Source organism: Schistocerca piceifrons, chromosome 5 (genome assembly GCF_021461385.2).
Source record: "Schistocerca piceifrons isolate TAMUIC-IGC-003096 chromosome 5, iqSchPice1.1, whole genome shotgun sequence".
Lineage (NCBI taxonomy): Eukaryota > Metazoa > Arthropoda > Insecta > Orthoptera > Acrididae > Schistocerca > Schistocerca piceifrons.
Genome location: NC_060142.1, coordinates 597101561 through 597173649, shown reverse-complemented (window position 1 = coordinate 597173649; position 72089 = coordinate 597101561).

Below are 72089 nucleotides of genomic sequence, written 5' to 3'. Positions count from 1 at the left end.
ACACTGACGGCGGCGGTGCACAAATGCTGCGCAGCTAGCGCCATTCGACGGCCAACACCGCGGTTCCTGGTGTGTCCGCTGTGCCATGCGTGTGATCATTGCTTGTACAGCCCTCTCGCAGTGTCCGGAGCAAGTATGGTGGGTCTGACACACCGGTGTCAATGTGTTCTTTTTTCCATTTCCAGGAGTGTACTTTGGTGATGTATATGTTCGAGAATAAGTACTGAATGGATGTACTGCCCAGTCATCTACATTTGCAGTGGTACTCGTAAAGTAGAGGAGGGGCAGTTTAGCGACGATAATGAAACTGGGAAGCATGCTGTCGAATCACTGGTCGGTGTGGAAATTCCTGCAAAACTGCTAAAATTGTTTGCACTCTAAACTGTGATGCTTATTATTACAATACATCGACGGTTCCTTTCCATCCCACCCATCCACTAGTAAGCTGTTGAATACCACATAATGATTGACTGATACCGCATGTTTGAGATGGAGAAAGAGTCTTGGAGGAGAGGCAACACCTTTGGGGATGGCTGGCACCGAAACAGCGATCGGCTACATGACTGTAGTATGAGGAATAAGTCTAAATGGGACACAGAGCCATCAGCTATCCCGTCACTGTGACAGATGAGTTTAAATGTAGAGGCTGTCAATCACCTTCTAACAGCAGTTTGGAAACTCTCCACAATGTCATAAAACTCTTCCAGTCTCCTTACTTTGTGACTGTCTTATATTTAAAATCATCGAGTGTCTCTCTCTCTCTCTCTCTCTCTCTCTCTCTCTCTCTCTCTCTGTGTGTGTGTGTGTGTGTGTGTGTGTGTGTGTGTGTGTGTGTGTGTGTGTGTGTGTGTGTCTTGTGGTGGCAGCAACCACAACATGTTTTACACGATACCGGACCCAGACCTCGAAGTCGTGGTGGAAAAATCAAAATGGAATTCAGTTTACAAAGCATGTTACAGCAGAAAAAAACAATGTTTCAAACAACGACACAGGGAGCCTCTATTGCGACTGATAGTACAGTATGTCGGATACGGTCATCCTCCTCCTCTCCTCCTATAGTACAGGTGTTGACACTTTACACTGCTCTGTGCAAGCACCTTCAATCACTGGCCATCTGATCCAATGGATCAGTACCTATATATTTAATAGGATCATTGCATGTGTTCGATCCTGACACACAGACTGTATTTTTTTCGATATATCGGAAGAGAGAGAGAGAGACAGAGAGATGCAGTAAAAATCTTATCGAGTTCCCTATGGGATGAAGTTAGTGGAACTTTTATATTTCGTAATTTTTCTCTGTTGGATGGAACAGAATAACGATGATAGAATGTTGGGGTGATACACGTAAATAGACCATGAGGGACGCGGATCTGCTTCGGACTACAGTACCTGTATGATGTTAAATCTCCCTAATTTTCCCAGTAAGAAACACCACCGAAACTGTTCGTGCCATCCTTGTACTATGTCTTGTTGCGAGAATGGGCTTCATTTGGCGCTGGCCTTACACATCATACACGGTTGGCGGATCTACGAGAACACATTCCCATTTTCATCGACTGGTCAGGACACGGTTCTGTAGCACTAACTCAGCCCAGCCTGTTTCTACATAGGCTGCAGAATGTGGTAGATACAGCTCTCTCCGACTTCTGCTCAGTTTCGACTTAAATTGGAACGATTACAAGTGCAGAACTGGAGGGATGGTAGTGCAGAGTCTGAGGAGCAGTTACAAGATGCATAGAGACTATCTAAAACCACGTTGGAATTTTACTGTAGGAGATAGGTTCGAGAAAGGTGACTCGTTTCGAGATATGAGAGTGCCAGAAATATGATTCACTAGTGGCTGAAATCATTAAAAAAATTCTCCAAAGGATCCAACGGAGGTATGTAGCTGAATGGAAAGACTTGATTCCTAATCACAGACAGCATTTCTACCGGACAGCGTAGCACTACAGATATGTACATTTCTTACGACCTCAATCAGCACACCATCTACTGTTTGTGATCATTCTCAATCAAATATCGCCTAAACCCAGTAATGAATTTTCTTACTTCGTAGTGGGGGATGCGTGATATGTTCGCCTTGAGCATCATGCTTGTAAAGTACGTGTGTGTGTTCCGACTTGTGAAAAGAAAATGACTATGTCAAGTCGTAAGGAAGTTATGGGTTTCACGTGGAATACTGCGATAGCAATGGATATGAAAGATTTTTCTTTACTTGAAAAACTATGTCTAGCCATAAGAATGGCACAGATATTTCAATTTCCTGAGCCACAGCCGTCTGCAGGGGGAATTTCTGAAGTTTCGCTCATTGTCAAATGTCGTGCAATTGAGACCGCAATCGTAATATTTAATTGTAAGTATAGCGATCAAATATACAAGAGGCCAGTTTCCTATGACGATTCTGTCTGGTGTGCGAGGAGTACGTCGTGGCTGTGGCCTATAGACGGAATGAGTCACGTTTCCAGCTAACGGCAGGAGTGGTATGCGTTGGACAGCCTTCGTGATCATGTGCGTTCTCCGTGGAAATTTGAGAAGATTCAATATCTATATGTGTTTGCACACGACCATTATTCCTTCCCATGTAAATTGTCCGGTTGACTGCTTCTGCACATTTATCGTCTTTATTTGGTTGGGAGAACATCGATTGTAGTGTGTATTGTGTGCATCTACAGGGCTCCTGGGGAATATCTTCTGCTGCAAGGACTATATACGTTCCATGTGCTTCTGCTGCCAGTTTTCGTGGTGTATGTACGAGAGTCTCATGGTCGATACCCATATGCAGGATCCATAAGTGGTCATTTTGTATGGCACAGGGTACGAATTGTGTGTTTAATACATCAGTATGGTATGTGGTGCTATATAGCCGGGTTGGAGGTTGGTTTCAAGCTGAAAGCTTCCATCGTCAGTGATAGAGCAGTGTAAATGTGAAAGTGTTGTCAGTAGATGACTTTTGCAGGGTTTAACTGTCAGTGCAAATGGCAATCTGTACAAAATAATTTTGCTGCTGAAAGTCTCTTCTGCAGAAAAAAGTGGTTGACAGTGCTCCCACACCGACAACATCAGTAATTTGGTTATTAAATTCAGTAAGAGCCAACCGGAACACTCAATTCATTCACAAGACATCCTCTGTTCTGGGACATAGGAGTCTCTACAGACTGGTCCGAGCAAGATGGGGGCAAGGTATATGTAAAGTTCTGGGAACAACGTGATGTCTCCTTTGTTCAAGTGTTCAAAGACAAGTTGAAGCAGACCTCCCATTGTAAGAGGTCCATGATTAAGGAATTTCTTGCTAGAGCACTCGAGCAGATGTAATTTCGATGGATTGCTCACGCGCTGCCTGCGATATGTAAGCTATAAGAGAATCTCAGACCAGAGAACAGTGTTGTCAGCAGTAGGAGCTGTGTAGCAGTTGTAGTAGTAGTAGCAACGAGCAGTCGTGTGTATGGAGTTGGCTGGGCCGGTCGTGCGAGCGATGTGGTATAAGGTAAAAGCAGCGTCGCGCATATGTACAATTGTTATATTAAGTCCCACGTAAATGTTTTTAAAAAAAATCTCTTAATAACAATTTTTCTTATAAAAATTAACTTTGACAATCATTCACCTCAATTTAAAGAATTTACTAATTTCTCCAATCCATGGTCATCCCGATTATTATAATGAAAAATCAGTTGTTTCTTTTTACATATGACAAATCTATCGGCCAGCACTGCACTGGGCTGTGTCAGAAAAATTTCTTATAGGAGCAGATATATATGCGTTATCCGGCGACCTTATTGAGGTAAGAATTTTCAATTTATTCAGAATGATCTTTCAGGGCCATGACGCAGCACTGCTGACGTCCTAAATTGACCAGTTTAAATTCACAGTTAATTATTTAAAGGTTATCTATGAGTCACATTTTTTATTAGGAGATTAGTCACATTTTATTGTTCCAAGGTTACGGAAGCAAACTGTTGGTAGGTTACGCTAAATGTAAATGATATACATAATTAAATATTTTTTTTACTGTTGGAAAGTTACACCTGTCGACAACCGGCCAGGATCGTATTTTTGTGAATTTATGAGAAGTAGTCAGTTATATATCTGCTCTTATTTACTTAATGTTAAATGTAGTTTGTATCTGCCGCAACGCATTTACTAATTTGTCACTTCTTCTTTCACAGACCATCGGCAATTTATTGCTCTTTGTTGTTATTGTATTTGTTCCATTTTTGCTTTGTCTTTGTTTGATTTTGTGCTTACCTTTTGACTTGTGAAGATGCCGCGAAAAACTGCTAACAGTACATCGCGATGTGTAGTGAGTGAAAAAGTCGACTTGAATAATTTGACTGATAATACTAACGACACTCAGTGTCATAATGATAATCCTCCAATTACCGATAATCAGTGCGTACCGACCACTAGTAATGATTTTAATCCTAATGATGTGCAAACGAATTCAATTTTGTCCACAGTAAATTTAACAATCGATGACGCGGCACGTTCCGTTACAATGAACGCTGCTCAGTTTGACACACCTGATTTGCAAAAGTTACACAGTGATCAGATAAATGTTTACAACTAAGATGAACAATATACAGAAAACACGTCAGATTTATTTGATTCCGATGTAGTGACCAACAGTGCACATGCGATTAGCAAACCTTTTCGTGAATCAGACAATGACCAAATCGTTACACAAAACGTGACACATGCAGAGACACCATCACACAGTACAGAGAATAGAGTCGGCAATTTTGGCATGGATCAAGTTGTGGCGTTATTGATACGATTCAATGAAAAACAAGACAACAATTATAAACAACTTAACGAAAATCTCGAAACAATTGAATGAAAAACACGACAACCCTAATGAAAGTTTAAAAACAGTGGAATGAAAAACACGACAGGTCGATCAAACAAATTAATGAGAACTTTAAACAGATTAATGAACAGATTGCAGCCATTGCCGTGCAATGTCATGATACTAAGGAACAATTACGTGTGGAAATTAAGGCTTGTGCTAGGAATAGTACTAAAGAAATTAGATCCGTTGCACAGGAATTATGTAATACGCATGCAGACACAACAAATTTACTTCGAGTTAAAATTAGTGCAGTTGCTAAATAATGTTCAGAAAATGCAACATAGTTACGTGACGAGTTTAAATAAATGTCAGCAGAACTTTCACGCTCACTGGATGCGAAAATAGACAAGAAATTTGACGAACAGAACAGCCAAATTGACGAACGTTTTAATCACCACCTACAAAACAGTGAAACGCGTTACCGTAAATTTATGCAGGAACAGAATAAAGTAAAGAAACAAGTCATGGGAACAATTACTACAGAGAGACAGGAAGATAAGCGTAAGTTATTTACGAAAGCAAAAAACATACGTAGACAACAACATTACTACAGTATCAGACGAAATCAGTACTATCAAACAGTTGAACACAGAATTGCATGAAGAAATCTACGATCTTAAAACAAAAACAGACACACACGCAGTAGACTTTCAGACAATGACCAGCAGACTTGAACAATTGGAATTAATACAAGATCCTGATGCCATTAAAGCAGACGATAAGAAATTAAACAAAACCACACGTAAAATGCAAAAACAAATTAATGCTTGCGACACTAAAATTAACGATCAGGTAAAAGCACTGGCTGAAAAATATGATAAATTGGCCAGTCGTACTGACGTTATCGAAAATAACAATGACACCAAATCAGACGATACGTCACCAATTTCTTTCAAACACCCGAATTCCAAAATTTACAGCAGACGATCAGTGAGTTAGGCTCGTCCAGTAATACATCACGTAGAAAATTGTCATCTTTACAGCACGAAGTGACAGAGATGAAAAATGTTTCAGCCTCTAACACGACACAGCATACGCCACATTCTGAACATTTCTCACACTCACACAGCCTGTATAATTTAGGTAATTTACAGAGAGTACGTGACTTAGATTCTGAACAGTCACAGACAAACAGATTATCATACAATCCTGAATCTGTTCAGACATACAGAGACGATAATTTTGATTAAAAGCACTTTCTATCCGTGAGAACATTTAAGGTATTTAAGAATGACAGAACACAGATTCACCCCTATGATTGGATACAACAATTTAGCTTTGCTTTTCCGCCAGCTTGGCCCGTAACACACGAACTTGAATTTATTTGCAGTTTTTTGGAAGGCGAACCGGCAACTCGTATGCGACCGATCGCGAGACAATGCTACTCGGTAGAAGAATTTCAGAATGCTTTTCTGTCAGCGTACTGATCGAAGACGACACAGCGTGGAATCAAGGATCAATTAATTAGCTTACCGAATTATGAGAACTCAAATTTTCCCACTGTCACGCAATTTTTTGAACACATGGTCCAACAAAACCAATACTTAAGTGAGCCATACAGCGAATCAGCACTTATCCCATTATGTATTTCTAAATTATCACGATCGTTAAGAGTATCACTTTTAACGGGTCAGCAGAAAGAAAATATTTCGGCATTCAGAGATCTGTTACAGCTTTTGGAAGTTCAGCAGTCAGACTATTCCTTCATAAACAAAAATTTTTCACATCATAACCAAGGCCAACAAGCATACGGCAATTACGATCAGCCACGCTATTTTAATAGCAAAGGTGATAGACGGTCCAGGAATGACAACCACCAGAACTTTAATAACAGACAAAATTTTAATTATCAGTATCCTCATAATTATCAGCAATAGTAATGATGGTTTGGCAACATTAGAGGCTTTTCCCCACAATATCAACAGAACCAGTCGGTTAGCATACCTAATCAAGAATGTAGTCTGCAAGGTCAACCAAGCTTTAATGTTTCGCCGCCTACACGTATAGCGTCGGCTCCACCAAATAGTAACGCACAGCAACAAGGAAATCAGTATGTACAGAAAACACATCATTTCAATTCCTATCGCAACGCGCCGTTTGGTAATGACTGTCATAACAGACGTAAAAGTAAAGAGCATAGTTTTCAGAGTACATTTAATAACAGTAGGTCTTACCAGCAGCAGAATCTTCCACAACAACAGATTATCATGAATGAACCAGACAGTCTGTATCATCCCGAACCTAATACGTCAGGAAGAAATAACAGAACAGTACAAATAGTCGAAATGCCACAACATCCTCCTGCAAACAACAGCACGTCAGAAAGAATTTGACTAGATATAGTACAGGTTGCATCTTCCAGCAACGTAAGCAATACTTTTGACACACAGAATCTTGTTCACGAAAATGTTATTGCTTTTGACGACATCCGAGACACACTTTTACTTGAAAAACCAGTTATACAAAAAACCATTCCCCACCCTGTTTTTGAAGTAAAGATTGGGTCATCCACATTTTCAGCAGTAATCGATTCTGGATCACCTATGTCAGTTATAAATGTAGAAACTTTCAACGAATGTAACAAAGGAATACCTATCTACTTTACCATTAGGCAAAACTAAAGTAAAAGGAGCAGTATCTGGTAAAGGAGTAGACGTAAAATTACAGACACACTTATCATTTTGTATTGCAGGTCATACGTTCCACTCAAATTTTTGGATTGTTCCCTTATTGACAACAGACGTTATTTTAGGTAAGAATTTTTTGGTACAACACGACGCAATTACTGACTTTCAAAATTCCTATTTAATGCTAAAGGATGAAAATGTACAACTGGCATTAGAATTTCAGCACGCTTTATCTGCAAAAGAACAGGCAATTAATCGAACAGAGGTCATTTCTACGTCACGTAACACGGACTGTCATTCCACATTGTTCACAGATACGTACGTACACAACTACAATACACCAGACGAAGCCGACTATGACGTTATGCACATGATTTCAGAGAAAATAAAAGAGAGCAGTGTAAATACAGATGACGAACGCACTCAGCTACGCAAAATTCTTTTACAGCAAGCTCCTGTTTTTGACAACATCCCTGGTACTATGTGCTGTTTCATGTATGAATTTCAAGTTAAACAGTATGACACATTTAAAGCTAAACATTATTCTATTCACAGAGAACAAGTTAAGAAAGAATTACGAGCTATGCTAGACCAAGGTATTATTGAACCGGCAGTTAGTCCGTACATAAACCCACTCCACATTCTTAAGAAAAATGATGGTTCACTTCGACTCGTACTTGATTCGCGTCATGTCAACGACATTATTATTAATGGAACATATCGCCCACAGACACAAGAAGAACTTTTACAGAAATTTCATGGTACTGCTATTTATTCCACGTTAAATTTGAAATCGGTATTTTAGCAAATTCAGCTCCTTCCGAACTGCAGAAAGTACACAGCATTTCTCTGTTTTGGTGACTGTTATCAATTTTGCAAATTACCGTTCGGTTTAACAATTTCTTCAGCAGCGTTTATTCGCGGTTTAAATACTATACTTCTGACAGAACTTAAAGACAGAATCACAACATATGTAGACGAGACGCTATATGGTCCTGGGATAGCCAAGCACAGTGTGAGTTTGTTAATCTGAAACATGCCTTGTTCAATGCATCACTTTTATCGCACCCAGACCCTACCAGAAATTTTTCCATTACCACCGACAGTTCTAACACCGCTTTAGGCGTACATATCTTTCAGGAAATTGTAGAAGACGGCACTATAGTAATTAAAAACATCGCCTTTGCAAGTCGCATTCTGTCACTTGATGAACGCAATTATTCTGTTACAGAACTTGAAACTTTGTGTTGTATGGGCATTGCTAGATTTAGGAATTTTCTTTATGGAAGACATACTACCGTTTACACAGATCATAGAGCAACACAGTTTTTACTTTCCGCTAAATTTACACATGACAGTTTAAAGTAGATGGAAACTTTATTTTACAATTGTTCACATTCCCGGTACACAAAATATTGTCGCAGACGCACTATCCCGTTCTCTCAGTAACAATCAGCAAGACATCGCAACGAACTTCTGCCAAGCAAATTTTAGCGTCATGTATATTGAACAAGTTGCATTTTAAAATTTCATTTCGTCGTCATTACGAGACACAGCACAAGAGCAGAGCAAAGACAACGTGTGGAAATAAATTAAACACCTTTGACAAGATAGGAATAACGTTACCATTAGAAACCATTATACTGTACGCAAGAACATTCTGTTTCGCCACTCTCACCTGACAGCAACAACTGGTTGTTATGCATTCCTGACGAGCTTGTTAACAAAATAATTTGGTATACTCATTTAAGTTACGCACATTATGGAGCCAGAAAATGTTATCTTATACTGAGACAGAACTGTTATTTTGCCAACATGGAGAAGCGTATTCGACGAGTTTTAGCGTCATGTAAAATGTGCCAGAAAGCTAAATCAGACACGACTTCACATATTGCTCCGTTACATCCCATTGTACCGATTAAATTGAGACACATGGCCGCTGTAGACATTTTTGGACAGATTCCCAGAACTAATAGAGGTTTTTGTTACATCTTTGTTGCTGTTGAACTCACTTCGAAATTTGTTACCTTCACTCCGTTACGCAAAGCTACTGCAAAATCTATTTCGAATGCATTTGTAAAACATTTTCTATTTCGTGTAGGGCATGTATTGAAAGTAATTTCCGACAATGGACCACAATTTCGATCTGCGATATGGAAACGTATGTTACGAGCTAGAAACATTTCTCGGATCTATATATCTAGGTATCACGCTTCTTCGAACCCTTCTGAACGACTGATGAAAGAAATTGGTAAACTATGTAGAATATACTGCCATAAAAGACATATGATTGGGATACACACATACTCTCATTCCAGGATGTAATTAACTCCATACCAAATGAATCTACTATGCTATCTCCGACTTTTATATTGAAAAATGTTGAACCACCCAACAAAAATAAAGAATTAGTATCTTTTCCTACATCTCGTTGACTACGCCACCATGAAATAATTGACATTGCGCTCAACAACATGAAACGTGCCGCAGAACGCCGGAGAAGACAGCAAAAACAGGTTTTTACACGCCTTGACGTTTACATAGGACAGAAGATATTAGTACGCACACATTATCTATCCAACAGAAGAAAGAGTAGATGCAGTAAATTTGAGCTTCTATACGCAGTTCCATATAGAATTCGCAGCATTCCTCACCCCAGTGTAGTACATGTCGAAACTTTGAAAACCAGAAAAAGCAAGGGCAATCACCATATTTCCAATATTAAACCCTTCATTGAATGAACATACTTTATGATTTATCACACTGTAATGCCATTTCTTGTTATTTATATGACCACTTATGCAATCATATCTATGTGACTACTTACAGATGATGATTACATTTTTCCTTGGCAGGTGGCCGGCAAGGTAAGGTTAGCAGGTCGCTTTTCTTGTCGTTACATATCAGACCGTGTATATTTTCCATTTTTTGGTGTATGTATGATTGTTTTCCTATCGAAAGTAGAATTTTTGTCTGTATGCACTATGAAATCTTTAAGACATAACAAACAACAGTTGACTATAACATTTTTGCCTTATGATATCTCAATGTGTTGACTATTCTACATTTTTTGCTACTACAGTATGCTACTGACTGTACATTTTCGCACTTGAAAACTGTCTATGTTTTTGACCTAATACGTTTTCTGTCATGCTGTATGCTTAGTCCTATCACCAGAAACAAGTTTTCATTTAATGGGTACATGATTTAAATGCAAGATATTAATCCTTAGTCATCATTTTCAGAAAGCCATACCGTGTAAAAGAACTAAGGTAAACAAACCGCAGTGGTTTACTATGAAATGGAAATTTTACCTTCGGAATGAACGAAAGAAAATGCAATACCTTGTAATGAAGAGTAAATGGATCAGAATTAACAAGCATTAACAAGAATATACTATACCCACTGTATGACAGCAGTCTTGACTAATTATTTTTCTTTCAGAATGCGAGGGGATTGATGCAGGCTGTCAGACAGAACTACACATGTTAATTTTAGTGATGAAATATGCTAGAAGTAAGAAACTCCATAATATATGAAGTAATGAATGATAATAAATAGTTGTATGATGGAAATGGTAATGTGAATAACGAATAATTGTCTATTTTTTGCAGATGATAATAAATGATGATGAATAGTTATATGAAGTATATGGTAATATGAATAATGAAGTTTTTCTTTGCAGATGATAATAATGATGAAGTTTATATATTTTCTGTTAGTTAAGAAATCCTATGTAGTTATTTAAGTATTTGTTGCAGTTCCTTTTGACAGCATGTCTTATGTCACATAGTATAATGACTGAATGTTTTGGGAAAGACAGCTAGAGTACATACATATTGAGTACACGTTTCATTACCTGTTAATTCGAAGTTTACAACTTTTCAGCATAATATGAATACATTTCTTCTTTCAGTCAATAATACACTTTATATTTTTTCCAGGTGTAGCTTTTCATGATATTAATATACTATAAGCAGTTAGTTATTAAACCAGTTCTAGTACTTGCATTTTTTTTACCCAGTTGTGTCTAACATTTATGAATGTGATCGCATATATACTCGTTTCATAAACTTGCTACAGCTGACTCATGATGAATGATGTTATTAATCCTTATTTCCAGCAATAAGTCAAAAGCAAATATTTTCATGCCCCAGCAATTGACTGTCGATCCCAATGCAATGCATTGCTAGCACAAAAAAATTATCAGTCCCAGCTATTATCAGTATATAACTAAATAATGCTACCAGTTTAAGATATATTTCTAGTCCTAAATATAATGGAAATTTTTCTGATGTATTGATTCCCTTATGTCTATGTATTATTGGACTAAACACCTTGAATACTAGTTCCAATGTCTTACTTTTTAAATACGTCTTATGCCACTTGCATGATATCATATATAAACACTACCAGCTTGATGCTACACCCAATAACTCCTGTTTTGGTTGATGACTTCTGAATAATGCATAATAAATGCCTTATGTTTAGTAACTGGCCAATGAATGACAATGCTTTCTGTAATGAGATGACTTATGCATAAATGCTATACCAATAATTACTGCAATGAGATGACTTATTAATAATGTTCTGTTACATTCCATAAATGCTATGCCAATGATTACTGTAATGACATGACTTACACATGAATGCTATGCCAATAATTACTGTAGTAAGATGACTTATGAATGTTATGTAATACTCCACACATACTACATAAATGTTTAGTAACTAACCATTGAGTGGCAATAATTATTCAACTCAGTTGATACACTAGTGTAATTCCAAATGATGACTACCATAAGACTTAATGTATCCTTCACCTTCTGACCTAATCACCACCAATTACTCCAATATCCATATGTCCAGTTCATCTTCATGATCATGGAGCACTACATTTAGTTTTTGCACTAATTCTACGTTGATGTAAGAGTATGGATTCTACAAGAATGTGGTGTTTACATATCAAGCTGTCCACCACCTCGAACGATGGAGATGTTATTATGGTCGTACTGTTTGGTGTACCTAATGTACTACCAAAATGATAACATACAATACTAATACAACATTTCAGTGTCCTGGCTATACTGATAAATACTTCAGGGAAAGGAACTTCAGATTGTCTCACTTGGTGTTGTGCTTCTGTAGAAAGATATGGACTTTTAGTTCAGCTTTGTGCAGCCCACTGTGCTACAACCATGATGCTATCCTTCCCATTCCTTTCCTAGTTCATGTAAAAATGCTGAAGACTTTTACAGTGCGTGTGCACTTTATTTCACTCCTTGCTATGTTTAATTCATGTAAAAATTCTAAAGACTTTTACAGTGCATGTGCACTTTATTTCACTCGTTGGTATGTTTAATTCATGTAAAAATGCTGAAGACTTTTACAGTGTGTGTGCACTTTATTTCACTCCTTGCTTTGTTTAATTCTTGTAAAAATGCTAAAGACTTTTACAGTGCATGTGCATTTTATTTCACTCCTTGGTATGTTTAATTCATGTAAAAATGCTAAACAGTTTTACAGTGCATGTGCACTTTATGTCATTTGTTAATGTATTTTGTACTCAGTGTGTGTGCACTCTATTTCATTTCTTAATATGTTCCGTACTCATATTAATTATCAATAATGTAATAATGTTATACATATGTATATACTCTGTGACTGTAGACTTAGTAAACTAAATAGATTATAGAAAAATTTGCTGCTATGGCAAGTCCAATTGACTCACCATCACTGCCAAATTTTCGCCCTCCCCAGTGGAAGGTTATGTAAGAGGTCTACGATTAAGGAATTTGTTGCTAGTGCATTCGAGCAGATGTAATTTCGATGGATTGTTCACGCACTGCCTGCGATATGTAAGCTATAAGAGAATCTCAGACCAGAGAGTAGTGCTGTCAGTAATAGGAACTGTGTAGTAGTAGTAGTAGTAGTAATAGTAGCGAGCAGACGTGTGTATGGAGTTGGCTGGGCCAGTCGTGCGAGAGATGTGGTATAAGGTAAAAGTAGCCTCGCGCATATGTACAATTGTTATATTAAGTCCCATGTAAATGTTTTAAAAAATCTCTTAATAATAATTTTTCTTATAAAAATTAACTTTGACAATCACTCATCTCAATTTAAAGAATTTACTAATTTCTCCAATCCATGGTCATCCCGATTATTGTAAAGAAAAATCTATCGGCCAGCATAGCACTGGGCTGTGCCAGAAAAATTTCTTATAGGAGCAGATATATATGCGTTATCCGGCGACCTTATTGAGGTAAGAATTTTCAATTTATTCAGAAAGATCTTTCAGGGCCATGATGCAGCACTGCTGACGTCCAAAATTTACCAGTTTAAATTCACAGTCAATTATTGAAAGGTTGTAAGTGAGCCACAATTTTATTGAGAGATTAGTCATATTTTTACTATTTGTAGGTTAAGGAATTTTTTGTGGGGAGGTTATACCATCTCTGGCAGGATGCTGTTCCTTGGGTGATGTGCCTCGTTAGGACCCTCAGGAAGAATGAATTCCGTGTTATGCCTAGTGAACTTGTTTGTACATCAGTCTACTGCATTATTTTGTGAACATGTCTGCAGGCTGTGCAATGCATTATGTCGACAGTTTATAATTAGTGAACGTGTTTGCATAACGTTTTACAAGCATTATTTTGACAATTTATGAGTTATTTGGTTTTCTGTACATCAGCGTACTGCAATATTTCGGTAATTTACTAGTACTTTGCAGGTCTGTAGGCTGTCCAATACATTATTTTTACAGTTTACAATTACTGAACGTGTTTGCAGGCATTATTTTGAAAGTTTATGAGATGTTTGTGTGTCTGTACATCAGTGTACTGAATTATTTCTGCAATTTAGGAGTAGTTTGCAGGTCTGAAGGCTATGTATTGGGACCCCAAGCACGTCAGGGCGAATGTTTTGTATCAGCATAATAAATAAATCACATTAAATCCATCCCTAAATAAATTTCTCCAACTTCCTACTGAAAATAAATAATGTACACTCCTTACTCTTTCCAGCAGCTGGACACAGACTGAGTCCTTACCTCGCCTATTTTTCCCCAGACAGCCATCTTGGACTATGTCACTGGAGGGACGGTAGCACTCTTTGTTGGTGGTATTGTGTACTAGATCAGTCGAATCAGTCGAACTCCAGACCTCATGGGAACACAGTGGATGGAGCTAGTGCCAATGACAGCTCCAATTGTTTAAATAAACAATGATTGCTATATAAAGACTTACATCCATCCTGTCCAGCAGCCCAGCATGGCTGAGTCTTTTTCCCACCAGTTCCAAGGTAGAGGTGGTGCTTGGATGACAGGTTAGTGGAGGTATCCCAAGTGACCTATTTTCGAGCCTAAATTTTTCCGCCGTTCTGTTAGGTTAGTGGAGGTAGCTCAATTGACCTATTTTCATGCCCAGATTTTAACGCCATTTCCTGGGGAGAGGGATGGGGAGGGAGAGGGCACGGGGGAGGGGAGGGGATTAGGTTAGTGGAGGTAGCCCAGTCGACCTATTTTCCCATCAACATTTGAACTTCCCACCATGACGTCATTGCGACATTCTCAAATCTATTGTCGAAATCTTGACTCCTCCGTATTGAATAAATTTGGCAACAGTGCAACATGGGGTGACACCGCACTTGCCCTACTTCTAGTGTGTATTGGAGGAATGTACTCTACAAGACAGGCCTGCATAGTCACTTGCTTGCAGGAGGAATGGGTTTTCGTCTCTGAACACCACAGCACATTATTCCATCTTCTAAGTGATCCTCTGACAGCGCCAGTTGAGCCATGCAATCGGTGCTGCGGCGTGAGTGGAAGTCTAGCTAAAGATGAGCTTGCCGTAGTTCAACTACTAATAACTGGTTCACAACAGTTCGTTTTGACACATCTTGGTTCACAAGCCATTTCTCTGTGCTGTGGTAGCTGTGTGGTCTGCTACTGCTGCCCTGGCAGGCGTCTGTACTGGGTGGACTTCCAGAGCATCGTCCAATGGGTGTGAGAATATTCACATGATTACTGATACCACCATCGTTTTACCACTGACACAGCATGTCCAGCTTGTGTGGCTATTCCCCAACAGGACCACCTACCCTCCTCCACCACTCCGAAGGTCACAGTTTGACCTGTTTCTAACTCATGCAGTTGGCTGTGGAAAGGATGAGTGTGTGTCCATGGAATGATTGCCTACTTGCTTCACACGTTTGCAGTACACTGTGCCTTCTGGCTGTGAACATTCCATATTAAATGGTAGTCACGGATGACTTACTGGTAGCTATACCACTGCGCTATCTGTAGGCGGACGACGTTGAAACTATTATCAGTACATCTACTACCCCGAAGGTGGCGTATGCCATCATCAGATCAAAATCGACGTCGTCTTTCCAGGTGTACTAATTTTTTCCGGCAGTATATTTGAACAATACGATGTGCTCAAGATGTTCACCACTAACCTTGTAGCCAGATGGTTCACATGGCTCGGAGCACTATGGGACTTAACACCTGAGGTCGTCAGTACCCTAGAACTTAGAACTACTTAAACATAATTAACCTAAGGACATCACACACATCCAGGCCTGAGGCAAGATTCGAACCTGCCACCGTAGCTGTCGCGTGATTCCAGACTGAAGCGCCTAGAACCGCTCAGCCACACCGGCCAGCCTTGTAACCGGAGGCTGTCAAGTTAGTCTTTGTTATGGACATTATTTAACCATATTTCCTGTCCACGAAACCGAGGGTCAGTCAGTAGGCCTCACAAGGGTAGGACAGGTGTCATGGGCCCAGGGGATGGAGCTGAGATTTTAAAAGTGTTACGCTTATGATGTCGGGAGTGAGTGATCTGATCCTCAGTGATCAATGTCGCTCTTTTCCTTTTCATTGTTAGATGGGGAGTGACTCAATGACAGACGATGTAATTGTTCATTTTATGCTGTTAAAATTCACAAAATTGTTAGGTAAAATTTATGTAAACGTTAGATTCACAATTTGTAAGTGTTCGCCAAAGCCAGCGGCGTAATAAGACTAGACAGTGAAGACCAAAAAACGTAGGATGTGGGAAATAATTACTAGAGTGTAGATATTTGTACAGTGGCAGGGAGTGCCACGAATAACACACTAGGAATCCTGACCAGTGGGGGCTAACTGGGGAAGTGGGGGTGCATCTGAAGGTCACTTTGTACGTTTTTCTTGGTTAAGTCGGAAACCATGGCCCCTAGCGAAGACGTGTTCCAGTACTAAACTTAACTACATTAAATTTCATACAAAAAGTTCCTGTTAATTTCTTCTGTACGAGCGACAGAATACTAAAACCTTGCGCGGGTTTGTGGAGGCCACCTATTACATTGCGGGTTGCCTAGAACAGCAGCGGTAGGGGCAGCTGAATCACCCTATACAGCAGCCATTGAAATGCGGAACAGTATCTAAGGTAAATGTCTGCAGTTCCTAATAACCAGACTGTTAACGCTAGCCTTTCTTCAGTTTATGTTGGTCGTCGGTGATTAGTGTTCTCCTTTTAAATTTCCTCTTCAGTTGTAATAGGAAGCTAGTGAAAAGCGTCAGCCGACATATGTGCAAAGTTGCGAACTAATGATAAGGAGAGCTGGAACTGCGATTCAGTATTGAGTGCATTACCTCCACGCATTTCACATTTCGTACAAAATGAGACATCTAAGTTCTTCTTTTCGCCGGCCAGGGTGGCCGAGCGGTTGTAGGCGCTACAGCCTGGAACCGCGCGACCGCTACGGTCGCAGATTCGGATCCTGCCTTGGGCATGGGTGTGTGTGTGTGATGTCCTTAGGTTAGTTAGGTTTAAGTAGTTCTAAGTTCTAGGGGACTGATGACCTCAGAAGTTAAGTCCCATAGTGCTCAGAACCATTCATCTTTTCCTACCCGGTTGTGCTCACTTCGTCAAAACGAGGACGCTCGCCATGAGAAATAATCGTCTGTGAATATCAAAGTCTTGGATCGTGGCTGTAACTATACTCGTATCCTGTGTGATGGTTATTAGCGTCATAAATTAATAACGCGCTGTTTATAGGCTACGTGAGTTATCTCGTGTTGTCTTTCGTTCCTACTAGCATAAACGTTTGGTCGCAGATAAAAGCGACTGCTCATTCGCTTGCGTTCGCTTCCGTGATCTCCGGTGGTGAGTCTTCGCCCGTGCTACCGAAGTTTCATGGACGATGACGAGAAGGAATGCTGCTTACTCACCTAGGGAGTAGACATGCGCTGTTTGATGCGTCAGCAGAAGAAGCAGTAGGTGGTCCCACACGTCAGCCATGTCTGCCCTTCACATGGAGACTATTGGGTCCTCGACAGCCGCCCATACACGCCTGCTATCTCCATAGGCGCCTTGCACTTTTTGCTAGGTGAGATGATTCATCTCACAGATAGCCGCTGATAAGTGGCCTCTGCGCAGAAGGTGCGATTTCATTCTGAAATGTCACCACAGTTATCAGCTATCAGAAGGAAGACTACGTTTCGCCGTTCCGTAAACGACGTCGTCATTACAAAGGGAAAACTAGAGCCGACTGGGGAATGGTGCGAAAAAAGTCGGCCGGGCCCTTCACGAAGGATGCATCGCGACCTTCTCTGCAAACGATTTAGGAAAGCCGCAAAAGACCAAAATTTGGGTGGCTGGACGAAGATTTGGACTGTCGTCACCCTGAATAAGATTCTAGTGTCTTACAGCTTACAAGGAAATAATCCAGTCCGACATGTCGAAACCTACCCTGAAATTTTTCACACAGAAAGAATACACCGAAAGAAATGCACTATCAAAATTTTGGCTGCTAAGGCGCACTACAAGTATTTTTTAAAAAATATTAAAGTTACTCATTCTTGCTGCACGAAGAACCGCATAAAACAGCTGTTTGTACAATTCTACTGCCCGACACACGAATCTGCAAGTAAGCAGAAGTAGCCGTGACAAGAGGACGTAGAACAAGCCATAGGGGCACACGCGAGTGTTAAGCACTTAAACCACACCAAAAATGTCTCAAATCATTAGTTTATTGAATATCTCGCAGTTCATATCGACAGCTAAGCTGTTGCAGATGCAATTGTTACATAAATAACTAGCAGGAGAAAGAAAATCGAAGTACTGTATAAGGTTACATTACAGACGATTTCCATCAGTCGGGGCTTTGATTTGTTGACATTAAATATTTTATCCTACCCCCATGAACCATGGACCTTGCCGTTGGTGAGGAGGCTTGCGTGCCTCAGCGATAGAGATAGCCGTATCGTAGGTGCAACCACAACGGAGAGGCAGCTGTTGAGAGGCCAGGCAAACATGTGTTTCTGAAGAGGGGGCAGCAGCCTTTTCAGTAGTCGTAGGGGCAGCAGTTTAGATGATTGACTGAACTGGTCTTGTAACATCAACCAAACCTGCAACTCGAACTGTGAACGGCTGAAACCAAGGGGAAACGACAGCCGCAAGTTTCCCGAGAGCATGCAGATTCATTGCATGGTTAAATGATGATGACGTCCTCTGGGTAAAATATTCCAGAGGTAAAATAGTATCCCATCCGAATTTCCGAACAGAGACTAATCAGGAGGACGTCGTTATCGGGAGAAACAGAACTGGCATTCTACACTTAGGAGCGTGGAATGTCAGGTACCTTATTGGACAGATAGTTTAGAAAATTTAAAAATGGAAATGGATAGGTTAATCGAAATTAGGGAAATTCGGTGGCAGGACTAACAGGACTTCTGGCCAGGTGAATACAAGGTTATAAATCGTCGGTCTAATAATGAATAGGAAAATAGGAATGCGCGTAAGCTAGTATGAAGAGCATAGTGAACGCATTATTGTAGCCAAGAGAGACACGAAGCCCACATCCACCACAGTAGTACAAGTTTATATGCCAACTAGCTCCGCAGATGACGAGGAGATTGAAGAAATGTATCATGAGACAAAATAAAATAGTCAGATAGTTAAGAGAGACGACAATTTGTCATCAGGGACTGGAAATCTAAAGTAGGGAAAGGAAGAAAAGGAAAAATAGTACGGGAATGTGGGTTGAGGGAATGGAATGAGAGGAAGCCTCCTGGTAGAATTTTGCACAGAGCATTATTTAAGAATCATCAAAGCAGGTTGCATATGAAGATGTTTCAGACTGATTATACTCTGAAGAGCCCAAGAAACTGGTATACCTGCCTGATATCATGTAGGGCCCCCACGAACACGCAGAAGTTGCCGCGAAACGACGTGGCATGGATTCGACTGATGTCTGAAGTAGTGCTGGAGGGAATTGACATCATGAATCCTGCAGGACTGTCCATAAATCCATAAAAGTACGAGAGGTGGAGATCTCTTCTGAACAGCACGTTGCAAGGCATCCCAGATATGCTCAATAGTGTTCATGTCTGGGGAGTTTAGTGGCCAGCGGAAGTGTTTAAAGTCAAAAGAGTGTTCCTGGAGCCACTCTGCAGCAATTCTGGACGTGTAAGGTGTCGCATTGTCCTGCTGGAATTGCCCAAGTCCGTCGGAATACACAATGAACATGAATATATATAGGTGATCAGACAGAATGCTTACATACGTGTCACCTGTCAGAGTCATATCTAGACGTATCGGAGGTCCCATATCACTCCAACTGCACACGCCCCACACCATTACAGAGTCTCCGCCGGCTTGAACAGTCCCCTGCTGACATGCAGGGTCCATGGATTCATGAGGTAGTCTCCATACCCGTACACGCCCATCTGCTCGATACAATTCGAAACGAGACCTCTCCGACCAGGCAACATGTTTCCAGTCATCAACAGTCCAATGTCGGTGTTGACGGACTTAAGCGAAGCATAACGCTTTGCGTCGTGCAGTCATCAAGGGTACACGAGTGGGCCTTCGGCTCCGAAAGCCCCTACCGATGATGTTTCGTTGAATAGTTCGCATCTTGACACTTATTGACGGCCCATCATAGAAATCTGCAGCAGTTTGAGGTAGGATGGCACTTCTGTTTGAAACGTCCCCTTTCAACAATTTTACACGACTGACCTTAAACTGACACACAATATTTTGTTAGCGCAACGCAATCTGACTTTCAAAATTCCCTACAAAAGAATGGCCCTGACTAACATTAAACTATACCTTTCACAAATCACTTACCTCACAAAAATCTTCGCTACTCAAGCTACTGCAATACAGCGAGCGCCACTACTGCCAGCTAAATAAAAGATTCAAACTACTGAAGGCACTAACTACTGATAGGGATAGTTAGCAAATGAAAGATATTAATAGAGAGCAAACAATGTATTTACCTTGATATCATCACAAGTCATAATATATATATCAGTTCATGACAAATTGCAAATCTCCGCCATCTCTCTCCCCACATCCACCACTGCTGGCGGCTCACCTCCAACTGCGCAACGCTACGCGCTGTTCACAGCCAGCTGCCGCTGCCCAACACTACAATGGCAGACAACAATGCAAACTAGCCACAGACTGCACACAGCACAGCCAGTGATTTTCATATTGAGCGCTACGTAACGTTGCCAATAAGAAAACATAAACAGCCTACTTATATAGAGAAAACATAAACAGCCTACTTACATAGAGAAAACATAAACAGCCTACTTACATAGAGAAAACATAAACAGCCTACTTACATAGCCCCCATGCTCCCCACAAAAATTTTACAAAATATTTTTTGGGCAGTGGCCAATAATGATTTGATAAAATTTTTCATAATTAAAATAACAAACATGTCAAATGCACACACTTATTGATACAATGTTGGTCAAAAGCTAAAATTTTCTCACAGTCCATAAAGACAGTCCTAATCGTACATAACAGTAGAATAGCAGTGTTTTTTCTCAAAGTCTGAGCAGTAAAAGAAAATGCACACGGAAGTAGTGGATTTCCATGCAGTCTTGAAGAAGTAGTGTTGTTCTTCCAATGGAAAGACAGTGCTGACTCTTGATATGCATACAGGTAATGGGCCACAACAGAGCAAACCCACAGCAGAGTCAGTCGAAATTTTGAAGAGTATTGGTAGGTAGGTCATCACAGAGCAGACCCACTGTAGTCCTGGTAGAGATTACGGTATTGGTGGGCCACCAGAGGTGCAGACCCACTGCAGTCCTTGTAGAAATAATGGTATTGGTGGGTCAGCATAGATGCAGACCCACTGTAGTCCTTGTAGAGATAGCCAGCAGCCATCTGTTGTGACTGTGCAGGTGCACAATCACCACTGAAGAGTCTTGCGGAGACTATAGCAAGTCCATAAACCACCACTTGTGCACTCACAAAGTTTTTGGAATTGTCCTTAGAACCAGCAATGCTGTTATCCAGTCCCTTGCTGAATTGTTAACACACTTGCAAACACTAACAGTCCCTACTTCTCACATATTGTCCATATACTATGACCAACAGAAACGTGTGCAGTGAAATGTAACTTACAAGTTAATAATGTCATGAACTGGTGACAATTACAATTTTATAACATAAGAATACAATTACAAAGGTACAAAATACATCATTAAAAACATAATAATACAGATAACATTTGTAGTACAGGCTTTACAAAAGAATAGAAATAAACATATACATCAGTGTTACAAAAATAGTGACATAAGTACATACATAAAATAATGAGAATAGTTTTCGAAACATTAATTTCACACATGAACATTGAAACAGAACAGAATTGTAAACAACTTTACAAAGAAAATAACATATTATTAATGCAACTTATATTTGAGGATAACAGTATTCCTCCTCATAGTGAATATAGCTTAGTATTAGAAGAGAAAAAAATTCTATGAAACAGTACACAGAGACAGGATGAAAACAAATACTCAAGGGTACACAAACACATAGTGGGATAACACCAATAGGAAAGGACAGGGTTCGTTTTCAGTGTAACATTTGGTACTGCAGTCCAAACCAAAACTTCATATATCTTTCCTCTTATTTCATCCTCTGTTTCCACCAAAAAAAATTCTATCTAAGCATGCTTTCTGTATTTATATGTTCACACATTTCTTACCTCAACATTTATTTCCAAGAAAATCCTACCTAAACCTGTTTTATGTACTTTTTTCGTATTAATTCTCAATGCATTTCTTCCAATTCATCGCAACTCATTCTCTTATATAGTCTACCCCCTCTTAAGCTAACTTAAATCTACTGAGCTCAGATGCTAAACTAAGGGACGAGGCAATGCAGCATCACATAACAAATCAACACAAACAGCAATGCAAAAAAATGCAAATTGGCAAAGCTAGCAGCATAAATGAGCAAAAGTCAAATTCAATAACACTATGCCTGGCAAACAGCAGCAACTTATACCTAAACATGACATAGCGCAAGCAGAAAAAATATTACACTAAACAACAATGCAGATAAGGGAAATGTATATTCACATCTTAATGTCTATGTAATTAAAGTGGTGCACCACAAGAAGTTATTCTACCAAAAAGTTACCAATTACTTGAAAAGAAAATTATGAATGCAGTTACTAGTTCCTTCTTATTGTTGTTTCCTGTCCAAGTGCTCCTTTTTTAAAGAATGTGGATCATAAAATAATTATTTAATAGATCTGTTGACAGAAAGTGTTCACATTAGCAAATGCATTTCATTTTATAAAAGCAATGCTGCAACACAGCTGAAAAACAGGTATCAAATGAAATAAGCAGTTACGCAAACCAAAGCATAAAAATATCATTCAATAGTCATGTGACATTTCATAAGTTAGTAGAAATTCTCTCAACTCTCGTAGAAAGACGCTTGTCGTAATCAGGTGTGCAGATGTACGAATATTTCCCATCAATTCATAAGCATTTCAGTAATTAGCACAAAGTGCGAGTAATCATATGTTTTCAAGTAACGAGGGTGTCGCATTAGCGATGAAAGGCACACCCTAATGGCTTGTTCTCCAGGTGTTTGACACGTCCCACGTCCCCTTTTTTTTCTACCTGTGCCGCTGAAAAGGGCTCGCAATAATGGCTTTTTCTCCAGGCGTCTGACACAGCTGGGTGCCCGCGACGCATTACGTGCAGGTGGTCACTTAACTTTCTTACGGAAATATTTACCGCTACAGTGACAGCCTCACATAAAAATATTTCACAGGTCAAGAATTAGCGTTGCAAATCTGTAGAAAGAAAATCCTATAAATATAAGTGTCCAAATAAAATATTCGTCAGCATTGTGATACAGTCACGCATTTATGCACATTTCATAACTCTTAAAGTACGATTCTTGGTTTCCAACATCCTGTTTCACAAGTCAAGAGTCCCTACCCACTATTCATTACTCCTTACCTTATTACACATATACGTATCCATCGACACTCGTCAATATTTCGTCATTATAAATATGAAGCGTAATCAAATAACTCATATAGCCTCAGCCTATTAATCATACACATACCTCAGCAGCATAATACACATCGTCGTCGTAAAAATAACATCATAACACCTCAGTCAAATCTCAAAATCGTCGTAGCTTCCTCCAATAATTAAAAAAAATTCTCTGCTCATGTCAAAAGTGTCATCTGCCTCAAACGTACTTTAAAAATCATGAATCCATACCAAATACTTCATTCAAAGCTCTCATAGTATCACAATGGTTCCGAAAAAATATGAAAGTTCACACAGTACAGACAGAATACAATTTCGTAAGTGTGAAGTTACCCAACGGTGTAATTACGTAAACATGTGTCACTGATGTAGTAAAAATAAATGTTTGTCTCTCAGTTAAATGATCAGATAGCTGTGTAATTTGTGTGTTAGAGAAATATGGTACCGATGTGTAAAGTTGTATAAGCAAATAAAATACCATATTAGCTAGGGTTCCTTGTGGTTGCCACACACATGGTACACAAAGTAAGCGTGTACCCCCCTGAGGATTTATGTAATTATACCCTCAGGTGTTACAGATTACACCAATGGAATGAAATATATCACGGAAAAACTTTGTATCATTGTGTTTCAAATATCTTTGAAAATAAATGTTTTTAGTACGAAATTGATCACTCAAATACGTGTCCTGTAGCGCTAAACATGCGTCTTGCTGTAAGATAATCTCTGTGGAAGTGTCGTAGTTATCGTCCCCCAAAGCTAAGTTCTGCAGAAGTCAATGTACTGACCTCATGATAAACAAAGTGAAATGCTTTGCGTATAGATATCATACTTATTACGCTTATTGCCGTGATGAAGAAAGTACTGTGCTGTAACGTATTGTTGTGCTACAGAAAAGGCTGTCTCCTTGTAGCTATACCACAAAAGTTACTACTAAAATATGTTTTACTTTCCAGAAGAATTCAGAAAACTGTGCAGATATAAAACAGATACACCGCAAAAGCAACATTGTAAATTGTCACTCATTAGTAGCGTCGTGATAAAAATCGTGTAGCTGTCACATAAACTAACCTCTGTGTCATCTGGCATCTCTCAGAAAGCACTTTAAATACAGAATGTATTTTCAGGTAACCAAAATGTTGCATTAAAATCTCATTAGCAGTACTGGTAAATGTTCTAAGTATGTGAGCCTTATAGTCGTTACGTAATCGCACAACTAACAAGCAAGAATGTACACACACAATTACACTGTGTCGTCTGTTCGCAATAACAATGCATTCGTAATTTCTGTTTAAATAATTTCTCTTGGTTCTTGGCTGGATATTGAACTTCAAACATTGTTGCATGGTAACAGTTTCTAAAGCATACTAGTAACGTGAAGTGAAACGTTTTATGGCAAAGACAAAGTTAAAAAGCAGATTATCTTTCAATAAACGGTTTTACATGTGAAATATGGTGTAAACCTTTACTCTTCCTAGTACGCAGAATTTCAACTTGAATGCAATTATCATGCGGTATTCGCCCGTAAAGAATACTGGAATCTTGCTCAAGGTTAGCGTCAATGTTATTTTTCTCTGAGCCAGCGGCCGCACGCAGCTGCCTGCGGTGCGAGTCATTGTCTGTTCCTTTGTTGGCGCGCGTCGTTATTGGAATTAGGAGACCTAGCTTCTAGAAATTCACCTTGTCGAAAGTGCCCTGCTCTGTTTGAATCCCGCCAGTTCTGATGCAATTCAGGTCTGTCGTTACGATCATATCGTCTTTCGTCATGTCGGTAGATTCCATAGTTCCTTTCTTGTCGGTCACGTGGTGGAGAATTGCTCCCTGAATCGTAACTGTGCGCCGAACTGTTGCGTCTGAAGTTATTCTGCTTCCCTTGATAATAATTGTTTTGGTTCCCATATTGTCTGTTTCTGTGGTTGTCTCTGTAATAGTCATTACTACGGAAATGCGATCTTTCTCTGTAACTATTATTACTCTGCCAGCGGTTGTCATATGGATGGTGTCTGTTTTGGTCACGATTTGCGTTGTAAGAATAGCCTTTTCGTGTCCAGTTATTGTTTCTGTCATCACGGAATTGTGACGTATGTGACCTGTAATTGTTGTGCTCCTGCTTTCCGCGATTGTCTGTGTCAATTTCAAGTTCTTGTAACAATCCCTGAAATGCTTCAATGTCGTCTTTGCAACGTCCTGCCAAAATAATATGTCGTAAATGTTCTGGCAATTTGAGTAAGCAAATGCGGATGAGTTCTGAGGGGCTGTATGGGTTTGAAAGATATTGATTCTTATGCAACATGTCTTCAAAATATTTGACAAGACTGGAAAATTCAGATTGTTCAAAGTGTTTCATCATCATGATGCTATGTTTTACACGGTCTTGTGTAGCTTGAGACCAATATGCTGAGAGGAAGGCATGGTAAAACTCTCCTTCACTGTGACAATCGTGAATGACCGATCGCATTCTTACACCTGGTTCATTCTCTAAGTAGCCACACATAAATTCTAACCTGTGCTCCAATGACCAGTTGGGAGAGAAACAATGAGAGAATTGATGGAGCCACGCTTGTGGATGAATGTCGTTGGCAGAATTCTTAAACGTTTTGAATTTACGTGTAGTAATGAACAGCTTATAGTCAAAATCATCGTGTCTGCGAGTAGCATCTCGGTCATAGTTACGTCGTGTCGGCGGTTCCATCTCAAAATTCGGTGTACATTGCCAATTTCTTTCATAACTTCCGAAATGCCCTGTGTTATTATTTTGCGGCTTTTGCGTATTTCTAAGTCCCTCTTCCCGTGTTGGAGCGCGAGTGTCTCCTGAAATACGTAATTCTTGTATTACCTGTGTCAGCTGATCTTGTACTTCCCGGATTTCTCTTTGGTGTTGCGTATCAATTTGATTCAGATTTTGTTTCAGTTTCCTAATTTGTTCGCTCTGTTCTGTTTCATTAAAGACTACCGGTTTTGCGTCATTCAGATTATCATCTACCTTCGTAGATAAATTATTTAGCTGATCCGAAAGTTCAACTACTTTCTCTGATAATGAACACATTTCCTCAGTGTGTTTTTCTGAACCAAGCTTCAGAGTGTCCATTTGTGTTGAAATCGAATCTACTGTGTCCTTTAAGTTTTCCTGAGTTTTTGCAAGTTGCGTAACCGAATCGGTAGATGCAACTGAGTCAATTTTAGCCCACAAGGTCTCATGATTTTCATGAACAATGGTTTGCAGTTCTTTTATGGCTGCTTCGTGATTCTGTAATGCATTTTCATGCCGCGAAAAAATAGGTTGAAAATGCTCACAAATTTGTGTTTTTACGTCATTACACACTTTCTGACATTTCGATTCAATGTTATGTAACTCAGCAGTTAAATCTTCACGCGTTTGTTCAAGAGTTTGTTCCAATGAGTCTAACTTTTGAAGCTGTTGCTGTGTTTGTCTCTGATTTTGTTCCAGTGTGTCTAACTTTTGAAGCTTTTGCTGTGTTTGTCTCTGATTTTGTTCCATTTGTTGCATTAATTGCAAAAATAATGTATTAGTGTCTGGAATCTGTTTCTCTACGCTTTTCGGCAGTGCATTTGCACCGGCAACATTCACATTTTGACAAGCAGAAAATGTGTCTTGACTTATTTGAGAAAACGGTGATGACCCAAAACCTGAATCTACAGTATTTGCGAAATTGTGTCCTGTCATTTCGGATTCCTGAGGCGAGCTGTTGCCGACCGATCGATCGATAATGCTTCCCTCTTCACTAATTGTTTCACTGTCCATGCCATTGTTTGCCGCCCGCTCCATTTCCCTATTCACAATTACCAAATTACTACTTTGAACATCAGTTAATTCACTACTCGGTGGCGCTAACACACTGCTTTCGTCTTCACTGTCATTTCTCAGTTTACTTTGGAGCCTAGTATTACGTTTTTCACACGCCATTATTGTCACAATATTTCACACGACAACACAGAAAAACACAATTTGAAGATCAAAAATAAGAGAACACATTAACATAGCACTGAAAATAATATCTAGTTAATTGCAGCTGCGAAATACTTGGTGCAAATCTACATGCATGCCACAACTGTTTTACTATACAACAATGAAAGGCTACAACTACAAAGGAAATTCTCTCTACAATTACGCGCTAGCAATAAACAAAAGCTACACTAAATACACAAACTACAAGAAAAAAATCAGAAGATTCCAGTGAGGTATCCTAGGCTAAGGGTCGACATATGAAACGTCCCCTTTGAACAATTTTACATGACTGTGCTTAACCTGACACACAATATTTTGTTAGCGCAACGCAATCTGACTTTCAAAATTCCCTACAAAGGAATGGCCCTGACTAACATTAAACTATACCTTTCACAAATCACTTACCTCACAAAAATCTTCGCTACTCAAGCTACTGCAATACAGCGAGCGCCACTACTGCCAGCTAAATAAAAGATTCAAACTACTGAAGGCACTAACTACTGATAGGGATAGTTAGCAAATGAAAGATATTAATAGAGAGCAAACAATGTATTTACCTTGATATCATCACAAGTCATAATATATATATCAGTTCATGACAAATTACAAATCTCCGCCATCTCTCTCCCCACATCCACCACTGCTGGCGGCTCACCTCCAACTGCGCAACGCTACGCGCTGTTCACAGCCAGCTGCCGCTGCCCAACACTACAATGGCAGACAACAATGCAAACTAGCCACAGACTGCACACAGCACAGCCAGTGATTTTCATATTGAGCGCTACGTAACGTTGCCAATAAGAAAACATAAACAGCCTACTTACATAGAGAAAACATAAACAGCCTACTTACATGTTACGTTGAACGATTATCCTCAGTCGTCATTGGTCCCGTTCTTGCAGGATCTTTTTCCGACCGCAGCGATGTCGGTGATTTGGTGTTTTACCGATTCCTGACATTCAGTGTACACTCGTGAAATTGTCGTTCGAAAAAATCTCCACGTCATCGCTACTTCGGAGACGCGCTAACTACAACACCAGGTCAAACTCACTTAAATGTTCATAACCTGCCACTGTAGCAGCAGTAACCGATCTAAAAACTGCGCCAGAAACTAGTTGTCTTATATAGGCGTTGCCGACCGCAGCGCCGTATTTTGCCTGTTTACATATCTCTGTATTTGAATACCCTTGCCTATACCATTTTCTTTGGCGCTTCAGTGTATAATGGTAACACAGACTTCGGAACCGGATTTTAAATTGTAAGGCATTTCCAGGGGCAGATATAGACTCTGACCACAATTTGGTTATGAACTGTAGATTACAACTAAATAAATTGCAAAAAGGTATAAATTTAACGAGATGGGACTGGATACGTTGAAAGAATCAAAGGTTTTTAAGTGCCTATGAGAGAGCATTAGGCAATGACTGACTACAACAGGGAAAAGGAATGTAGTAGAGGACCAATAGTTAGGTTTAGGTGATGAAATAGTGAAGCAGCAGAGGATCAAATAGGTAAAAAGACAAGGCCTAGTAGAAATCCTTGGACAGCACAGGAGATATTGAATTTAACTGATGAAAGGAGAAAACATAAAATGTAGGAGTGAAGCAGGAGAAATTGAATACAAAAGCCTAAAAAATGAGAATGGTAGAAAGTGCAAAATGACTAAGCAGGAGTCACTGGAGGACAAATATAAGGATTTAGAAGCTTATTTCACTAGGGGAAAGATAGATAGCGCCTGTAGGAAAATTAAAAGATGCATTTGGAAAAGAGATAAGCAGCTGTCAGAATATCAAGAACTCAGATGACCCAGTCTTAAGCAAAGAAGGGAAACTAAAAGTGAGAAGGCGTATACAGAGGGTCTATACAACAGGGATGTACTTGAAGGCAATATTACAGAAATGGAAGAGGACATAGATGACGATAATAATAATAATATCGTGTGACGAGGGCCCCCGTCGGGTAGACCTCTCGCCTGGTGCAAGTCTTTCGATTGGACGCCACTTCGGCGACTTGCGCGTCGATGAGGATGAAATGATGATTACGACAACACAACACCCAGTCCCTGAGCGGAGAAAATCTCCGACGCAGCCGGGAATCGAACCCGGGCCCTTTGGATTGACATTCCGTCGTGCTGACCACTTAGCTACCGGGGGCGGCTAGATGACGATGAGATGGGGGTAATGATAGTGTGAGAAAAATTTGACAGAGCACTAAAAGTCCTAAGTCGAAACAAGGCACCAGGAGTAGACAAGATTCCAGTAGAACTGTTACTTGCAACAGCCTTGGGTGAGCCAGCCATTACAAAACTCTACCACCTAGTGAGGAAGATGTGTGAGACAGGCGAGGTAGCTCCACTCTTCAAGAGTGCCTATTCCAAAGAAAGCAGGTATTGACAGATGTGAATATTATCGAACTATGAGTTTAGTAAGTCATGACTGAAAAATACTAACACTAATTCTTTATGGAAGAATGGGAAAACTGGTAGAAGCTGACCTCGAGGAAGATCCATTTGGATTCTGGAGAAATGTAGGAATACGTGAGACAATACTGACCCTACGACTTATCTTGGAAGATAACTCAAAGAAAGGCAAACATACGGTTATGACAATTGTAGACTTAGAGACATATTTTGACAATATTAACTGAAATACTCTCTTTAGAAGTCTGAGGGTAGCATGGGGTAAATACAGTGAGCGAAAGGCTATTTGCAGCTTGTACAGAAACCAGACAGCAGCTATAAGAGTCGAAGGGCAAGAAAGGGATGGAAGAGATGAGGAAGGTGTGAGACATGGTTGTACCCTATGCCCTACATTATTCAATCGGTGCATTGAGAAAGCAATAGAGGAAATAAAAGAACAATGTGGAGTAGGATTTAAATTCCAGGGATGAGAAATAATAATTCTGGAGTTTGCCGATGACATTGTACTGATGATGGCTGATGTAATGAGGGTATAAAATGTAGACTGTCTATGGCAAGGACAGCGTATCTGAAGAAGAGAAATTTGTGAATGTCGAGCATAGATTTAAATGTCAGGAAGTCTTTTCTGAAAGAATTTGTATGGGGTGTAGCCATGTTTGGAATCGAAACATGGACAACAAACAGCTTAGACATGAAGAGAATAAAAGCTTTTGAAACGTGGTGCTACAAAGGAATGCTGTAGATTAGATGGATAGATCATTTAACTAATGAGGAGGTACTGCATAGAATTGGGGGGCAAAGAAATTTGTGGCACATATGACTAGAAAAAGGGATCAGTTGATAGGACAGTTCTGTAATACAAAAGCATCACCAATTTAGAACTGGATGGAAGTGTGTGTGTCTGGGGGAGGGGGGTACAAATTCAGAAGGATTTAGGTTGCAGTAGTTACTCGGAGATGAAGAGGCTTGCACAGGATAGAGTAGCTTGGGGAGCTGCATCAAACCAGTCTTCGGACTGAAGACCACAATACAACACAAATATTTTATAACAACTCCAGTAGCACAGTTCTTATGACAGTTTATGAACAATGCATATTTTGCTAACAATGAAACATTTATTTACTTATTCCCTACAGTCATCACAAAATTGGGAAGAGTCTATTGGATGACGAAAGTAGTGGGAGAACAAGGACATTAGAGCGTTTTATTAGTGCAGGTTGTCTACATCTGGGGCATGTCGACATTCAAGGCCAAATCAATTGTTCTCTTTTGACTGACAGGTCCTTAACCTATCGTTCTGTTAAGTGCATTATGGCCCCCTGTGGATAGTCTGTCCTTCTCAGAAACCTTCCCCCACCCCTCCTCCCTCCCTCTCCTCCTCCCAACCCTCTGGCACCCACCAACCCTCCTCCCTCCCCCACACTGTTACCTGTTACAGGTACACTTTCAGTATGCCCCTCCATCAATTTGATTGACTTATTAATTAAACTGGCAAATTAATTAAGCCCTCTCCCTCTTATAAATCCTCCCCCCCCCCCTCCTCCAAACCGGAAATCGGTGGCTCTGAGATGAAGAAAAGGGCTCTCGCAACAGGAAATTCAGTTACATAGCAGAGGGTATATAATATATTTTTTTAAAAAACTCAATTTCTAGGGGTTGGATCTCTCCTGCTGATCATTCTCTGCTGTTCGAAAAGTCTCAGCTCTCGTAAAATACATCGGAAAGAGTAATTAAAACGAACTTTTTTTTATTCCGATCACGCAAGGAATACCGCCATGAAACACTCACAACACATAATTACGCTGTTAAAATCTTCAGATCGCGATGCACGCGCCGTCCACCACCCCCCGTCCTCTGGCCTGCGGACAGCGCCGGGTTGCGCCATCGCATTCGCAGGTCGCTCTGGGTCCCGCAAAGCGACGTGTCTGTTACCGGTCGTGGCACATGCCGGTATCCAAGAAGTGTCTGCTCGCACCCCACGACTGACACGGGATGTTGTACTAATCCCCGAACAAAAGCGTCGCCTGGCACCAACGCTTTCATATTTGATATCCGAGAAATTTGTGTCGAAACTGCTGCTTGTTCTCTCTCTCTCTCTCTCTCTCTCGTCATGTAGTGTGCCATTAGAGGTCGGATCGAGCCGCAGACAAAGCAGTGTTTACCTGGTGAACCCCCAGCTGTGGATGTCATGGAAGTATTCCCTCACTCTATCAGACAGATCGCCTATATTTAAATCGATACCCATTGTGTGGGACAATTTTTCCTTGCTTCCTATTGATGGGTACTAGGATTGGACTATTTGGCGAGATTCATTCCTGCAATGACCCTGTTTCCAAACCCTACTGTTGTTGTGAATATCATGTACAGTACTATGGCATAGACTATAGTGCCTCTAAATATTCTTTCATCAAGTAGAAAAATATTTTTCTTTATCTGCCACGTCATGCATCACAGGACTAGAATATTAAACTTATTTTTGGCTCATGACGGAGCGCTAAGATCTACCACAGTCACAGGACGTCCCCTCACTTTCGAAATCTCTTAAGGGAACCAAATTTCTCGCCACGCACAAAGCTTCTTAAGGTAACAGCACAGAGAAGTTGTAGATATACCTTTTATACTACGTATCACTTTATCAATTTGGCAATACATTTCATTTTATTATGATGGTTGTCTCTCCCTGTTTAGGTAGAAGATTCAAACATTAGTAAAAGATATCACCACAACGAAGAAAACGTCTGTTTACTGCCCCAAGTCAAGAATCATATCCGCAGTGTCCTAGCCATTCTTTCCACCCAACAGGCGGCATTTCACTGTTATCATATTCATAGGCTAAGTACACTACTCGCCATTAAAATTGCTACACCACGAAGATGAAGTGCTACAGACGCGAAATTTAACCGACAGGAAGAAGATGCTGTGGCATGCAAATGATTAGCTTTACAGACCATTCACACAAGGTTGGCGCCGGTGGCGATACCTACAACGTGCTGACATGAGTAAAGTTTCCGATTTCTCATACACAAACAGCAGTTGACCGACGTTGTCTAGTGAAACGTTGTTGTGATGCCTCGTGTAAGAAGGAGAAATGCGTACCATCACGTTACCGACTTTGATAGAGGTCGGATTGTAGCCTATCGCGATTGCGGTTTACTGTATCGCGACATTGCTGCTCGCGTTGGTCGAGATCCAATGATTGTTAGCATAATATGGAATCAGTGGGTTCAGGAAGGTAATACGGAACACCGTGCTGGATCCCAACGGCCTCGTATCACTAGCAGTCGAGATTACAGGCATCTTATCCGCAAGGCTGTAACGGATCGTGCAGCCACGTCTCGATCCCTGAGTCAACAGATAGGGACGTTTGCAAGACAACAAACATCTGCACGAACAGTTCGACGACGTTTGCAGCAGCATGGACTATCAGCTCGGAGACCACGGCTGCGGTTACCCTTGACGCTGCGTCACAGACAGAAGCGCCTGCGATGGTGTACTCAACGACGAACCTGGGTGCACGAATGGCAAAACGTCATTTTTTCGGATGAATCCAGGTTCTGTTTACAGCATCATGATGGTCGCATTGGTGTTTGGCGAAATCATTGTGAACGCACATTGGAAGCGTGTATTCGTCATCGCCATACTGACGTATCACCCGGCGTGATGGTATGGGGTGCCACTGGTTACGCGTCTCGGTCACCTCTTGTGAACTTTGAACAGTGGACGTTACATTCCAGATGTGTTACGACCCGTGGCTCTACCCTTCATTCGATCCTTGCGAAACCCTACATTTCAGCAGGATAATCCACGACCGCATGTTGCGGGTCCTGTACGGGCCTTTCTGAATATAGAAAATGTTCGACTGCTGCCCTGGCCAGCACATTCTCCAGATCTCTCACCAATTGAAAACGTCTGGTCAATGGTGGCCGAGCAACTGGCTCGTCACAATACGCCAGTCACTACTCTTGATGAACTATGGTATCGTGTTGAAGCTGCACACGCCATCCAAGCTCTGTTTGACTCAATGCCCAGGCGTATAAAGGCCGTTATTACGGCCAGAAGTGGTTGTTTTGGGTATTGATTTCTCAGGATCTATGCACCCAAATTACGTGAAAACGTTATCACATGTCAGTTCTACTATTTTCCAATGAATAACCGTGTATCATCTGCATTTCTTCTTGATGTAGCTGTTTTAATGGTCAGTAGTGTAATTAAATTGATTATGAGAGTTAGTTTACGTGGCAAGAAATTTTTCTCTTTCAGCAGTAGGATTACGCTCACCAGGTGGATCAGATGGGAGAGAAGACGATGTCCTTTATGAAAAACACTATTGAGAACCGATATTTCATGCTGACCACAGAAGGATTCTATCGTCAGCAACATACATTTTGCGTAAGGACCGCTCTGTTAAAAACACGATCGCAGCGAGTATGTTAAAGCGGTCTTGGTTCTACAGCTGTTAGCCTTACGCTTTGTGGTAGATATTCTGTCTACGATTTGGGATCAAATCTATCCATTCAACCACATGTTTGCGTTGGATCGTATGGAGACGTCTTTTAATAATTACAGCCACTCTCATATCTCGAAACGAGTCACCTTTTTCTAACCCATCTGCTAAGGATCCCATACAGCATTCGTGAACAGTCTGACCTGGAAAATAATGTATTTGCACTAGGTGTTGGCTACTGCACTGCATTTACAAGCAATTTTAGAATACAGAGAGATAGGTTATGTCACGATCACATGGGCAGAAGTGACATAAAATCGATAAAATTACGGAAAATTCGTATAAATTGAGGGAAAATACCTATAAATCGACGGAAAAAACGTCGAAATGCGGGGAAATTGGGGGAGTACCTGCATGTCTTCTGCTTCATGCAGAACAATTCTTGTTCATGGGAGCGAGTATTCAACAGCAAGAGGATCGTGAGAAAAAGTTGACATGGAAGCACCACGAATCAGGGAAACTGTCATTTTTCGTCGACAACGATAAGACGGTTGGAACAGAATGTTTAATGTGGGTGAGCACCAAATGTAGCGTAATAAATTTATATATGGCGGATCTCAAGCTCAGGTGTGACCCCAAAGTTATCACCAATTGCCTTACAAATGTTTATAAAGTATCCTTAGCTAAAGAGAGTTGTATTACCAGCCGTGGTGACTGCAGCCAACAACTACAGAACAGATCGCACTTTGATCCTGTGCAGGACTGTTAGTTATTTTAAACTCTAACAAACAGCATTTACAATGTGCTTCTCTGTACTCTCCGACAATCACAATCTTACGGTGTCAGCTAACAAACAGTTGCTGTATGGTTTTTTAACAACATTTTACTGTACGTCTATTGGGTAATAGTGATAAATGCAAGTTGACTGCTGTGTCTGATGCTTTCCAGGAAAATAGTGATCTCCCTCTAAACTTACATGGATCTGCGATAAAGGTCGATAGAAAGTAAATGGAGTCATCGGTGGAGAGGGAGAGAGAGAGATGTTGCTGCAGGTCATTCATCACACATTTAACCATTTTTTTCCGTTGTTCTGTCAGGGTATATCAGTTGTGTGGTATGACCTGTAATCGACTCGTATACAACGGCGTGTTCTGTGTGTGACTTAAAACACTATCTGCCTGCAATCGTTAACAGCAAATCTTTCCAAACCACAGTCATCAGAGGACTTCCAAGTCATGTGTGATAAAACATGTCCAGCGATGGAAAACCTGTATCGATACCCATCTCTAAACGAATGAAGTTGTATGCGAAGTAGCCCATTTCTCTGACACATCTTGGAATCGAGTCTTCAGGAAGATATAGGTACGAGGCGACTGCTACTATATTCTTCATGTTCGTCCTATCCTAAATGCATGCTAGTAGATCACTGGGGAGATAGCAGATCTTAGGATTTTTTAGTAAGTTAGTGTTTAAGATGCGCAAATGTGCTCAAACAAAATAAAACAGCACATGGGTATGTCAGCAATATGACCATAGGCATATGGAGAGTCATGGAAAAAATATGGAAGATAAGATAAAATCGGCAGATTCGAGAAAAATCAGGTATAATCACGAAAAATTGATGTGAGATACGTAAAAATTGAGGGAAATACCATGAAACATGTAAAATCGCGAAAACCTAGTAAAATTATAGAAATTGACTGAGAATACATAAAATTAGTGACAAATGCCATGAAGAGAGTACTGAGCAAAATCAATGAAATTGCGTGTTCTCGAGGAGGAGGGTAGACTGATGTTACATATATACACCTTAATAGTGAAGAAAGGAGGCATTCTAGAGACGTGGCGTCATGGCGAAACGACAGTACTATCTCGCACATGAGCAATACAGCCTAAAATCGTACCATGACTTCTGTGTGCAAGAGGAAGGTGACCAGGGGCGGTGACAAACTGCGGTAAGACTATTACATCTCCTCTGACTACTGATCATGGGGTTTATTTCCTCGTAAGATGTCGCTGTTTCTTCGTGTACATTTTCGGCTGTCGACGATCATTTTATAGAGCTGCTGTGAACATATCATAATTTCCGAACCGTAATCGCGCATGAACTTCGTAAACAGCAGGCGTCATTCACTTCTGGAAACCTATGTAGTGCTCATGTTACAAAGAATCGATGTCGAGGAGGTTAGCACCCTTTATCGGTGTAATGTCGATATGAGAGAGTTGTGGCGATATAACAGACGGCTATGATGAAGAAACGTGTGGTTTATACACGATGGTGCTCCAGATAGACGTAGGTTGAAGAATTTTACGTAAATCAACTGCGCTATCATTTCATTGGGAAGGGAGTGAGACAGGGTTGTAGCCTCTCCCCGATGTTATTCAATCTGTATATTCAGCAATCAGTAAAGAAAACAAAAGAAAAATTCGGAGTAGGTATTAAAATCCATGGAGAAGAAATAAAAACTTTGAGGTTCGCCGATGACATTGTAATTCTGTCAGAGACAGCAAAGGACTTGGAAGAGCAGTTGAACGGAATGGACAGTGTCTTGAAAGGCGGATATAAGATGAACATCAACAAAAGCAAAACGAGGATAATGGAATGTAGTAGAATTAAGTCGGATGATGTTGAGGGAATTAGATTAGGAAATGAGACGCTTAAAGTAGAAAAAGGAGTTTTACTATTTGGGGAGCAAAATAACTGATGATGATCGAAGTAGAGAGGATATAAAATGTAGACTGGCAATGGCAAGGAAATCGTTTCTGAAGAAGAGAAATTTGTTAACATCCAGTATAGATTTAAGTGTAAGGAAGTCGTTTCTGAAAGTATTTTTATGGAGTGTAGCCATGTATGGAAGTGAAAAATGGACGATAAATAGTTTGGACAAGAAGAGAATATAAGCTTTCGAAATGTGGTGCTACAGAAGAATGCTGAAGATTAGATGGGTAGATCACATAACTAATGAGGAGGTATTGAATAGAATTGGGGAGAAGAGGAGTTTGCGACACAACTTGACAAGAAGAAGGGATCGGTTGGTAGGACGTGTTCTGAGGCATCAAGGGATCACAAATTTAGCATTGGAGGGCAGCGTGGAGGGTAAAAATCGTAGAGGGAGACCAAGAGATGAATACACTAAGCAGATTCAGAAGGATGTAGGTTGCAGTAAGTACTGGGAGATGAAGAATCTTGCACAGGATAGAGTAGCATGGAGAGCTGCATCAAACCAGTCTCAGGACTGAAGACAACAACAACAACAACAACAACAACAACCAATTTGATATCAGTGACATGCTGCCTGGTGGCTGGAAGCAATAGCTAGGGCACCATGGATGTCATTCTTGACTTGTAGCGGTAAACAGATCTTTTTTTCTTCGTTGTGGTGATATCTTTTAACGATATTTTAATCTTCCACCTACAGAACCATCGTAATAAAATGAGATGTAGTACCGAATTTATAAAGTGATACGTCTTATAAACCTGATATTTACAACTTCTCTGTGCTGTAACCTTATGAGACTTGGTATGTGCCAAGCCATTTGGTTACCTTAAGAGATAGTTCGAAAGTGAGGAAGCGTCCTGTGACTGTGGTAGATCTTAGCATTCCAACATGAGCGAAAATGAGTTTAATATTCTAGTCCTGTGATGCATGACGTAACAGATAAGAAAAGATTTTTTCCTACCTGATGAGAAAATCCTTAGAGGAAATGTAGACTACGCCATACTGTGACATGATGTTCACAACAAGTAATAACATTTCACTGATGTGAAACAGCGTGTATGCCTCGATTTCGTCTGTCTTCGAAAATGACTTGGATAAAAGGGAGAAACCTACATTTAGTGTGAGAAATTCGAGGTCTATGGTCAACAACATTGCTTTCTCGGATAGGATTAAGTGGATTTTTAAAACTGAGGGGCGGGGGGGGGGGGGGAGGGCTATGTCAGGGTGGAATTGGTTAGAACTAGTGTATACACCCAAGCTGCAACTGCTTGTTTCGCAGTGCAAGGTGGCGGACTGCAGCAGCGGTCACGAGGAGTCATCAAACAGGAAGTAACGGATTAGCTCAGCCTGTGATATGCAGTTAGATACCAGAATGCGCCGACCTGTCCCATCTTGCCCACACCAGCGAGGGCTGGTGAAGTGACCAGTGTGCTGGGTGAGTGCGCACACTCGCATGTGGCGTGAGAAAGTTTCAAAATGATGGATGTTTGCACTCGATGTATTGATAACATCCGAATTCCTTCCACTCCAATCAACCCTGCGTGCCCTCCGCAGCCTCGGATGGTGCCCTCTGACATACACGCATGTCCGTGTTTGCAGCTGCGATCGCAGCGGTAGTGTTCACTGACCTCTGATCGTTGGGTGCCGGTGGCATATGAGGGGTTGGCACGCTGCGTGTGGGCCTTGGGATATGAGTGCGTGGGATGCGCGAGTATTTCAGTGATCCCTGATATCTTGCCATGGCATCTACTGCTAAGGACTGGGTCATGGTTTAAGTGTGTTGTGTTTAGTGCTTCTCAATACATTGCAGTGAACTATGTCTAACAGATGTATTTGTTGTTGTTATTGTTGTTACTATTCCATCACATGGTAGATCTTTATTCCTCCTTCCGAATGTAGAGGAGAGGACCAATTTAGTTTTTCTATAGTGCTTTAAAACCCCAGTCGCAACGTCAAACCCCCGATTAATCAGTTTACTGTTTCCGATAGTTGAATTCCGAGCACGCATCTGTACAGCCCCTCCAACAAATTGTTGAAGGACATAGCACGCGACTGAGCTGAAATCTGTAATTTTTCAGCTACCTCCAACATAATACACTTCCTACCGAATGACCTAACTGTCGTTTTTGGTGGGCAGCTCCCACTGCCCAACGTAGACTTGAGGTAGGGTTTTGACGTTGATCCACCCGTTCAGGGTAGCGTCCACAGGTGCAGCTACCAGCGTTAGGTCTGGGGTAGCGTCTGAAGGTGAATGCCCATGTATTACACCGAGAATAGTGCTTTGCATACACCAGCACAGTCAGGGATAGTGCTTCAAATGGCTCTGAGCACTATGGTACTTAACATCTGAGGTCATCAGTCCCCTAGAACTTAGAACTACTTAAACCTAACTAACCTAAGGACATCACACACATCCATGCCCAAGGCAGGATTCGAACCTGCGACCGTAGCGGCCGCGCGGTTCCAGACTGAAGCGCCTAGAACGGCTCGGGCACACCGGCCGGCGCAGGGATAGTGTCTAAAGGTCGCCTGCACTGTACCCAAATTAGTTTTACGTGATACTGTGGTCACAAGAGATAAGTTAGTACTTTGGATATTATTATAGTTTACGTCGCATTAGAGATTCTGTGGTGGAGATAGCAAAAACCGCTGTGTATTTATCTATACATCAAAAGGAGCTACGTTTTTTGTTAAAGTGAGATACTACACATTGATATTGTGTACAGAGACTGATAACATCTAAGTAAGACATTCTTAATATGAACACATCTCAGTCTTAAGGGGACCACACCCTGCCTATCTAACCCATGTTAATTTAGGCAAGTATTTGACCCATTTCTGAAAAAACTATTTGATGCAGGACCTTAATATTTGTACTGTATTTTACATGATGTTAATAGAGTCAACTGTATTAAAAAAACAACTTTATCCATTTTATAGTTTTTAAGAAATACTTTTTGTAAATTTATTAACAAAAAATATTAAGTTTTTGCTGTAGAAAATATTTTTTGTGAACTTCCTAATGGGGAATATTAATGAATGTAGTACCAGAGGTGGTTTTTTATGTTATGCAGAGTCTCTGAAAATTCCATTCATTTACCTACGATAGTTTCTGATATAATGGGGCATAGGTACTGAAAATTTTAATTTGTGGGAAATTGACTTTAAGGAAAAAACTTTTGAAATTTGTTACTTACAGTTAATTAAAACTGTCCTGTTGCACATGAATGCCCTTCTTTGGCCTCTAGCAGGTCTTCCATCTTCTTTTTCACCTTCCTGGATGTTTGCCTTGTTTCTTGGCCATGTTAGATGCAGACCTGTCTGCATAGGCTATCCTCATTTTATAGCAATGTTGCAGCCCAGTTATCATATTTTCACCAGGATTAATTCCTAGCTTTTCCAGTACCCAACACTTTCCAATATTACCACAATTTAATGTAATAACAGCATCATGAACCCCTAGATTCATTGTATGCATGTTTACAAATACAGTTTTAGGAAGGCGGTTCCAAATTATGCTGTTGAAACATTCATTTGGGTTCCTTGTCTGCCCGTGTAGACATTTCCTTAGAAGGTCAGAATGAGCCAAGTCTCTGAAAATAGGTATAATTGTTGTAATAACAGCAGCATGAAGACAATGCTGGTGAGAATAAGTTTCTCCAGTTGCCTCAACCCTATAGTATTTGCACCACGAATTTTCTCCTGATGGACACAATCCATGACATGGTTTATCATCAGTAGAAGACTTACGGAAGAATATGGCCCAAACATCTCTCTTCATTGCCTCCAAATTTTCTTTCTTTCCCCTAATTGCCTGCCCATAGTATACCTGCAAGTTTTCTATTTCAGTTTTAGTTAACCGACCCTGTCCAGTCACCAATTTTCCATCTTCTAATTTTTTTCCTCTCATATCAACAGTTACTTTTCTCAACCTTGTTCCTAAACGTTCTTGAACATGGCCTACACATTCTATTTTGCTAATAATGGCATCTCCATATGGCTTAGAGTTGACAGTGGGTGGGTTGACAGTGGGTGACAGAAAAGTGGGCGTGGCACATAAACACACTTGGTAGGAAAATTCTCTTTAAATGCTCTAAAAAAATTATTTTCAGCAAAATCCTTTTCAGAGTACTTATATAAAACCTTAATCTATCGAAATATGGTGAAAACAGAAAATCGATTTTTTTCAACCTGAACCACGGTGTAGTCCCCTTAACACTTCTTTCGAAAAAAAATTACGAAATTATACTTTTGGTACTTTATCATGGAACTGACAGAAAATACCACTGTTTATCGAAATGGCCTTACACAGGGTTAAAAAGACACCATTTTATTTCCACAGAGTGCTATTGGTACAAAAATACGTCTGTATCACCTATTTCCAAGCGTTTTGCGCCAGTGACACCTTGTATTTAACATTCCACTGTACCTGTAGTGACCTAATTCTGTATTAAGGCGTGATGCATCAATATATATCTGATTCTGTTACCAGAAAGACCATCTGTAACCTACGAATCATAATTACTTGTCAACAGCGTTAAAGAATCATGATTTTAGTGTCAGACCATAGAATTGGCAGACATTACCCGACTCAGTGTAGGGTCTACTGCATGAAAAAAGTATAGGATACACTACTACAAATAACAGTTCTGTCAGCCACTTACACTGATTTATTGATTCACTTAGGAAAACACATTATAGAGTGGAAATATTCGGATAGAAGCTGTACGGATTTAATGTAGGCATTACTTATACAAAAGAGATGACAATCTATGCTGTTGCTGTGGTCTTCAGCCCTGAGACTGGTTTGATGCAGCTCTCCATGCTACTCTATCCTGTGCAAGCTTTTTCATCTCCCAGTACCTACTGCAACCTACATCCTCCTGAATCTGCTTAGTGTATTCATCTCTTGGTCTCCCTCTACGATTTTTACCCTCCACGCTGCCCTCCAATACTAAATTGGTGATCCCTTGATGCCTCAGAACATGTCCTACCAACCGATCCCTTCTTCTGGTCAAGTTGTGCCACAAACTTCTCTTCTCCCCAATCCTATTCAATACTTCCTCATTAGTTATGTGATCTACCCATCTAATCTTCAGCATTCTTCTGTAGCACCACATTTCGAAAGCTTCTATTCTCTTCTTGTCCAAACTATTTATCGTCCATGTTTCACTTCCATACATGGCTACACTCCATACGAATACTTTCAGAAATGACTTCCTGACACTTAAATCAATACTGGATGTTAACAAATTTCTCTTCTTCAGAAACGATTTCCTTGCCATTGCCAGTCTACATTTTATATCCTCTCTACTTCGACCATCATCAGTTATTTTGCTCCCCAAATAGCAAAACTCCTTTACTACTTTAAGTGCCTCATTTCCTAATCTAATTCCCTCAGCATCACCCGACTTAATTAGACTACATTCCATTATCCTTGTTTTGCTTTTGTTGATGTTCATCTTATATCCTCCTTTCAAGACACTTTCCATTCCATTCAACTGCTCTTCCAAGTCCTTTGCTGTCTCTGACAGAATTACAATGTCATCGGCGAACCTCAAAGTTTTTATTTCTTCTCCATGAATTTTAATACCTACTCCGAATTTTTCTTTTGTTTCCTTTACTGCTTGCTCAATATACAGATTGAACAACATCGGGGAGAGGCTACAACCCTGTCTAACTCCCTTCCCAACCACTGCTTCCCTTTCATGTCCCTCGACTCTTATAACTGCCATCTGGTTTCTGTACAAATTGTAAATTGCCTTTCGCTCCCTGTATTTTACCCCTGCCACCTTTAGAATTTGAAAGAGAGTATTCCAGTCAACATTGTCAAAAGCTTTCTCTAAGTCTACAAATGCTAGAAACGTAGGTTTGCCTTTCCTTAATCTTTCTTCTAAGATACGTCGTAAGGTCAGTATTGCCTCACGTGTTCCAGTGTTTCTACGGAATCCAAACTGATCTTCCCCGAGGTTGGCTTCTACTAGTTTTTCCATTCGTCTGTAAAGAATTCGTGTTAGTATTTTGCAGCTGTGACTTATTAAGCTGATAGTTCGGTAATTTTCACATCTGTCAACACCTGCTTTCTTTGGGATTGGAATTATTATATTCTTCTTGAAGTCTGAGGGTATTTCGCCTGTTTCATACATCTTGCTCACCAGATGGTAGAGTTTTGTCAGGACTGGCTCTCCCATGGCCGTCAGTAGTTCCAATGGAATATTGTCTGCTCCGGGGGCCTTGTTTCGACTCAGGTCTTTCAGTGCTCTGTCAAACTCTTCACGCAGTATCATATCTCCCATTTCATCTTCATCTACATCCTCTTCCATTTCCATAATATTGTCCTCAAGTACATCGCCCTTGTATAGACCCTCTATATACTCCTTCCACCTTTCTGCGTTCCCTTCTTTGCTTAGAACTGAGTTGCCATCTGAGCTCCTGATATTCATACAAGTGGTTCTCTTCTCTCCAAAGGTCTCTTTAATTTTCCTGTAGGCAGTATCTATCTTACCCCTAGTGAGATAAGCCTCTACATCCTTACATTTGTCCTCCAGCCATCCCTGCTTAGCCATTTTGCACTTCCTGTCGATCTCATTTTTGAGACGTTTGTATTCCTTTTTGCCTGCTTCATTTACTGCATTTTTATATTTTCTCCTTTCATCAATTAAATTCAATATTTCTTCTGTTACCCAAGGATTTCTACTAGCCCTCGTCTTTTTACCTACTTGATCCTCTGCTGCCTTCACTACTTCATCCCTCAAAGCTACCCATTCTTCTTCTACTGTATTTATTTCCCCCATTCCTGTCAAATGCTCCCTTATGCTCTCCCTGAATCTCTGTACAACCTCTGGTTCTTTTAGTTTATCCAGGTCCCATCTCCTTAAATTCCCACCTTTTTGCAGTTTCTTCAGTTTTAATCTACAGGTCATAACCAATAGATTGTGGTCAGAGTCCACATGTGCCCCTGGAAATGTCTTACAATTTAAAACCTGGTTCCTAAATCTCTGTCTTACCATTATATAATCTATCTGATACCTTTTAGTATCTCCAGGGTTCTTCCATGTATACAACCTTCTTTCATGATTCTTAAACCAAGCGTTAGTTATGATTATGTTGTGCTCTGTGCAAAATTCGACCAGGCGGCTTCCTCTTTCATTTCTGTCCCCCAATCCATATTCACCTACTATGTTTCCTTCTCTCCCATTTCCTACACTCGAATTCCAGTCACCCATGACTATTAAATTTTCGTCTCCCTTCACAATCTGAATAATTTCTTTTATTTCATCGTACATTTCTTCAATTTCTTCGTCATCTGCAGAGCTAGTTGGCATATAAACTTGTACTACTGTAGTAGGCGTGGGCTTCGTATCTATCTTGGCCACAATAATGCGTTCACTATGCTGTTTATAGTAGCTTACCCGCATTCCTATTTTCCTATTCATTATTAAACCTACTCCTGCATTACCCCTATCTGATTTTGTGTTTATAACCCTGTAGTCACCTGACCAGAAGTCTTGTTCCTCCTGCCACCGAACTTCACTAATTCCCACTATATCTAACTTCAACATATCCATTTCCCTTTTTAAATTTTCTAACCTACCTGCCCGATTAAGGGATCTGACATTCCACGCTCCGATCCGTAGAACGCCAGTTTTCTTTCTCCTGATAACGACATCCTCTTGAGTAGTCCCCGCCCGGAGATCCGAATGGGGGACTATTTTACCTCCGGAATATTTTACCCAAGAGGACGCCATCATCATTTAATCATACAGTAAAGCTGCATGCCCTCGGGAAAAATTACGGCTGTAGTTTCCCCTTGCTTTCAGCCGTTCGCAGTACCAGCACAGCAAGGCCGTTTTGGTTATTGTTACAAGGCCAGATCAGTCAATCATCCAGACTGTTGCCCTTGCAACTACTGAAAAGGCTGCTGCCCCTCTTCAGGAACCACACGTTTGTCTGGCCTCTCAACAGATACCCCTCCGTTGTGGTTGCACCTACGGTACGGCTATCTGTATCGCTGAGGCACGCAAGCCTCCCCACCAACGGCAATCTATATGCGTACTTTATTAGACAAAACATGACACCATGTCGAAACTAGCATTTCTCCTTTAAAGGAGCAACACTGTGGCAATAAAAGGGTGTTGGAATGGATGCACTGCAGACCATTTCGTGAAAATATAAAAAAACAATCCAGTGGCAATATGGCACAATATAGTGGAAATGTCCTTCACTGAAAGAGATCAGCTGCCTGCACAATTGCAACAGTTTCCCACAGACGACTATTTGCTTATGGACCCATATATAACGCGAGATTTTGCTGGAATTTTTAACAAACTGGGTGTGTGCGACTATGTAACATCAATCCACCACATCTGTGTGCAAGGAGAAGAGTAGTATCAGGTAAACGGTAACGACATTGTAAACAAAAATAAGGCTTCCAGAATGAGATTTTCACTCTGCAGCGGAGTGTGCGCTGATATGAAACTTCCAGGCAGATTAAAACTGTGTGCCGGACCGAGACTCGAACTCGGGATCTTTGACTTTCGCGGGCAAGTGTTCTACCAACTTTTTTTTTTGTTTTTTAATATCATTTTGTTCGTTATAGTTCGTTGAAATTGTTCGTGCCGGACGTCCCTTGATGCCCGTTAAAGTTCGTTATTGATCCATTCACTCAGTTTTTTTATTACAGAGGGTAACTAACCCTCCGACCGAACCCGCTGAGCTACCGTGCCGCCGTCCACAATACAGCTTTTGCCGTTATTCGGTTCAAGAATACCGGCTTAGATCTTAACACGATCCAAGCCGCCCAAAAATTTACAAGTAGTTGCCGCACGCGCCATAGAAGCTTCGACCCAAGCACGACTCAAGCTCCGTCCTCACAGCTTTACTTCTGCCAGTACCTCGCCTCCTACCTTCCAAACTTTATAGGAGCTCTCCTGCGAACCTTGCAGAACTATCACTCCTGAAAGAAAGGATATAGCGGCCGACGGCAGCGCCATATTCTGCCTGTTTGATATCTCTGTTTATGAATACGCATGCATATACCAGTTTCTTTGGTGCTTCATTGCATAATTGGATGATATTTTGCGTGTTTCTGTCCCACTTTTTCAACTGAAAGTGAAACAATTTGTAAATTATAGGACTAGAATGTCCCATAACTAAACTAAAGAAAATCAGAAAATTGAAATATTTATTCTTCACCAAGTTAAATAGGAAGCACACTTTTACTGAAGCCAGAACAGTACAGTAAGTCTAGTTCTTTTGCTTTCTCAGACAGCTTTCAAAGATCGCAGGAATTGCCTTAAATAGAAATGAATTGTCTTTTCTTTTACTTTTCAGCACTAAAATAAGTTTCGGAAATTCATTTCTCTTACAATCTATACTGAAGAAATTTTAAAAGAAAAACAACTCACTTCTACGATCACTAGATTTAGATGGAGGTCTTACAAGAACGCAAGGAAAAGCAACTGATATCTATGGGAGCAGGAGAGTAGGGTAAATAATATTTACTTGTGTGGAAAAATATTCCCGAACCAGTTCTGAGAACACACACATGTAACCTCTTTCTTTGACCTGAAAAGCGCGGCCAGATTGCCACACTCCTCAAACCGTCACAAATCCTGCACCATTCGTGGTCCCATACTCAAGTACCTTCTCCATTTGCTTTTCACTTTTTATCATTTTCATTCGCGTCCTGACAGGGATGACAGAGCTCTGAGAGTTCTCTTGGTCTCATACTAAAATTCTATTTTTATTTTTCTACATTTTTCCATATTACTTGTAACTTAATCTGACATTCATAGTAATTTTTGTTATATACAATTATAAAATTATCTTTAACATCATCGCAGCAATTTTGTTGTTTTTATGTTTCCTGTCTGTACAGTTAGAATTTTCTCTGTTGACTTCCTTTAAAACTAATTCTGTTTTCGAATTCATAACATTGGAGCAATACATTTGATTTCTGAGTAATTGATTTTTAAGGGCTGCAAACGGCACATTTGGACATTGTAATTCGTTGGTGTGAGTCGTAGTCGCTACTTTCAATATTTTACTAAATGTGGTTAGCCATAAAATCTACTATGCTAATGGTATACTTCGCTAATTTTAGTCCTAGTTTCCGTCCAGTTTCAGTGCCTGCATTGGGTGTCTGTGTTTCCTGTACTGACTTCTTTAGGTATTCTGCTGTCTGAAGTTCTGTTGCCTGAAGTTCACTGTTTGTCGCCGGGAACTCTGTTATCAGGTTGTGTATCATAGATCTTGGAGGAAAGATGTATTGGTGTCTGGATTTTCTAATTCTTCGGGGGCGATGGGGGGGGGGGGGGGGGAGGGTCATGGTTAAGAGTTGTCTTATCAGGCTTGTTTTTAGTACCTGTCGTCCATAACCTGATCTTAGCGTAGCTATTCGAGTTTGAAGTGGAATGACTTGTGCTGCCTCATACACCTCTGTTCTGGAAATGGAGGATGCTTCGTTCTGTCCTGTATAATACACCATCGAGGTCTTTGTCATGTCTGCCAGGGGAGAGAACTACTGCACCACTAGCACAGATCTGATAAATATTATATGTCTTGTTACTGCATCCATACAATTGTCTTTGGATACACTGCACCAGGACGGTAATAATTTCTTAAACAAAACGCCTCCCTCTTGGGAACTATCAGTACGACCACTGAATAAAGTCTTAGGGTCATCTACGTCGTACGGGATGTAGTAGCACTGGTCGCTGTCTGCCCCTGTCAATAAAACTTAATTCCCGCTGACACACACACATATCCATCCGCACATACACAGACACAAGCAGACATTTGTAAAAATGTCTGCTTGTGTCTGTGTATGTGCGGATGGATATGTGTGTGTGTGCGAGTGTATACCTGTCCTTTTTTTCCCCCTAAGGTAAGTCTTTCCGCTCCCGGGATTGGAATGACTCCTTACCATCTCCCGTAAAACCCACATCCTTTCGTCTTTCCCTCTCCTTCCCTCTTTCCTGATGAGGCAACAGTTTGTTGCGAAAGCTTGAATTTCGAGTGTATGTTTGTGTTTGTTTGTATGTCCATCGACCTGCCAGCACTTTCGTTCGGTAAGTCACATCATCTGTGTTTTATATATATATATATATATATATATATATATATATATATATATATATATATATATATATATATGTGTGTGTGTGTGTGTGTGTGTGTGTGTGTGTGTGTGTGTGTGTGTGTGTGTAAGCTATCCCTCACACCTGCTAGTAGTAAGTTAAAAATTTGTTTCTATGTAAATATGTATTTAAGTTTTTTAGTCATTATTAAAGTACAAAAAAACATGTTAACAAAAATGTATTGTATAAAACTTTGTTATCTGTAAAGAAGTACTGTTGATATACCAATAAACTGAAAAATTTATTGTAAAAAACTTCGTTAGCCAAAAATGAAGTCGTTGTTAATAACCTGGAAATTAATTTGCTACATCTCTTACATTATTTACAGAAAACTAGCCATGCCCAACATGATGGTTCAGGAAGCACAAATGACGAAATTCACACAACTGGAACAGTAATAAAACGAGAGAGGGGGCAGAGGGACTTGATTTAAGTATACTTATTGGAATAAGGAGAGAAGGGAAGAGGGGGAGGTGACCTTGATTTTGGTTCCACTACTGGCACAGTGGATGGGTGATCTTCATTTTCCCACCATTTTTTAGTAGCGTAAATTGCCTTTCAGATGTGGGAGGCAGAAATGGGGGATGTGTGATAGGTATTAGATTACATCCTGACCTTCAAAATACCACACAAAAGGGCTCCAGAGGCATTGGTGGGGTATCAGACTACACCGTGACCTTGAGATAAGATTATTATCCATAATCGTATTGGTACTGACCCACTATTGGCGAAGGTCAGTGACAACTGAGCAATGCTGCACAGTAAACACAGGGAACCTGGCCTGTTGAGGCCCCTGTACACGATCAAACAAGTAGTCAGACTCTACTAGTTTGCCAAATATTCTGTGTACTATGCTGTTCGACGTGTCTGTTAAACATAAATCGTGTTTGAGAGAAACATTGACTTACGGAAAAGTTGACATGTGTTAGTGTTTCGCCGTGCATGTTTAGTGAAAGGGGTTTTATTATAATTTATCTCATTGTATCTTAAGTTTCACACTTATGGAAACTACGATCAAGTATAAAAAGAAAACAGCACTGGCAATTACCAAAACGGTAGAGTTGCCGCGTCTTTCCAAGTCCTATATTATGAAGGACGAGGTTAAGAACAAAATCAGTATTCTATGCACGACATACATGATGCAGGATATATGTTCCCACGTTGTATTTTAATGAATTGTCGATAGAGAACCAAGGGAATAAATTTTCGCATACACGTATCTTCTTCTTCAGTATGACACCAAAGCAATTCTGAACAAGTTATTAAAAGTTTCATTTGCCATCTGGAGGAAGTTGATGTAATCATCAGGTTCCAAGTGTAACATTTCCTTTAAAAGGTTTTCAAGTGTATATTTCTCTTTCGTTTTAAAACATTCCCAGGGCCAGCGTCATGTTTTCTTCTTTTTCACCTTTAAACACAGGACCAGAGTCAATGCCAGAAATACTTTATCTGCATTTGTAGCATTTTGCAGTAGCGTCAAGATACAGCATACACGAGCAGGCTAAATTGACAGACTTTTTGGATTGTGTACGCGTTTGTTCAATAAATCCTTGGATAGGGTAGAGCGAACTTGGCAAGTAAGTTTGATCGTGTACGGGGTCTTTAGTACGGCCCGTTTCTTACTTCGCCTGGTGGCTGGCTGACGCCGCTGGCGGCGCAGTCGTGCGTTTGGTGCTGTCTGTCGCGGACCTGCGAAACTTACGTTTCTGCTGTTGTCCACTTCAGTGATCTCTGGATATTGACAGTCTCCTTAGTGGAGCTGGTTATAACCCTGTGGAAAAGACCTGTACATACCTGATGATAAGCAGCAGGATGCCAATTCTCGGAAACCACTCCTTGCTTGATAATGCACGACAATTTCGCAGTTACTTCAGCTGAATTGGATGCTTGAAAATGGTCCCAGCAATACGCCAACAACAAACGTATTCCATGGGAAGAACAGAGATAGCTTCAATGGATAAGCAGCGACTACCTGCAGTGTCACTGACCACAGGCTTAAAATTGTTAGAACGGTCGTGTGGTAAGACCATTTGACTGTCTTCTTGTTATTGGTGTCAGGAGTAGGCTAGCAGTCAGGGTGATTTTGCAAACCACCATCCAGCACCGTGATGGACGTATAACTCTTATTAGGCACATAACATTGCAAGCAGTTCACACTGCGTCAGCTCCAATGTAGGGGAGGTTCTTTAGCTGCAAGAACTGTATCCAGCATCTCGATGGAGGTGGCCTAGGTGCTGATTCTTTACGCGCTCTGGTAGTGGGCTGTCACGGATATCGCTATTAGTATGGGCTCTAGATGCATTTCTACGTGGTTGGTCCTCAAAGTGACCTGGCATCTTCCTTTGCCCCTACCCCCACCCCCCACTCCACCCTAAAATGGTTCTGCATTCTGTGGCTGGGAATGTGCTAGGGGTGAAACTGTGACGACCACACGTTTTTGGTCCCTGCTGTAGGAAGGTGTTGGCACAGGCAGCAGTGGTGATGGTGAGTGGTCCCATAACGGCTGTGGAACGCACTGCTGCCCATCCCACCGTCAAGGATGGATCTGCTCCGTATGCGTCAACAGCTACGAGACCCTTCCACTTACTGTGTACAAGAGACGACCCCTCGCCATTACAACCATTGTTGATGTTCATCCCAAGTGGTGACTCAATTTTCAACACCAGAATTGAGCTTCTGATATGGAGCAGATGAATCTGACGTGTAGCTTGACGCGCAGTGTATGAGTGAACAAGGTAAGTAGCTTCAGATGTTCCCACCATGGCAAACTAGTGGCGAACTTTTCCAGTTCTATGAGTGTTTCTAAATACCATTTGTGCATCCTTTGTGGACACCTCCATTACACACTATTTCATTCCTGATTAAAAACGTGCATGTGTGTACGAATTAGCTTATTTTAAATTGGTCTAAACTTGTAAATACGAGGTGTGTTTTTTAAGTAAGTACCGTTTTGAAATTTAAAAAAAACGTGCTAATATATCTCAATAATTTTATGTTTACATGAAAGCCTGTACCTTAATCTACGCACTGGCGTCATTAAGTCTGATTCTTCCTTGTTTACGTTGTGTACTGAGTGTTTAAGATGCCTCCGATAATCGTGAGTCCCACCGACTGTGAAGTGCACGCTGTTATAAGATTTCTTAGTGCTAAAGGCCTAAAAGCGATCGATATTCATCGTGAGATCTGTGCAGTTTACGGAGAAAAACATTGTGAGTGATGGAATGGTAAGAAGGTGGGTGAGAGCATTTAAAGATGGCCGCACAAATGTGCATGCTGAACAACGGAGTGGGCGTCCTTCCGTCGTTAATGGGAGTTTGATGCAGGAATTGGACAATAAGGTGAGAGAAAACAGACGCTTTACGGTTTCCTCCTTGCGGGATGACTTTCCTAATGTTTCTCGTAGTGTTTTGTATGGCATTGTGACCGAGCAGTTAAATTACCGGAAATTGTGCGCACGTTGGGTACCGGAAATGTTGACGGATGTGCACAAAACCAAACGTTTAGACAGTGCATTGACTTTCCTTGAGCGGTACCACAACGGCGGTGATGATTTCTTAAGGCAAATTGTTACGGGCGATGGTTGGTTGTTCGTTATTTTGGGGAAGGAGACCAGACAGCGAGGTCATCGGTCTCATCGGATTAGGGAAGGACGGGGAAGGAAGTCGGCCGTGCCCTTTGAAAGGAATCATCCCGGCATTTGCCTGGAGCGATTTAGGGAAATCACGGAAAACCTAAATCAGGATGGCCGGACGCGGGATTGAATCGTCGTCCTCCCGTTTTACGGGCGATGAAACATGGGTGGCCGACGTCACACCAGGATCAAAGCAACAGTGCCTGGAAGTTGAGCAAGGGCATCGTTTTGCTGCAAGACAATATCCGTCCGCATCTGGCCAATCAGACCAAAGATCTCATCACATTTTTTCGATGGGAAACTCTACATCATTCTCCGTACAGCCCCGATCTTGCGCCCAGTGACTACCATCTGTTCCTGCACTTGAAGAAACACCTAGGCGGTCAGCGTCTTCTAGACAATGACGAAGTCAAAACAGTGGCGATGCAGTGGTTAACAAGTCAGGCGGCAAACTTCTTCGAGGAGGGTATTCAAAAACTGGTACAAAATTATGACAAGTTGCTCAATATTGACGAAAATTGTGTAGAAAAGTAGATTAAGGTACAGGCTTTCATGTAAAAATAAAATTATTGAGGTATGTTAGCACGTCTTTTTTTTTTTAATTTCAAAACGGTACTTACTTAAAAACACGCCTCGTGCTATGACATGTCCTATATCCGTGTAAAAAGAGATCTACAGATGAATGAAGCTGCTACTACTACTACTACTAAAAACGAGGAGACTTCCAAAAATAAGTTAAAATTATTATGGCAGGCCGCGTAACTTTTATTGAATGCTACATTACGCTTCCAGGTGACACTGCCACCTGACGTTACTTTTCAACATAGTTACCAAGTCTCCGTAAACAATGGTCGGAACGTTGTACCCATCGTTCAGTTCCTCGGCAATAAAAAATTCAATGAAACTATGTGAATCCAGAGATCTTTTCAAATCTGAAACATCTATGATGTATTTATGCAGCCTGAAGCGACGAATGAAAATTTGCACCAAGGCCAGGGTTCAAACCAGAGTCTCCTGCTCACTAGGCATCTGCCTTAAATCCCGAGCTTGGTAAAAATTTTCATTCGTTGCTTCAATCTTCATACATACAACATAGATGGTTGGAAAAGTCTGTGGAACCACATAGTTCCATTTGATTAATTTAGTTTTAATTTTATTTCACACATCTAGTTATGTAGGGCCATGCTGAGGAGCAAATCTCCATGGTCATGTAACGTGTCAGCACATCAAACTACCACAGAAAAATAATTTCATAAGTTACAATGATAGATAAAATAAATCGTTTATGAATTCTAAAACGACGACAATCTGTAAGTTTATATAAACGCAATAAACAATGTAACACAGGAATTAGCTTGATTTTTGAAGGAACTCCTCGACAGAATAGGAGTGACCCATCAGAAAACTTCAGTTTAAATTTGAAGGCGCGTGGATTATCGCTAAGAGTTTCGGATTCTTGTGTTTAAAATACCTAAGCCTGGATTTCAGGTGTGCCACAGGGGAGTGTCGTAGGACCGTTGCTATTCACAATAAAATTCACAATATAAATGACCTTGTGGATAACATCGGAAGTTCACTGAGGCTTTTTGCGGATGACGCTGTAGTACATCGAGAGGCGAAACGATAAAATACCTGACGGCTTACCAGAGAGGACATTATCATCGTTGATAAAGAACGTCCGTCCTCAGAGACCAAAAACAGGATACGTTAACGTAATATTGGTAAACTGCAGGAGTATCCAGGGCAAGGTTCCTGAATTAGTATCTCTTATTGAAGGAAATAGTGCGCATATAGTATTAGGAACGGAAAGTTGGTTAAAACCGGAAGTGAACAGTAACGAAATCCTAGACACAGAATGGAATATATACCGCAAGGATAGGATAAACGCCAATGGTGGAGGAGTATTTATAGCAGTAAAGAATTCAATAATATCCAGTGAAGTTATTAGCGAATGCGAATGTGAAATAATCTGGGTTAAGTATCAAAGGTGGGTCAGATATGATAGTCGGATGCTTCTATAGACCACCTGCATCAGCAACCGTAGTAGTTGAGCGCCTCAGAGAGAACCTGCAGAACGTCGTGAAGAAGTTTCGTGATCATACTATTGTAATAGGGGGAGACTTCAATCTACCAGATATAGAATGGGATAGTCACACAATCAGAACTGGAGCCAGGGACAGAGACTCTTGTGACATTATCCTGACTGCCTTGTCCGAGAATTACTTCGAGCAGATAGTTAGAGAACCAACTCGTGAAGCTAACGTTTTAGACCTCATAGCAACAAATAGACCGGAACTTCTCGACTCCGTGAATGTAGAAGAGGGTATCAGTGATCATAAGTCAGTGGTTGCATCAATGACTACAAGTGTAATAAGAAATGCCAAGAAAGGAAGGAAAATATATTTGCTTAACAAGAGTGATAGGGCACAAATCGCAGAATATCTGAGTGACCACCGTCAAACGTTCATTTCTGAGGAAGAGGATGTGGAACAAAAATGTAAAAAATTCAGAAACATCGTCCAGTACGCCTTAGATAAGTTCGTACCGACTAAGGTCCAAAGCGAGGGGAAAGATCCACCGTGGTATAACAATCATGTACGAAAGGTACTACGGAAACAAAGAAAGCTTCATCATAGGTTTAAGAGTAGTCGAATCATAGCTGATAAGGAAAAGCTGAACGAAGCGAAAAAGAGCGTAAAGAGAGCAATGAGAGAAGCATTCAACGAATTCGAACATAAAACATTGGCAAACAATCTAAACAAGAACCCTAAAAAGTTTTGGTCATATGTAAAATCGGTAAGCGGATCTAAATCCCCTATTCAGTCACTCGTTGACCACGATGGCACCGAAACAGAGGACGACCGAAGAAAGGCAGAAATACTGAATTCAGTGTTCCGAAACTGTTTCACTGCGGAAAATCGTAACACGGTCCCTGACTTCAGCCGTCGCACGGACGCCAAAATGGAAAATATTGAAATAAACGATATCGGAATTGAAAAACAACTGCTATCACTTAGTAGCGGAAAAGCATCCGGACCAGACGAGATACCCTTAAGATTCTACAGTGATTATGCTAAAGAACTTGCCCCCTTTCTATCAGCAATTTATCGTAGATCGCTGGAAGAACGTAAAGTACCTAGCGACTGGAAGAAAGCGCAGGTCGTTCCCATTTTCAAGAAGGGTCATAAATCAGATGCGAATAATTATAGGCCTATTTCGCTTACGTCAATCTGTTGTAGAATAATGGAACATGTTTTGTGTTCTCGTATTATGACGGTCTTAGATAATACAAATCTCCTTCATCATAACCAACATGGATTCCGCAAACAGAGATCATGTGAAACTCAGCTCGCCCTATTTGCCCAAGAAATTCACAGTGCCGTAGACACTGGCGAGCAGATTGATGCCGTATTCCTGGACTTCAGGAAGGCATTTGATACGGTTCCGCACTTACGTTTAGTGAAAAAAATACGAGCTTACGGAATATCGGACCAGGTTTGTGATTGGATTCAGGATTTCCTAGAAGAAAGAACACAACATGTCATTCTTAACGGTTCAAAATCTGCAGATGTAGAGGTAATTTCGGGAGTACCGCAGGGAAGCGTGATAGGACCTTTATTGTTTACAATATACATAAATGACTTAGTTGACAACATCGGTAGCTCCGTGAGGCTATTTGCAGATGACACGGTTGTCTACAAGAAAGTAGCAACATCAGAAGACTCGTACGTACTCCAGGAGGACCTGCAGAGGATTAATGCATGGTGCGACAGCTGGCAGCTTTCCCTAAACGTAGATAAATGTAATATAATGCGCATACATAGGGGCAGAAATCCATTCCAGTACGATTATGCCATAGGTGGTAAATCATTGGAAGCGGTAACGACCGTAAAATACTTAGGAGTTACTATCCGGAGCGATCTGAAGTGGAATGATCACATAAAACAAATAGTGGGAAAAGCAGGCGCCAGGTTGAGATTCATAGGAAGAATTCTAAGAAAATGTGACTCATCGACGAAAGAAGTAGCTTACAAAACGCTTGTTCGTCCGATTCTTGAGTATTGCTCATCAGTATGGGACCCTTACCAGGTTGGATTAATAGAAGAGATAGACATGATCAAGCGAAAAGCAGCGCGATTCGTCATGGGGACATTTAGTCAGCGCGAGAGCGTTACGGAGATGCTGAACAAGCTCCAGTGGCGGACACTTCAAGAAAGGCGTTACGCAATACGGAGAGGTTTATTATCGAAATTACGAGAGAGCACATTCCGGGAAGAGATGGGCAACATATTACTACCGCCCACATATATCTCGCGTAATGATCACAACGAAAAGATCCGAGAAATTAGAGCAAATACGGAGACTTACAAGCAGTCGTTCTTCCCACGCACAATTCGTGAATGGAACAGGGAAGGGGAGATCAGATAGTGGTACAATAAGTACCCTCCGCCACACACCGTAAGGTGGCTCGCGGAGTATAGATGTAGATGTAGATGTAGTACATCGAGAGGTCGTAACAATGGAAAATTGCACTGAAATGCGGTAGGATCTGCAACGAATTGACGCGTGGTGCAGGGAATGGCAATTGAATCTCAATGTAGACAAGTGTAATGTGCTGCGAATACATAGAAAGAAAGATCCTTTATCATTTAGCTACAATATAGCAGGTCAGCAACTGGAAGCAGTTAATTCCATAAATTATCTGGGAGTAGGCATTACGCGTGATTTAAATTGGAATGACCATATAAAATTAATCGTCGGTAAAGCAGATGACAGACTGAGATTCATTGGAAGAATCCCAAGGAAATGCAGTCCGAAAACGAAGGAAGTAGGTTACAGTACACTTGTTCGCCCACTGCTTGAACACTGCTCACCGGTGTGGGATCCGTACCAGGTAGGGTTGATAGAAGAGATAGAGAAGATCCAACGGAGAGCAGCGCGTTTCGTTACAGCCTCATTTAGTAATCGCTAAAGCGTTACGGAGATGACAGATAAACTCCAGTGGAAGACTCTTCAAGAGAGACGCTTAGTAGCTCGGTATGGGCTTTTGTTGAAGTTTCGAGAACATACCTTCACCGAGGAGATAAGCGGTATATTGCTCCCTCCTACGTATATCTCGCGAAGTGAACATGAGGATAAAATCAGAGAGATTCGAGCCCACACAGAGGCATACCGACAATCTTTCTTTCCACGAACAATACGAGACTGGAATAGAAGGGAGAACCGATAGAGGTACTCAAGGTACCCTCCGCCACACACCGTCAGGTGGCTTGCGGAGTATGGATGTAGACGTAGATGTAGATGCTGTTGCTATAGTGTTGGAGAACCTCTGCACTGATGTTCGGGTTTAGGGTGACCATCAAGTGCGCTGAGGCGTGAATGGGAACTTGCATTGAGGAGGGAGGCGTGTTGTTCCATGCAGCTGTCCAAAGCCACAGTGACGTGGTGGCACAGTGGTTACCGCATCTGCCTCGTGAGCAGGAGACCCGGAATCGGATTCCGGCCTCGGTATAAATTTTCAGCCGTTGCTTCAGACTGCATACATGCATGACAAAAAACCTTCACTCGGTCACGGAGCCATTCGAGGACCGCTGTGTGAACGTTCTCATCTTTTGAAAATTTATTTCCCATCAGACGATTTTAAGTGAGTACCCTTGGTCTAGGGGTAGCGTCTTTGATTCATAATCAAAATGTCTTCGTTCCCGAGTTCGATCCCCACCACTGCCTAAATTTTGATAAATAATCTGCATTGGCGGCCGAAAACTTCCGGCATAAGAAGTCAGCCTCATTCTGCCAACGGCCTTGTCAAAGAGGGCGGAGGAGCAGATAGAGGTCAGGGCACTCTCTTGTCCTAGGGGTGGAAAATTGCCCCTAAAGGCGGAAGAATCAGCAATGATCAACGACATGAGGATGCAGAAGGCAATGGAAACCACTGCATTAAAGACACGTAACGTGTATCCACAGGACATGTGTCCTGTAGTTGAAGAAGTGTCATGATGATCTCTCCATTGGCAAAAGATTCCGGAATAGTCCCCCATTCGGATCTCCGGGAGGGGACTGCCAAGGGGGAGGTTACCATGAGAAAAAGATTGAATAATCAACGAAAGGATAACGTTCTACGAGTCGGGGCGTGTAATGTCAGAAGCTTGAACGTGATAGAGAAACTAGAAAATCTGAAAAGGGAAATGCAAAGGCTCAATCTAGATATAGTAGGGGTCAATGAAGTGAAGTGGAAGGAAGACAAGGATTTCTGGTCAGATGAGTATCGGGTAATATCAACAGCAGCAGAAAATGGTATAACAGGTGTAGGATTCGTTATGAATAGGAAGGTAGGGCAGAGGGTGTGTTACTGTGAACAGTTCAGTGACCGGGTTGTTCTAATCAGAATCGACAGCAGACCAACACCGACAACGATAGTTCAGGTATACATGCCGACGTCGCAAGCTGAAGATGAACAGATAGAGAAAGTGTATGAGGATATTGAAAGGGTAATGCAGTGTGTAAAGGGGGACGAAAATCTAATAGTCATGGGCGACTGGAGTGCAGTTGTAGGGGAAGGAGTAGTAGAAAAGGTTACAGGAGAATATGGGCTTGGGACAAGGAATGAAAGAGGAGAAAGGCTAATTGAGTTCTGTAACAAGTTTCAGCTAGCAATAGCGAATACCCTGTTCAAGAATCACAAGAGGAGGAGGTATACTTGGAAAAGGCCGGGAGATACGGGAAGATTTCAATTAGATTACATCATGCTCAGACAGAGATTCCGAAATCAGATACTGGACTGTAAGGCGTACCCAGGAGCAGATATAGACTCAGATCACAATATAGTAGTGATGAAGAGTACGCTGAAGTTCAAGACATTAGTCAGGAAGAATCAATACGCAAAGAAGTGGGATACGGAAGTACTAAGGAATGACGAGATAAGTTTGAAGTTCTCTAACGCTATAGATACAGCAATAAGGAATAGCACAGTAGGCAGTACAGTTGAACAGGAATGGACATCTCTAAAAAGGGCCATCACAGAAGTTGGGAAGGAAAACATAGGGACAAAGAAGGTAGCTGCGAAGAAACCATGGGTAACAGAAGAAATACTTCAGTTGATTGATGAAAGGAGGAAGTAGAAACATGTTCCGGGAAAATCAGGAATACAGAAATACAAGTCGCTGAGGAATGAAATAAATAGGAAGTGCAGGGAAGCTAAGACGAAATGGCTGCAGAAAAAATGTGAAGACATCAAAAAAGATAAGATCGTCGGAAGGACAGACTCAGCATACAGGAAAGTCAAAACAACCTTTGGTGACATTAAAAGCAACGGTGGTAACATTAATAGTGCAATGGGAATCCCACTGTTAAATGCAGAGGAGAGAGCAGATAGGTGGAAAGAATACATTGAAAGCCTCTATGAGGGTGAAGATTTGTCTGATGTGATAGAAGAAGAAACAGGAGTCGATTTGGAAGAGATAGGGGATCCAGTATTAGAATCGGAATTTAAAAGAGCTTTGGAGGACTTACGCTCAAATAAGGCAGAAGGGATAGACAACATTCCATCAGAATTTCTAAAATCATTGGGGGAAGTGGCAACAAAACGACTATTCACGTTGGTGTGTAGAATATATGAGTCTGGCGACATACCATCTGACTTTCGGAAAAGCATCATCCACACAATTCCGAAGACGGCAAGAGCTGACAAGTGCGAGAATTATCGCACAATCAGCTTAACAGCTCATGCATCGAAGCTGCTTACAAGAATAATATACAGAAGAATGGAAAAGAAAATTGAGAATGCGCTAGGTGACGATCAGTTTGGCTTTAGGAAAAGTAAGGGGACGAGAGAGGCAATTCTGACGTTACGGCTAATGATGGAAGCAAGGCTAAAGAAAAATCAAGACACTTTCATAGGATTTGTCGACCTGGAAAAAGCGTTCGACAATATAAAATGGTGCAATCTGTTCGAGAATCTGAAAAAAGTAGGGGTAAGCTATAGGGAGAGACGGGTCATATACAATATGTACAACAACCAAGAGGGAATAATAAGAGTGGACGATCAAGAACGAAGTGCTCGTATTAAGAAGGGTGTAAGACAAGGCTATAGCCTTTCGCCCCTACTCTTCAACCTGTACATCGAGGAAGCAATGATGGAAATAAAAAAAAAGGTTCAGGAGTGGAATTAAAATACAAGGTGAAAGGATATCAATGATACGATTGGCTGATGACATTGCTATCCTGAGTGAAAGTGAAGAAGAATTAAATGATCTGCTGAACGGAATGAACAGTCTAATGAGTACACAGTATGGTTTGAGAGTAAATCGGACAAAGACGAAGGTAATGAGAAGTAGTAGAAATGAGAACAGCGAGAAACGTAACATCAGGATTGATGGTCACGAAGTCAATGAAGTTAAGGAATTCTGCTACCTAGGCAGTAAAATAACCAATGACGGACGGAGCAAGGAGGACATCAAAAGCAGACTCGCTATGGCAAAAAAGGCATTTCTGGCCAAGAGAAGTCTATTAATATCAAATACCGGCCTTAATTTGAGGAAGAAATTTCTGAGGATGTACGTCTAGAGTACAGCATTGTATGGTAGTGAAACATGGAGTGTGGGAAAACCAGAACAGAAGAGAATCGAAGCGTTAGAGATGTGGTGCTATAGACGAATGTTGAAAATTAGGCGGACTGATAAGGTAAGAAATGAGGAGGTTCTACGCAGAATCGGAGAGGAAACGAATATGTGGAAAACACTGATAAGGAGAAGGGACAGGATGATAGGACATCTGCTAAGACATGAGGGAATGACTTCCATTGTACTAGAGGGAGCTGTAGAGGGCAAAAACTGTAGAGGAAGACAGAGATTGGAATACGTCAAGCAAATAATTGAGGACGAAGGTTGCAAGTGCTTCTCTGAGATGAAGAGGTTAGCACAGGAAAGGAATTCGTGGCGGGCCGCATCAAACCAGTCAGTAGACTGATGATCAAAAAAAAAAAAGACGTTCTTCCTCGATTACCTGGTCTGTGAGCGATGTCGATGGCCTTCCTTCCCGTTCAGCACCAGCCACGTTTGTGCGGCCTTGGTCAAACTGTTGCACCATTTCACTACGGCTGGGTGCTACACTGCACTTTGCTCGAATACTGGCAGAATTTTGCCGTTAATGTGTATGTAATTTTAACTTAGACGTTTAACCCACAACACTGTTGTGGCCTGCGGTTAGGATTGCGGTATTTTACAAATCGTGGGCAGGACTACAACAAAACCAATTACTTATGATCAGCGTAACATGGGGTTTCATTTAATCGCTGCCTCTCCCGGCTAAAGATAGTTATCCTGTCAAAGAAATCTCCACCTGTGAACGTGTACCAATGTTGTCTGTCAAGCTGTGTAAATGGGACTAAATGTTTTCACAAGAGTGATCTCACACAATTTACCGAACTATTATTTAAGGTGGCAATATTTTTCCTTAAACAAAATGAACTATTTTTACACACAATACCACACGCGCACAACACTAATGTATTCTTGCCCATCAAAAAATATTTCCTAATAGTTCTTACGAAATAAACAGGGTTCATACATTAGCAGAGAACAATTTCACCACGTAAGATACTGTTTGCACTATATTTAAAGATTATTCTAAGTCGAATTTATGATTTCGGTATGGGTTCTGGGCCAAAAATACACAATTGTTATCGTGAAAATTGACCATCACGATTGTTGTGTCCTAGTAGTTTTATTTAAAACTGCCGCTGCAATATTTCACTAAGATGGCGGCCAACATAAGACAGTCACTTTATCAATTCTCGTTCAGGCGTAGTTTCACTGTCAACAAATAATATATATATTAAATCTTTTCTGTACCTTAACTATATACTTAACATTTAAAAGTATTTCTCCATGCTAATCGCTGATTATTCAGCACTTCACCAATAATCAGTTCTGTAGATCAATGGAACTAATGGCTGCGCTCCACAGCTGTACAGAAAACATAACATTTATATAGGACGAGAATCCTATTAAAATAAAAGTTCAAACACACGTATTGATTTCAAAGACACAGAAACTCTATTTTTTAAATATTATTTAGCAAAATAATATAGTTTTTTAACGACCTCAGTGCTACAAGACATCAATCGCGTCCGATCATTACAACAGTTCGAACATGAACAAGAAGAATAATTCGAGATGAATCATAGATAACAAAAAATGAAGATCTCCATTATCTTTTTCCATGAGTATTGTATGAGATATATTTTTCACAGAAAATTAAATTATAACACAACCAATAATTAATTATTATTATTTTAGTAACGATGAAGTCCTATTTTTGTTAATATCACGAGAACGTTCGCTCAAATTGCACACACAATGCCGTCGTGAATATTGTTCTGAATAAAATGTAGTCGTGGATATTACACTGTCTCACATACTTCAGGTTTGGAGTATATTTCTAGCCATCTTACCACTTCATTCGCACACTATGATACACCTTTCACCCCCTAACGTGGCAGAACTACGTCTCTCTTCAGAGAATGCGACACTCTTGAGGCGCAGTGAATGACCTTAGCATGGGAAGACAAACCTAGCTTACTAGCTTACTGTCTGAAGTCCCTCTGTAGTTTGATTTTGCAGGACAGTTTTGAAATAGCGTGGATGTCAATTATTGGCCGTTGACAATCACAGCCGTGCGTGGAAACCCTGTGTGCCAAGTTGTTCTGACTCTGGTCATACACAGTACCTGTGGCACAAAGCTCGCTAGTCAGCCTGAGTGTCAGGCTTATCACGGTCTTCTTTTCTTTCCTGACCTTATCCCATGTCTTCCTGCAGTTGGCATGTTAATCCGAGCTTGGCAGCGTTAGTGGTACAGTGTGGCCGGATGCTCTTCCCGTCGCTAACCCTTCCATTATGAGTCAGAAACATTTGTTACCTGCTCAAGTTGTCTGCTGTCAAGGTAGAAATCATTTTTAATTTAAATGATCTAAGAGATGACCAATCCATTTAACACGTGTTTTCTGTTGAAATCGGTCATTCAGATTCAAATGGACAAAGAAATGGCAAAGTCTTGACTAAATAACTATAGTTTCGGTCATGGTGACTCCTCAGAATAAAAATGGCGTACTTCAGAGCTCGAAATTAATAGAAAGTTAGTTTTTTTGTCCTGTAGATTACTTGCACAACGTAGTGAGGTGAGTCAGTTTGCAGGCTATTAAATCAATTTACATGTAAATATCGTTGTACACTGTCAACTCGTTGATCAGTTCAAGTTACGTATTTATTAAATAGAAGTCCACTTTTAAACCACGTTTTTAAATCGGGCTAAAAAGTATAAAATAATTTCTCCTAGCCCCATAGAGATTCCTAAAGGCATACATATAATCCTGAAAATTGGTAACTGTGAATTGTTAATAGAGTTGAAAATATTTGAAAGATTTAAACGAAAGAAGTGGGGTGGATGCAATACAGGGTTATTACAAATGATTGAAGCGATTTCACAGCTCTACAATAACTTTATTATTTGAGATATTTTCACAATACTTTGCACACACGTACAAAAACTCAAAAAGTTTTTTTAGGCATTCACAAATGTTCGATATGTGCCCCCTTAGTGATTCGGCAGACATCAAGCCGATAATCAAGTTCCTCCCACACTCGGCGCAGCATGTCCCCATCAATGAGTTCGAAAGCATCGTTGACGCGAGCTCGCAGTTCTGGCACGTTTCTTGGTAGAGGAGGTTTAAACACTGAATCTTTCACATAACCCCACAGAAAGAAATCACATGTGGTTAAGTCGGGAGAGCGTGGAGGCCATAACATGAATTGCTGATCATGATCCCCACCACGACCGATCCATCGATTTCCAATCTCCTGTTTAAGAAATGCCGAACATCATGATGGAAGTACGGTGGAGCACCATCCTGCTGAAAGATGAAGTCGGCGCTGTCGGTCTCCAGTTGTGGCATGAGCCAATTTTCCAGCATGTCCAGATACACATGTCCTGTAACGTTTTTTTCGCAGAAGAAAAAGGGGCCGTAAACTGTAAACCGTGAGATTGCACAAAACACGTTAACTTTTGGTGAATTGCGAATTTGCTGCACGAATGCGTGAGGATTCTCTACCGCCCAGATTCGCACATTGTGTCTGGTCACTTCACCATTAAGATAAAATGTTGCTTCATCACTGAAAACAAGTTTCGCACTGAACGCATCCTCTTCCATGAGCTGTTGCAACCGCGCCGAAAATTCAAAGCGTTTGACTTTGTCATCGGGTGTCAGGGCTTGTAGCAATTGTAAACGCTAAGGCTTCTGCTTTAGCCTTTTCCGTAAGATTTTCCAAACCGTCGGCTGTGGTACGTTTAGCTCCCTGCTTGCTTTATTTGTCGACTTCCGCGGGCTACGCGTGAAACTTGCCCAGACGCGTTCAACCGTTTCTTCGCTCACTGCAGGCCGACCCGTTGATTTCCCCTTACAGAGGCATCCAGAAGCTTTAAACTGCGCATACCATCGCCGAATGGAGTTAGCAGTTGGTGGATCTTTGTTGAACTTCGTCCCGAAGTGTCGTTGCACTGTTATGACTGACTGATGTGAGTGCATTTCAAGCACGACATACGCTTTCTCGGCTCCTGTCGCCATTTTGTCTCACTGCGCTCTCGAGCGCTCTGGCGGCAGAAACCTGATGTGCGGCTTCAGCCGAACAAAACTTTATGAGTTTTTCTACGTATCTGTGGTGTGTCGTGACCATATGTGAATGAATGGAGCTACAGTGAATTTTTGAAATCGCTTCAATCATTTGTAATAGCCCTGTACATAAAAGCAAGTAGGTGAACGTTCATACATCAATTAAGTATTGCATGTACCCCGCGTTTTTAGTCTTGAATCTTACAAGTATTATCACAGCTGTTACAAATTCACAGTCACAAATTTTCAGATCATCTGTGTGGAGCTGGGAATCTGTATGTGGGTAAAGAAATCATTTTGTACTTTTTAGTCTGATTTAAAAACAGCCTAAACATAACAAATTGATTTTTAGTTAAATAATGAATTTCTGCTTTTCAGTCTTGTATGCGTGTGTGAAATTCTTCAATCGAGTTCCACAGAGGTATGTTGTAAATTCCAGATGTATTTCACTTTCTCTTCACCTACGTATTGCTCCTTCCTAAATATCTCACGAAAAGGCTGTGAAGGTAAAAGTTAGAGAGATTCCAACACACACGGAGGCTTACTAGCAATTCTTCTTCCCGCGAACCATTTGCGATTGGAACAGGACGAGGTGCAAGTGAAAGTAGAGGTACACAAAGTGCCCTCCGCCACAGACGAAACAAGAAAGCTAGTTAATATGGCACTGTCATCCAATTCCGAGCTATGTTGACAGTTTAAAGTGTCTAGGTTATCGGGAAATAACAGCGATAAACAAAGTACCCGCCGCCACCCACCAGAAAACAAAGCGGGTTAATGTTTGTTTCATCCAGATAGGAGCTGCGTTGAAAGTTCCAAGACTCTAACTCATCGGGAAGTTACTTTAAAATCTGTTGCTGAATTTGTACCAAATTGACAGACAGAAAATAAAACGATGTAGTAAAAATGTAGCAAAAAAAAGTAGTTCATTAACGTAATACTCAGAGTATAAGTTTCCAAATAGAAAAATTCTTCTATGTAACAGGAGGAGACGCCCTGAAGGAACTCTGTTCTTAGCTTACCTCCAAACATGGCTTTGCTACCTGTCAATCATTTTACTCTTTACGTAGGTGATGCAAGATTACTGTGACGCTGTAACTCAAATACCTACCTCTTTAAGGGGGGTAGGACGTCAAACAGGCCGACTTGGAGCAGGAGAGGCATCTCAGGACATTTTAATTTCCAGTGTCTATACTTTTACAAATAAATTGATAAAACTTTGTCAGCGTCACCACGAAGGATTCAGGATTCACACCCATTGCAGTGGAAGTTCGAAAACATAACAAAATAATTTTTTTACGTGCGAAATTTCATCGTTTTTTCACTTACTAATGGCTGCATTTGTTGCTATAGGTACACTTTTCTTCATAAGTTAGAGAGATTATTCGATGAATTTTGCACAGCATGCATACCATATTCACAGGTGTATGAAACTCTAGAATTTATTTAATTCATGAAAAAACGAATGAACTTATATTTTAAACTTCATATTTTATAGTTAATTACCTCAATTTTTACCACAGTTTTCAACAGATTTGGAAAATTCTAGAATTTCATACACCTTTAAGTATGGTTTGTATGCTGTGCAAAATTCATCGAAGAATCTCTCTTACTTATGAAGAAAAGTGCACCTATAGCAATAAATGCTGCCATTAGTAAGTGAAAAAATGATGAAATTTCACACGTAAAAAAATTACTTCGTTATGTTTTAGAACTTCCACTGCTATGAGTGTGAGAATTCAGAATCCTTCCTGGTCATGCTGACAAAGTTTTATGAATTTATTTGTAAAAGTATAGACACTGGAAATTGAAATGTCCTGTGGTGGCTCTCCTGCTCCAAGTCGGCCCTCTTTGACGTCCTACCCCTCTTAAACAGCTCCTGCAAGATGACTGTGTGTGGTCACATTTAATTCTTATGGCACCCTTTTGTAGTAAGTAAATTTTCTTAAAGAAAAATTAATCCAAAATAATCGTGTTCTGTATGACATTATAGAGAGAAAATTTTCGTAATGTGTTCACTTACTGACTTGTTCTCGAAGACATTCATTGATAAGAGGAGACGACAACAGTTGATTTGAGTTGTTTGGGCAACTAAAATTGTTTTACATTTTAAATACTCATCGGTAAACACACCCAAACATTCTGTAAGTTTCTGTCTTACTTATTACCTCTTATCTTTACTTGAAATAATTAGCGTAAGCTTTGATGTACAGAATTGCTAATGCTGCATATGCCAGAGAGATAGAGCTTGAAGAGACAGAGAGGGGGGAGGGGGGGGGGGGGAGCGGAGGAGGGCAGACACCATTTGCAGGAGACAAGTCACTAATTCTTTTAAGCATTACTTACTGTCTTCACTGCAGCTCTTCTGTATCTGCAACTAATTACATTTTATGTATGTTAAGTTATGGGTCATTTATGTATAGGAGGAACGTCTGTGAACCTAGCATGAATGTTGCGACTGTATTAATGATTTTTCCTGAGTCAGTAAAAAATCCCGTTCTACCTACATTCTTTTAATTATGTGACACATTTTTTTGGATTTTTTTCGTTAAGTATGAGGCACTCATTGGTTAACTATGTCATTAATTCCACAAAACCTTTGTTTCAGTGAGGAAATGTTTCATTTTACAGATCCAAACGCCTTGAATAGGTCATAGAAAAGAAACCGAGTCCTGTTTTCTTATTTAATACTTAAAAAATCTGATGAGTGAGTTGGTTATTTATAGCAACAACTGAGTGACTTTCGTAAAATCTAAGGTGTGACTTACTGTTATATTGTTATTACAAAGCTAGGACACTATTTTAAATGAATTTACTTCTTCAAAAATTTTTAATCTTTCACATCCATAATGTATAGGAGTCCAAAAATGGCTATTTCAATATCTCCAGAGAATACTCTGACTCATTGATGGATTTCATATGTATTTCAGCCAGGAAGGAAATTATTATGTAAGAATAGCTCTTCAGTATCTTATTAGAAATGCCATTAGCTGTCCATAAGCTTCCATTCTTCAGAGACTTCATTATTTTCTTAATTTCATAAGAGCAATTTAGTGATAAACCGGGTTAATTTGCTTAGGTAACGCTGCAGATATGTTGTATTCGTTTTTAAAATCTGTTTCTTGGATTATATAGGCCAGAAATATAAGATTTTCTTGTGAATTTTTCAACCGCTCTTTATTGAAGTAACTCAGTGATGTTATAAAGGTAACAGACAAAACTTTTACACATTACACAAACGATTATCTTTTTATAACATCAATATTTATATTCCAATATGAAATAATGTCTTAAGATTAACATTAGTATTATACTAGTATAAATTAATAATGTGGGCTTTTACTTCTTATCAAAAACTCCCAAATGGTAACTTGCACATAACTGAGTTTTTACTGGAGTTTTGGCCAGTCATTAAAATTGTTATTTGATTAAAATACAAGCCTACAGAGACAGGCACGTTTTCTTGAAGAGTAATAATATTTTATCAATAAACCTTAGTGAGGAACTCAGCTCAAGTGACTTTAAGACTACAGAACCAGAGTAAGATTATAGGGGTAGTGCGCACTCTGGTTAGAACCATGGTAATGAGACCTGTCGAGTGATGGTCAGCAGCACACCTCTCAATCACACATACTGTCTGTCTGTGCCATATGACGTCATCTTGCCTGCATGCAGTGGAGTGCGATCAGTGTCGGGTGTCTGGATGATGACTCGCTCACCTGCAACACATAGCAATCACCACTTCTGTAAGCTCATAGCAGTACAGATAAAGAAGCAATCAAATCATCAACGTGCATTAGATCAAGAATGAAGACGTTGTGTGGGACTGAAACCTTTGCAGAAGTTACTTGCTCAATAACACTGACAGCATGTTAAAAATATCACGTGACAAATGAAAATTTGTTTCCAGACCTGGATTAAAACCCAAACACCCTCCTTTGGGGAATAGAAATGGAGGAGGACTGTGACACAGCCTGACATTTCTGAATGGATTTCGTGATTATCCTTACATGTATCTGCATCTTTGTGAATTTCATTACCATTAGTCTATTCATTGCTTTTCAGTGAATCTCTGTCAGTTGATATACATGTTGTAAGGGTTATAAATGCAGATATTTTTATTGGTGACCGAGCACAATGCACTGAACAACATTACGTTAGTATTAACTTCAGATGCAGACTGATAATTATAGCTATAAGGAGTAGTATGTTTTCAAGTAGTTAGTATCTCCAAGTATGTGTGGTACAAGTAAGTCGTTAACGTTTATTTTCCCGTGGGCAGCAGGTCAGGTGTTGAAGAGTGGACATGTGGATGCAGAACAGTTAGTCTATACTGACAGGCGCTGTCCACTTAGTGGTGCAGTTACAACCTTGCAGAAAACGTCAGGTAGCAAATTATGTAATGTCTTTATGCGAAGACTGTTAGACTCAGAGAAAAAACAACACACTGAAGTGGTTACATATTAAGGTACTAATGACCACAGTATCTGTACATACACCTGAACACGCTGTATATTTCTGCTGGAGGTGAGTCACAATCCTCCACCAACCCCATCACCTGCAGTGATGTTATTCTATTCCCACACACCCACTGGGGGAACCTCATATAGTAGTGTTCAGATATCGTATGTGGAAAGATAAGTAACAATCAAAGACTGGATAAGCCTGGAGGAATACCCAGATATTCTAATGGTTAAGGCTGTTCTGAAACATATCTTCGATTGTCAAGATATTTTTGCGCCACTGCCTCTTTAAATGGTGATTGAAACGTCTAGCTGAGTTAACAGAAAAGTTACCATGAATTGATGTAAGAAGCCTTAGAGAGGTGAAGCAGAAGTAAGCTGACGAGGCATTCTTTTGCAAGAAGCTACAGGTTGGCTGTGCTGACACGCAGGCATCACCACTTGGTCCTTACAGTACAACAACTTACCACGTTTCCAGCCTCGATGACGCAGCCTGGGTTGCAACCCTGCTGACACAGCGAAAGTAAAGAAGCAGACTGTGGTAATGATGCCGTTACCACCCATCCAGACCCAGCACCTGGCCACTTCGTTGGCCTGTGTGATGAAGAGTTATGGTCGGGTAAAACAGTTGTGTGTCGAGAGAGCCACCAGAAATATCGGCAGTTTAAGCTATGCAGTGTATGTCACAGCCTGCAGCCAGCTTCTAGAGGTACTCCATAACAATCGTCGTCCTGAAAGAGGTTATCTACCTGCTAGAAACGGCCTCTGCTAGCTATGGTACTATGGGCTGTACCTAGGCCTGATGACGCTGAGAACTGAATTAGTGCCTTCCAACTAGTAGCCGACTTTTCTCGACTTCAGGGTGGATACCCAAGGCCCGTAGTTCACACCTGAGCCTGACTAACTACCGAGAGCTGCCTGCCCAGGTACGTTTTACTATTGCAGACTTGCTTCTGCTGGCCACTGTCACTGCACTACACTGTGCTGAAGTGTTTGGTTCATCTCTGAGCCCTCGTGTGCTTCCTGCACTGAGCAGCACATCTGCACCAGCCAAAGTGACCAACTCCTGCTAAGACTGTTGTAGCTACCTACAGCCTGAGCTGTGCTTCTTCGTTTGCCAGAGTGCTCACAGCATGACTCCACTCTGAGGATATCTGCTTGGCTGTTTTAAGGCCGCATGCCCACACACCAGGGCATGAGTCTGCCCACTTTTGCAGCTTATTTCACTAATTAAATGGCCTATTTTGTACTGCTTCGGTGATTTGTAATGGGACATCCACCTGGCTCTATGAACCTGCTGCCCTGTTAGGTCGCCATGCTATTCCAACCTTTATTGGGGTATCTAATTATAGCATCAATTCTTACCCCCAATAAGGTACATTAGACGACAGGTTCAGCACACCTGAATAGTTCACTTGGATATCACTTCATGTCAATGTATCTGTATTGATTTCTATCTGAATCTACATGTGTACTGTGCAAGACACTGTGAACTGCATAGCATAGGATGTTTGTCAGTGTACTACGTGTCAAAGTTATTAACTACTTCCATTAGAGTATGAAGCAAGCATGAAAAGAATGATTCCTTGAATGCCGCTGTACATGCTGTAATTAGTTTAATATTTTATTTGCTGTCACTACTCGAGTAATATACAGAGGGTTGCAATAAATTCCAAAATCCCTCATTACTGCATCTTGAAACTTCACATCTAGTTTTACACAGGACTGTTGGCAAATAAAATAACAGAGGATATGGTGTAAGACACTTTTGATGTACAATAATGTAATCGTGATCAAAATTCTTCTGGGTATTATGCCGCGTCATTGCTAAAAATTAACAAAAATAATAACCTAAAAACGACGTTTCGGCCGAATTGCAACGGCCTTCCTCAGGGCACGACTGGTTTGGCATGGGGATAGGTGCTTCTATTTATTACAGACTATCGATGTCTTATGTCACTGTTGTAAAACTTTTAATTGGCTCTCTAATATGATTGGGTAGTCATAACGTAAGGGAAGATGAGAAAGAATCGTGGATGCGAGAACCCAAAATACGGGAGGCGATCGAAATTATTAAGCAGCCTGACAACATCAACAGAGAACATGGTTACAAACTCCCGGCGTCCTGGCTGCCGGCCATCTCAGTCCAACGGGCCGCGAGCGGTCGCGGGACAGAAGCTACACGGGACGCAGACGTATCTGCACAAACAGCTGTAGAGCAACTGTCAGTCCACTTCCGCGCACACCAGGAGGAAAAGTTGCCGACCAGAAGCCGAACGCTTATTGGCGGACAGCTACCAATCGTTGGCGACATGGACTTCCACGAATAGCTTCTTTCCTTCCATCTTCCCTAACGTTATGACTAGCCAATCATATTAGAGGGCCAATTAAAAGTTTTACAACAGTGACGTCAGACATCGACAGTCTATAATAAGTAGAATCACCTATCCCCATGCAAAACTAGTCGTTCCCTGAGGATGGCCGTTACAGTTCGGCTGAAACGTCGGTTTTAGTTTATTATTGTTGTTAGTTTTTAGCAATGACGCGGCCTAATAACCAGAAGAATAATAATCACTATGACATCGGCCGCAGAAGCCTAAGTTCTTATAATAATGCAATCACTAGAGCAACGGAATTAATTAAATGACTCAGAGCATTGTTAAAACCTTTGAACAACTCCCTGTACTATTGAATCCTACAGATTCAAAAACGTCAAAACAGTTTTGTACCTGATGGGTTAGTATCATCAATAGATTGTTGTAAGGAATTTCAGAACGACTTGAAGTATTTCCACTTCCTGTAGTGACATTCATCTCTTCTTGAGTGGCTAAATGCAACTTAATGAGAATTAAATAATG